This window comes from Ranitomeya variabilis, chromosome 2 (assembly GCF_051348905.1).
Source record: "Ranitomeya variabilis isolate aRanVar5 chromosome 2, aRanVar5.hap1, whole genome shotgun sequence".
Taxonomy (NCBI): Eukaryota; Metazoa; Chordata; class Amphibia; order Anura; family Dendrobatidae; genus Ranitomeya; species Ranitomeya variabilis.
Window position 1 is genome coordinate 418534904 of NC_135233.1, and position 72089 is coordinate 418606992.

Sequence of the window (72089 nt, forward strand, 5' to 3'; positions counted from 1 at the left end):
CACAGAGAAAAACAGAAATAAAAGAAACAAAAATAAAGAGAAAGTATCAGACAAAGGAACAAAAAAGAGGGACAGAGTAAGAAGAAGAGAGTAAAAAGAGGCATAAAGAAAAAAGTGAAAGAGAGTTGGAAAAAAGTGAAGGAAAAAAGAACGTCAGAAGGAAAATGGAGACAGTGAAGAAAGAACCTTGCTGGATCACTCATATTCCGCCAGTGCAGCCGACACTTCTCGCCCGCACCATGGATCAGTCTGAACCTCTGGTTTCGGGATCTCTGGAAGCATTCGTGGTTATCATTTTTACTAGATTTTAGCCTTTTATTAGTTTTTCTATCGCTTGTCAATAACAACACAAGACGGTTCATTTTGTGGGGCCTTGAGGAATTGTATAACAGCTGTACTCGGCTCATAAGCTCTGGACTTGGCAACACACGCGCCCCCAGCAGTACCGGACCCTCTGACAGTGCAGGAATACATGTGTTATTGGAGCGGCGGTCACGCCGAGTCTTGGCAGCCGCTTGTAGGGAGGTCAAGGTCGCTCCATTTAATGAGTTAAGGTGTCACACATGAGGTTGGCACACGGGGGGGGGGGCTCTAACATCACTGCGCCCGGCTGCGGCTTCTTTTCCTTGGCACGCAGATCCCTTTCAGTCTTCTCAATGTCCTGACTTCAGAGCTGATACAATGAGAAGCTTTGTCTTCTGTACTCAATGTGTGGAGCATGTCGGAATGAGAAAAACTTTCAACGAAAATGGCAATTTAGCCACCGATGAAAATCATGAGGTCAGGAGAAACTAGAAAGAACAAATCAGGCAGGTATATAGTAGGTCTTGTGGGGTATTCATAGAATTATAGAATGTTAGAAATGGAAGGGACCCCCGGGGTCCTCATGTCCAACCCCTTGCTCAATGCAGGAGTCACTAAACCATCTCAGACAGATGTCTGTCCAGCCTCTGCTTCAAGACTTCCATTGAAGAACTCACCACCTCATGTGGCAGACTGTTCCACACATTGATCATCCTCACTGTCAAAACATTTTTTCTAATATCTAATCTGTTTCTTTGCCCTTTCAGTTTCTTTCCATTGCTTCTCATGTTTCCACGTACAAATGAGAATGATGATCCCTCTACACTGTGACAAACCTTCAGAAATTTGTAGACAGCTATTAAAGTCTCCTTTTAGCCTTCCTTTTTTTCAAGCTAAACATTACCAGATCCTTTAACCATTTCTCATAGGACATACTCTGCAGTCCGCTCACCATTCTGGTCGCTCTTCTATGAACTTGTTCCAATTTTTCAATGTCTTTTATATAATGTGGTGCCCAGAACTGGACCCAGAATTCCAGATGAGGCCTGACCAAGGAGGAGTAGAAGGGGAGAATTACTTTGTGTGATCTAGACTCTATGCTTCTCTTAATACATCCTAGAAATATGTTTGCCTTTCTTGCAGCTGCATCACACTGTTGACTTATGTGCAGTCTGTGATCTATTAGTATACCCAAATCTTTTTCACATGTGCTGTTACTTAGTTCTATTCCTCCCATTCTATAGATGTAATTTTCATTTTCCTTGCTCAGATGTAGAATCTTGCATTTCTCCGTTAAATACCATTCCATTAGTCACTGCCCATTGTTCAAGCTTATCTAGATCCTTCTGAATCATTTCTGTCTTCTTTAGTGTTAGCTATCTCCTATCTTTGCATCGTCTGCAAACTTGATCAGTTTACCTTCAGTTCCCTTATCTAGATAATTTATAAAAATGTGGAACACTGGAACCAGGGCAGAGCTTTGTTGTTTCCACTTGAAACACTGGGGCCAGGACAGAGCGTTGTGGCACTCCACTTGAAACACTCTTCCAATTGGATGTGCAACCATTTATCACTACTCTTTGAGTACAATCACTTATGAATCCAACTAACCGCAGCCTTGTCAATCCCATACTTGATCATTTTGACAATAAGGATATTATGAGATACTTTATCAAATGATTTGCTGAAGTCGAAAGATACTATATTTACTGCATTTCCCTGATTCACCCAGTCAGAGATTTCATCATAGGACATTAGATTAGTCTGGCATGACTTGTTTGCTACAAACCCATGCTGACTCTGGTTAATTACTGTATTCTTATCCAAATACTTACATGCATGCTGTTTAATAATTTGAGATCTTTTCTGGTATGGAAGTAAGGCTTGCTGGCCTGTAATTTCCAGGCTCCATCTTCTTTCCTTTGTAGAAGATAGGGACAACATTTGCCCTTCTCCAATCTTCTGGGACATCTCCTGTTTTCCATGATTGTTTTAAGACTCTGGCTAGTGGTTCTGCAATTTCCTCAGCTAACTCTTTCACTTCCCTAGGATGTAATTCATCTGGATCAGGAGATGTAAATTCATGTAAATTAGCTCAGTGTTCCCTCATCATATCTCTGTTTATGGATAGTGTGGATTATTTTATTGTTTCGATGGCATCATGAAGATCAGTTGATGTTACATTCGCTTTCTTAGAGAACACAGGTGTAAAATGGGAATTTAAAAGTTCGGCTTCTCAGCATCAGTTTTGTTCCCGTTATACGGCCGGTCTTGTGGGGTGTTCCCATTATACGGCAGGTTTTGTGGGGTGTTCCCAGTATACGGCAGGTCTTGTGGGGTGTTCCCGTTATACGGCAGGTTTTGTGGGTTGTTCCCGTTATATAGCAAGTCTTGTGGGGTGTTCCTAGTATACAGCGGGTCGTTTGGGGTGTTCCCAGTATACGGCGGGTGCTGTGTGATGTTCCCTGTATATGTCAGGTCCTGTGGGGTGTTCCCTGTATACGGTGGGTCTTGTGGGGTGATCCCAGTATACTGCGGGTCCTGTGGGGTGTTCCCTGTACACGGCAGGTCCTGTGGGGATGTTCCCAGTATACGGCGCATCTTGTTGAGTGTTCCCGGTATACGGCAGGTCTTGTGGGGTGTTCCCGGTATACGGTGGGTCTTGTTGGGTGTTCCCGGTATATGGCAGGTCTTCTGGGGTGTTCCTGGTATACAACAGGACTTGTTGGGTGTTCCCGTTATATGGCAGGCCTTGTGGGGTGTTCCCAGTATACGGCAGGTATTTTGGGGTGTTCCCTGTATATGGCGCGTCTTGTTGGGTGTTCGCGGTATACGACGGGTCGTGTGGGGTGTTACCAGTATGTAGTGGGTCTTTTGGGGTGTTTTCGGTATACGGTGGAACCTGTGGGGTGTTCCTGGTATACAGTGGGTCTTGTGGAGTGTTCCCAGTAAACAGCAGGTCTTGTGGAGTGTTCCTGTTATATGGCAGGACCTTGTGTGGTGTTCCCAGTATACGGTGGGTCTTGTGGGGTGTTCCCGGTTTGCAGGTCATATGGGTGTTCCTGGTGCTCCACTGACCATAGAGCCATGGCTGGCCAAGGAACACGCTTTGCTCCATGTCCGCTGATATTTTGGGGTGTTATTTTAGTCTCCTTCATGTTCTGTGTGAAGCAGATTTTTACTCGCCGTCATATAGAAACTCCTTTCCATGGGCATACTTCCCTTTCTATGACTCTGTGCAATACTGGTGTGATCACTTGTTTGCTTATTAATTGATGCGATTCCCATTTGATTTCTGTGGCAGTCACAATATGGCGCTGCGGTCATACACGATCGCCGAGCCGCTCGCATTCAAGTCCCTGATGTTCAAGAGGATTCCTAATATCTAATTAATGAAATCGCTTTTAACCCTTCCTTCTCCAATAGTATACAGTAGAAATAAACTTTAGGAAAGTTTCAGTAAAAAGAGACCCAACAAGTTGTGGCTTTCTTGGCATCTCCGATGGGCGAGACGTTCTGCGTGACATTTGGGCGATTAGCAGGCAGCCAATTAACGGTAGAAATTACGCTAAGTATACTTCTATTAATTCAGTTTGGCTCCATTTTCCCCCGGCGTCTTGTTCTCAATAAACATAATTATATGTTCTGTATCTCACAAGGAACCTCCTCGCCGTTCTCCCCCCCGCACTTGGCCGTCTATAGAATCCAGGGCTGCGACAAAAGTCGTGCTCAGTGAGGCGGTGGCGAATAATCCAGTGTCGGAGTGAGCGGCGACACTTCTCTATAGACTTTTGTGTGGGTTTCTGCACCTGACGGCTCCTCCATTGGATTGTTTCAATACTCTTCTGATTAACCGCCATTAGGGCCCCTTCGCTGCACGCCAATTATTCCTCAAACACTAAATTAACTAATTAGACTTCATTATTTGCGCAGTGACCACACTGACTTTAAATGGCTGCCATTTATTACAATATCGGAATTTTGGATACATTATAATCCTGCAGTTTGTAATAAACCTCTCGTAGCAAATAATAAGCACAGAATGGAAATTATTGCCCTGGTTGGAGGGCGCCTGCCGCACCCGCCTCTTGCACTGTCGCCTTCATCGCTGCATGAAGACCAGTGCTACTGAAATGACTGCATGGGACAAATCTAAGATTTCATCAGATGTATAATTACGTGCTGCTGCATTTAATAGGCAACATGGTCACCGGTACGGCTCCACGGGGGTTGTTCCCAGCTCTTCCAGCATCCTGAATGGTAAATAGCCTAGACATGGAGTGATGAGTAATAGTGAATATGTGACTTTGAAATGACAGCTCATCTCCTGTCTCAGGTGGTTAGGTTTCTGCTGGGGTCAGGCGGCTGCTGAAAGGAGACATTTTTATCTTTGCTGGAACCTTACTTTCTTTATATTAGCCATTATGGAACAGTGATGATAGATGAGAATGATGCCACATTTCATGTCAGTTCATCAGCCTCACATATATATAACCCCCATCATTTACAGAGGTCGGAGATATTTGCTTGGCGACTCCAGGAAAGTTCAGCTCAGACATGTTCAGTAGTGATGAGCGAGAATGCTCGAAAGTGCTTAGTGCTCGGTGAGTACCGAGCATTTCTGGGGTTGTTAGGCAGGAGTTCGGGTACTCTCCCTGCATGTTTGACGGTCTTTAGAGCACCAATCAACATGCAGCGATTGTCACACACAGTAATGCTGCAGCCATGTTGGTTGTGGGATTACAGTGATTGGCTTGCCCTGGAGCGTCATCAGGTCAGACCTGGCACAGCCATGCTCGGCACAGTCAGCTCCGGACTTTGGCAGTGTAGCGAGAGCTGCTGCTGAGATAGGGTCAGATTTGGTGGTGTATAAGTGAGTGTGGGTATACCATATTGAAAACACAAATCTATCTAAACCAACAGTCCTTCTGAGGACTAATTATGGTGTATATAGGTATCAGTGCTAGGTAAGCATTGTATGTGGCATACTTCATAGCATACAGCAAGAGGGTCCATTCCAATACTGTCTGCTGCCGCCTATTACAGATATTTACTGTATATACACAGCCCCAGGTATCAGTGGGCAGGAATAATTTTTTTGCATCTTAATCTGAGACAGGTAATTAAACAAACCTACTCCCATTACATTTGGATTACAACAAATATTTGCCATATGCATATGTATCATTTATATCCTGGCTGCTGAAGTCACACACATCCACCGCCCTTGCTTTAACTCTTTAAACTCCATCCATATTGGCCCCTCTGTCCTCTCCTCTATGTACAACACTCATGCACTTCATGTTGCTAAACAGCACAGATCAATTCAGTCCCACCATCCAACACAAGAGGCACTCTCACAAATCACTTAACTATCTGCTCACTCTTTCTATCCTCCTCCTAGTCGCAGGAGATATCTCTCCCAACCCCGGCCCCCCATGTTATAGTAAGTCAAACCCCTCAACTGCTACACTCAAACCCCTCTAACTTTATTAATATTCCCTGCATGCCTTCTGTCTCTTAATTGTCCCCTTTAGAATTCTCGCTCAGTGTGTAATAAACTCTCCTTCATCCAAGACTTCTTCCTTTCTAATTCTCTTAACTTCCTGGCTCTTACTGAAACCTGGATCCAGCAGTCAGACACCACCGCTGCTGCTGCTCTCTCATACGGTGAACTGCACTTTTCTCATACCCCAAGATCGGACAACAGAGCAGGTAGAGGCATTGGTCTGCTCCTTTCACCCAAATGTACCTTTCAGGTTATCCCCCAAGTACCGTCCCCACCCTCATCATGGGTGATTTCAACATCCCCTCCTCTTTCGGCCTTTCACAGCTTACCAACTCTCCTACGCATGAAGACAGAAACTCCCTCGCTTTGGTCTTCTCCCGGCTTTGCTCAGTGGATAATTTCACAAACTCCCCTCTCTGACCACAACCTTCTTTTATTTTCTATCAAGAACTGCCAGCCCGCTCAAGTAACCCCCACTTTCCACACTTATAGAAATATACAGGCCATTAACACCCAGAAACTTATGAAGAATTTGCAGTCATCATTTGCCCCATCTCCTCCCTCTCATGTCCTGATTCTGCACTGAAGCATTACAATGAAACACTGCAAAGTCCCTGGATGAAACTGCACCTCCTCTACATAGAACAACTCGTCTCCCACTCACACACCACCTCCTCACCTCGCCCCCTCTCTGTCGGAGTCCCACAAGGTTCAGTCCTTGGGCCCCTGCTCTTCTCCATTTACACCTTTGGCCTGGGACAGCTCATAGAATCTCATGGCTTTCAGTATCACCTCTATGCTGATGACACACAGATCTACATCTCTGGACCAGATATCACCTCCCTACTAACCAGAATCCCTCAATGTCTGTCCACTATTTCATCCTTCTTCTCCGCTAAATTTCTGAAACTTAACATGGACAAAACAGAATTCATCATCTTTCCCCCATCTCACGTGACCCCCCCAACGAACCTATCCATTACAGTAAATGGCTGCCCACTCTCCCCAGTCCCACAAGCTCGCTGCCTCGGGGTTATCCTTGACGCTGATCTCTCCTTCAAACCACATATCCAAGCCCTTTCCACTTCCTGCCGACTTCAACTCAAAAATATTGCACGAATCCGTTCATTCCTCAACCAAGAATCTGCAAAAACCCTAGTCCATGCCCTCATCATCTCTCGTCTTGACTACTGCAACCTCCTGCTCTGTGGCCTCCCCTCAAACACTCTCGCACCCCTCCAATCTATTCTAAACTCTGCTGCCCGACTAATCCACCTGTCCCCCAGCTATTCTCCGGCCTCTCCCCTCTGTCAATCCCTTCACTGGCTCCCCATTGCCCAGAGACTCCAGTACAAAACCCTAACCATGACGTACAAAGCCATCCACAACCTGTCTCCTCCTTACATCTGTGACCTCATCTCCCGGTACTTTCCTACACGCAACCTCCGATCCTCACAAGATCTCCTTCTCTACTCCCCTCTTATCTCCTCTTCCCACAATCATATACAAGATTTCTCTCGCGTATCACCCCTACTCTGGAACCCTCTACCACAACACATCAGACTCTCGCCCACCATCGAAACCTTCAAAAAGAATCTGAAGACCCACCTCTTCCGACAAGCCTACAACCTGCAGTAACCACCGATCAACCAACCGCTGCACGATCAGCTCTATCCTCACCTACTGTATTCTCACCCATCCCTTGTAGATTGTGAGCCCTCGCGGGCAGGGTCCTCACTCCTCCTGTACCAGTTATGACTTGTATTGTTCAAGATTATTGTACTTGTTTTTATTATGTATACCCCTCCTCACTTGTAAAGCGCCATGGAATAAATGGCGCTATAACAATAAATAATAATAATAATAACACAGCACAGGTGATAACCCTGGCACATGCTGCAAACACGTTTCCTACAGCAGTGCCCTAGGTGCGCCGAACATCACATCTTCTTCAGTCCCTTTCCCCTGCTGTCACCACTCACCTAACAAAAATATTCAACCTCTCTCTTCTGGTATCTTTCCTTCCTCATTTAAGCATGCCATCATGCATCCTTTACTTAAAAAAAACATCCCTCGACCAAAACTGTGCAGCTAACTATAGACCTGTCTCTAATCTCCCCTTCATCTCTAAACTCCTCGAATGCCTGGTCCACTCCCGCCTGGTTTACGCTCTTTACACTCTACTGAACCTGCCCTCACTAAAGTTTCTAATGATCTACTAACAGCTAAATTTAATGGTCACTACTCCATGCTTATTCTCTGGGATCTCTCCGCAGCATTCGATACTGTGGATCATCAGCTCCTCCTCACTATGCTACACTCCATCGGTCTCAAGGACACCTTTCTCTTGGTTCTCTTCCTCTCTGACCGCTCCTTCACTATCTTTTGCTGGCTCCTCTTCCTCTCATCTTCCCCTTACTGTTGGAGTTCCTCAAGGATCGTTCTAGGCCCCGTTTCCACTTGCAAATCTACTGACGACCTGCCAATCACACTGGCTGTTGCGGGTAAAGAGGTGGAAGGTCTGCGTCCAAAACCATGTGCAACTGCTGTCTCCACAGTCACAGAGGATGAAGAGGCCGCGGATGCACTTGATGGGGCAGACGGTGGTTGGCCCGGCCCACTAGGCTGCATTGTAGCACAGTGAGCTTCCCACTGTAACTTATGCCTCATATCCATGTGACGGTTAATGCATGAAGTACTCAAACTATTCATTTTTTAGCCTCTACTGAGATTTTGGTGACAAATCTTACAGACAACATGAGTTGGGTCATCCTTTGCAATCTCAAAAATGCCCAGGCTATGCAAGGCTTAGAGCCCATGTGACCTGAAGAGCCACCACGACTTGTGCTCAGAGGCACAGTTGTGGTTGAGGATGCAGTTGCTGAAGTGCTTCCAGTTCTCCGTCTCTGTCCAGGAAGGCGCAGCCTAACCTTGTCATCACTAGCATCCCTCCTGCACCTTCTCTGCTGACCTCATGGACTGGCGGACTGCGGGTTGACAGTAAGTGGGGTCTCCAACCTCATCACCATCATCATCACCCTGTGTGTTCTCACACCCGTCGTCCTCAGAGCCAACCTCTTCCTGCCCTGACCAAAAAGTCAAGTTTTCGTTCCAATCAGGTAACTGTCTCATCATCATCTTCCTCATTGTCTCCACCAACAGGAGTTACAGTTTGGGAATGAGGGTCTACATTATGCTCAGAACCTTCTTCATCTGGGCCTGGATCTGACTCACAAAGATTCTGGGCATCAGTGCAGATCATTTCCTCGTCTGGATTCACAGCTCTGGAGCAGACCTCTGATTCCCAGGCTATAGTATGAGTAAACAGCTCTGCAGACTCAACCATCTGTGTTACCCCATACTCAGATGGGCGGCTGGAGACTTGGGAGCTGTGAGGAAGCAAGTGTGATTGGGGTGACACCTCTGAGGACTGGAGTATTTGTGATGTTGAAGTTGAGGTGGAGGAGAGCCCACTTGAACGAGCACTTCATATCCATTCAAGCACCTTCTGTTTTTGTGCCTCATCTGGAATTTGTAGCAATGCTCGTAAGAAAGGGATCATATCAGATTGTCCACGAAAAGAAGTAGACATCTTACTTTGGCTGGAAGATGGTCTTTCTTCTGCAGATGTTACTGTTGCTTTACCACCTACCCCACAGACACAACCTTTTTATCCCTTTCCAACACGCCTACTTCCCTTTCCACCAGCAGCATGCCTTTTGCCACTCATTTTGGTGCTTAGCAAATTGGCAACTCTGTAGTTGTTGGCACAAAAAAAAAGATGGATGGAAACCGAGCAGAGCTGAGTGGCCAAACTGTGGCACAAGCCCAAAACGATTTACTGGGTTAGATGCAGTAAAAAATTAGATACACAGACGGTGTAGCTAGCTTCACAGGCGGGCTACTCCGCTGGCAAGCAGACACTGCTCTTAGGCCCACAACGATTTACTGGGTTAGATGTAGTAAAAATTTAGATACAAAGGCGGTGTAGCTAGCTTCACAGGCGGGCTACTCCACTGACGTGCAGACACTGCTACCAGGCCCAAAACGATTTACTGGGTTAGATGCAGTAAAAATTTAAATGCACAGGCGGTGTAGCTAGCTTCACAGGCAGGCTACATAGATGACTACCAGACAATGCTACTAGCCCAAAAGGATTGGCCGAGCTAGATTTATACCAAATGCTGTGACAAACACTTGCACAGCACTGGCAAAGACCTGCCTGGCAAAAAGTGCTATGAACTGCTGTAACCTACCCTGAAAAGGGCTGATATTACAACTAGTCCCAACTCCCGAAACCTAATTGAAAATTTGCTCGCAAAAACACTCAGACTGTATAGCGCCCACAGCAGCAGCGGTGCCGTCTAACACTATGCTGCAGCAGTGAGGAAATGGTGGCGACAGGGAAAATGGCTGGTTCATATAAGGCAAGGACATGTGACATAGCCAATAACACATGCCCTTGCTTGTGTGCATCACATGCACTTTGGTGTGTGTGTGTGCACACTGCTGATAGGCTGAGAGACTGCACCACCCCACTGTAAATGCGGGAAAGAAAAAAAAAAAAAAAAAAAGGAGATCGGCATTATTTCAGCACAAATCTATCCCCTGCCCACTATACACTGAAACAGTCTATTAACATTGATAAACCGTTTTAATGTGAAAATCAAGTTAGGCTTTTGGTGAACGAACAGCTATTGAACAGAAACTCGAACAGCCGAATTTTAAGCAAATTATTCGAGTTCGTCGAAAGCGTCGAACACCGCCCAAAACAGCTCGAATTTGAAATTGGCGAACAGTTCAACTCGAACACCGCTCATCTCTAGTTGTGGACAGCTCTGAAAGAGAAGGCAGATCTATGGCTGACACCGTTGAACCTACAGCCAAGCATGGTCATGTGTGACAATGGCCTGAACCTGGTGGCGGCTTTGCGCACACACATACCATGCCTGATCCATGTGCTTAACCTCATTGTTCAACGGTTTCTCAAAAGCTACCCGGAGCTGACAGATCTGCTTGTGAAAGTACGCTGCCTGTGTGCCAATTTTAGAAAGTCAGCTACAGCTTCTGCCGCCCTTGCCATGCTTAAGCAGCGTTTGCAGCTTCCATCTCACCGACTGTTGTGTGATGTCCTCACACGTTGGAACTGCATATGTTGGAAAGGATTTGTGAGCAGAAGAGGGCAGTTGTTGACTACCAGTATCAACAAAGCCATCGGCATTTAGTTCAGACTCCACACATAAGACCTCAAGAGTGGACATGGATGTCAGACATATGTACTATCCTCCAAAACTTTGAGGACTCCACCAAGATGGCGAGTGGTGTGGGTTCTGAAATGCTATTTGCTCACAAAGAGGATGCATTGCAGGCGGAGCATGAGGAGACGGAGCAAGGAACCATACAGGGTGATTACACACAGCCCAGCCTCATGTCATCCCAGCAGGGATTGGTTGACACTGAGAAAGAGGAAAAGGAGAACAGGAGCTGTTTTCATGCGCTATAGACTGTACTACAAGCACAACTGTCATACCATCTGTTCAGAGTGGATGGTCTGAGGACAGGGAGGAGAAAAGGATGGTCAGTCATCCTCTTGGTGAGGACATTGAAGTCTTGCCTGTTAGAAGTATGGCACGCATGGTCAAGTTTATGTTATGCTGTCTTTCCCGTGACCCTTGCATTCTCACAATTTTGGGTGACAGACATTACTGGTTGGTGACACTTCAAGACCCACGATACAAGGAGAACTTTCTTTTATTCCAGAGGCAGACAGGTGTACTAATATGGTGCAGTACCAGAGGGCCCTTGTGGAATTATTAAAAAAAATCCCATCTGAAAAAGCTGGCTGCAGAGGTCACAGTTCGTTGGAAAACCAAGGAGTGTATTATGCTTATCCCATTCTTTTTATATTAAGTCTTTAATCGTGGGTATTACGGGGAAAGATCTTCGTTTTTTTCTGTCCCAACCCCGCAAACATGATGTTCTGTGCCGATTTTTTCCCTTTTTCATCTGGGCACCCCATTGTGCTTCTGACGGATTTTACTAGGTTATCTATACTGCTGTTAGGTAGACGAAGAGCCCCTTCGTTCTCGGATGAACTTGATTGCGAACCAGAATTGTCTGAGGATCTATGTACATCCTCAGAATCTGAGTCCACTGGAGACAGGGACTTGCTTGGTAGGCGGGTACTGGAGCTACTTGTGTGCACCAAACCCTGCATCTCTTCCCGAATTATGGCTCTTACATATGCAGGTGTCATTACATTTTCCTGACGTAAGGTTAGAGTGATACACTGTGGGCATAACCTCTTAGCGTAAGAGTCCGGAAGAGGCTGTGTACAGAGGGCGCATTCTTTATGCTTGGACTTGTGTGTCCGTTTCTTAGTCTAAAAGGAGAGGGACACAGGAGTAACATATATCAGCATATAGGAAGACAATTTTTTTAAAAACTCACCCAGTGAAACTGAAGGTACCGGTTCTGGAGGCGGAGTCATTGGTAAAGGGTCCTTGACATTTTGTCTGGCGGTGGATCGCTTCTCTGGGGGGCGACCACCACTCTTGGTGCTGCTCTTAGCGCTTCTCTCCTTGCTGGGAGGGCGCTGTTCCGCTGCTGACACGTGCGCATCATCGGCTGGTGAAGCCATACTTACACACACCGGCCGACGGCAGCGCCGCTTTTTGAATCTGGCGCCGAATCCCCAGCCTCCCCGGAAGTGCTCCGGCTACTTCCGGGTTAGACGCGCCGCTCTCCTTACCATGTGGCAGCTGGAGGATTGAAAGCCGGCTGCTGCAGCGCACACACCCTCATGGAGCCGGGCAGACCACCCCTGGCCCCGGACCATGGATCGCTGACCAGACGAGGGGGGAGGCTGCAAGCACGGGCTCCCCTGCCGCTGCTTCAGGCGCTGCAGCCCCTGCTGGTCTCACAGAACCCACACAGGCGGATGCATGGCCCAGGAATCCTCTTTTGCAGGTAACTTCGGATTCCTATAGGAACAGGAAAGCTAAACTGAGGAGAGGGGACCGCCTCCTTTTATTCTGTAGGTTTCATGTTCCTATGGGCGGATCCCTCTCATGTGGGGTGCTGTCGTGGCGAAGGGTAAAAATCCATTTTGGTTTAGTTTTCGTATGTTTTATTGTGAGTCTGTAAAAGTGGCGTAAGACTCTGTGACAACATTGCTCACAGCAATGACTTGGGAGTCAAATGTTTCAGCGGCCTTCTCATGTTGTTCCCATTTGTGCACTGTTCCCATCTATTTCCACAATTTCTAGTCCCTCTAAAGACCTCCGGGGGGGGGGGGCTGAGGCAAAAATGCTCGAGTTTCCCATAGACTTACATTGGGCTCGTTGCTCGGGTCGAGCACGCGAGCATTACAATATGTTCGACCCGAGCAACGAGCACCCGAGCATTTTAGTGCTCGCCCATCACTAATGTTTAGTGCATTGTATAGGGGTCCATTACTTTTTGCTGTGGCATCATTGACAGTAACTGATGCGGCTCTGCTTTATCTCCGGCGTGGGTCACGTGATGTGTCGGCTCACCGTTCACAGCCATCCCTTTGGCATAAACATAAGCAGGATGATCATTTCTTTATGACACTGAATTACTCACAATTTCCATCCAGATAAATATAGTCAATTTCAATTACTTAAGATACATATTGCATTTATTTCCTGTGTGTAAATTACGGCTCGCAGCGTCAATGCGCACATTCTGTAATTAAAAACATCATCATTAATAAAATATGTTCCTTAATAAAGTGCTAGATTCCGGACGGTCCGTAAACATCCCATTTTCTTTATCCGGATGGAGACGTTGGGGCGCAGGTCTGCCTGCTGGCAAGGGAGGGGGGAACTATGTGATTTAGCAGAATGGCGCTGTCCTTTACGCTGCAGAGGTCGATGTCATCAGTCACATCCGTGAAGAAGTCATTTATTAATTGCAGCATTCATTTATCCATTTGTTTATTAGGAGGAAGAAAATATGATTAGAGGGGCTGTCCAGGGAGGGGGAATTATCCTCAGATCTCTTCCTAATCAAATTGTAGAGAATTTACTAATAAACTTTTCTGTCCAAATATGACCAAACCCGGGAGACGGTAAAAGTGCTCCTGCCCCAGCGTTATTCCCGGATAAAACGTGCCGCTCCATCACAAGATAGGACGCCTTCTTCCACCTATCCTGCGAGATCAGCGGCCCAAACCTAAGTTATGGAGGCTATGGAGAGGCAAGCTGAACTAGAGCCCCCTACAAAAGGTGCAACCCCTATGGGTTCAGCCAGAAGCACCCCCATAGGCGACACGTCCCCGATTTTCTGCCATCTTTATCTTTTTCCTCTTTCTAATATGAGGAAAGGAAAATCAGAATGTGAATTATTTATTTCACTTCTAAAGTTTCTTTCCTTGTTCTTGGTTCCCGGCCTTTCCCCTGTGTGAGCTCCTGATGTGTCCGCATCACCCAGGACCTTGCGCCGTTTCCTGCATTAAGGCTCAGAGCCCATTTTGATGTCTCATTTTTAGATTATGATCTCCTTGGCGAAACCTGAATGTCTGAAGGTCGATGTAGCATTAAAAGGCCGATCCTCCAGCCTCTGTAGGACACTACATTTTGTTATATGGCCAGAGCTGTGCAGCGGGCAGGAAATTAATTCGGTAAACAGAGAACGTGTCCGTGCCGCGCTGGTGCAGAGTTCACCGTCCGACATGCGCTTGCTGTAAACCCTAATGAATGGTAATGGACGGAGCTCGGCTGATCGCCTGCGACAATGACTTCTGGAGGTTCGTACATTACATCAACTTAGGAGGGCACTCAGGAGAATATAAAGCCGGGCGTGCGGTTTATTGTGCTGTGCCACGAGAACACATTAAAATCTATTTTATTTTCATCTCTCAAGACTTCTAAGTGAAGGGAAAAACCCTGAACATTTCCGGCTGCTTGTGCTGTTACCGAGGCGCAGGGCGGCTTCTCACAAGGACGTCTGAACACGGGGTTAAAGATCCCTAATGGCGAGGCCTGGGGAGCGCGGAGTGGACGACTCAGGAAGATGCGGCACGACACAAAAGTGATCTCTGTATCATCCCTGCGGATGGATGAGGATGATGGGGGTTGGAGTCTATTGCTCCAGTGCACTGGGATCTCCCATTACATCCAGTCATGGCGGAGGATTCTCAGGAAGCTGGATACAATGTATCAGTCTGACGTCCACACTGTCTATAGACTGGAAACAATGTATTTCCCAGCACAGGATCACTGCAGAGCGGACACAAGTGTCCTTATTCACTGACAGCAAGCAGATAATCTACCCTAGTCAACATGAGGAAATGAAAAAAATATGTCAGGAAGTTTATAAAAATGAAGTTTTAATTTAAAACTTCTACTCAAAGCGAATCCATCTCCAGATTTCACAATATAAACTGCATACATTATAGAGATCTTAGACCTGATAAAGCTGCTGTACTGAAAATACATGTTGCAATAAGCAACAAAGCTAATTTGTCTTCTGTATGCAATCTCCACCTGACTGACAGCTCTCCAGTCTCCGCATGAAAGCCCTCCAGTTTGCATCCTTCCTGCCTGACTGTTCTCCAGTCTCTGACCTCCCTGCCTGACTGCTCTCCAGTCTGCACCCTATCTGCCTGAAAGCTCTTCAGTCTCTGCCCTTCCTGCCTGACTGAAAGCTCTTCAGTCTCCGCCCTTCCTGCCTGACTGAATAATAAGAATATAAATCTTTATTTTTTATATAGCGCTAACATATTCCGCACTGCTTTACAGTTTGAACACATTATCACTGAATGCTCTCCAATCTTTGCCCTACCTGCCTGACAGCTCTCCAGTCTGCACCCTTCCTGCCTGACAGCTCTCAAGTCACTGCCCTTCTTGCCTGACTGAAAGCTCTCCAATCTTCACCCTACCTGCCTGAAAGCTCTTTAGTCTCCACCCTCCCAACCTGACAGCTCATTAATCTCCGCCTTGTCTGCCTGACAGTAATACGCAGATATGGAATATACACCCTGCATGTAATCACTAGTATACACAGATACGGTATATACACCCCACATGTAATTACTGGTATACACAGATACGGTATATACACTCTACATGTAATTACTAGTTGTAGAATCTGCTGAGTTTTGGGGTGCCAGTTAATACTAATTAACAAGAACTACTGGATCTTTAAAAGGGGGTTTATTACAAACAGGGTATTTACAATGACATACATAAGGGAAGTCTAACTAAGGGACAAGGGTAAATTAAAGGGAAAAGGTAATGGGAGAGGGTAGAGGAAACTGGGATGTGGGAAGGAGAGAGGATCATAACTGATCCTTACATATATATTAAACCAATACACATCCACACCCACATACAAGCCATGACTCCACCCTTGCTTCTGGTATCTTCTGTGGCAAATGTCCAATCGTCTTCTGGCAATGTGAACACTATCATTGGCTGCAGTAATCATCACCTTCTTGCAGATGGCATCCTCATACTTGGGAAGAAAGTTCTTGTGTAGGACAGGTTAAACTCAATTTGGGCTGGCTCCAACATGTCCATTCAAAGAACAATGGTTTATCACCCAAACACCACAGGCATTGTATATCAATATACATATCCATAGGCCGAAGACAGGATGTCTATCTCAGGACCACTGGCTTATAATGGAAACCCACAGGAGTTGTGTACATATGTAGATAATGATGGGTCACAAACAGGACAGAGGCTATTCATTCAAGATTTTCACAGTGTACACCTATATCCTCCATTAGGCTTTAGGGCCAATATTCATTCAGTATGTAGATGAACCTCTGCCTTATCACTAAAACAAGGGACATCACACAAAAGAACACAGGCCTGACTGCAAAATACGTTTTACACAGTCTTGTATCTGGTTTATCTCATAATTCAATATATCTCAGTGATTTCTATGATACGTGCATTGTTCATGTTGTCTCCAACATACGCCCCTTTGTGTCTGAATGACACATAACTTGTAAGAGTCTACCATTCCATAATCCTCTTCACCACTGTAGTCAATTCTTCTTAGGGCAAGGAGTCTTGACACATTCACTTCACAATCTGTCAACATTCACTCAAAAAAAATTAACTTTGTTATAGCTTGATTTCTATTCCCACTAGGATTTTCCTATTTTGTTTCATTCTAGAATCATACAGTCTTTCCTACTGTGCCCTCTTCTGTCACAGTTCTCAGATACTACAATTTCCTCTAACTCAATGGGACTTTGTACATTTTGTCTCCCATGATGCAATTTTAACAGCGGTTTATTCATTCACATTTAACACCTGAATCGTCTTATATATGTAACAGGTTATATAGCACATGTATATTTTACAGCAGGGACAAAATTAGAAAAATAATGAGTAGTACAAAAAATCAGAAGTAGCAGGGAAAAATTAGAAAAATAATGAATAGTACAAAAAATCAGATGGATTAAATAATTCAGAATGCCGTTTGCTGCATTTGAATGACAAAATATTACCCCCCACCAATAACCCTTAGCATTGTTTTCCAATAGATGGGTAACCTCCTTTAATTCATTTTGATCATGATGTTTGCTAGTCATACTTTTAGATAATCCCCTTGTGCTTTGAATATATCTAATAAATTCAGAACATGAATAGTTTACAACAATATATCACATGCGACTCATGCTGCCAATGTAGACTCTGCTGCTGCACATGGTATCAGTATATGAGGGGTATCCAATGCCCGGTTAAACATGGCCTTTCACGAGTTTTTAGATACAGGTTAATCCATGTCAAGAAGATGTTCCATAAAACTTGTTTATGAATCAAATTGCCATCAAATCATAGCTCATCCAGGATGCAAATTTATGCTCCATCATAGATCCTGGAAATAAAGAACAAGAGCAGTATCAGATTCTTAGCAGTTGTAATCTATATATTGTTTCTTTTACAAGAATAAAAAAAATAAATAAATATCAAACGTGTAAAAATAAATAAATTCCAAAATATAAAATCTTAATTACAAAAATTTGAACACCATTGCATTTATGGTATTGCATGGTAATTGTTACACTTACGCCCCTTTGATACCAAATCTTGGTATCAAACAAAAAGAAAGGGAGAGAAAAAACCAAAAAATAGAATTTAAATGTGAGGTAAGAAAATTTTCAAAATAATGATTCTGGATGTAAAAAAAAAATTCTGAGCAGCAAGAATATTTAACCCCTTCACCCCCGGAGCTTTTTCCGTTTTTCCATTTTCGTTTTTCGCTACCCTCCTTCCCAGAGCCATAACTTTTTTATTTTTCCGTCAATTTGGCCATGTGAGGGCTTATTTTTTGCGGGACGAGTTGTACTTTTGAACGACATCATTGGTTTTAGCATGTCGTGTACTAGAAAACGGGAAAAAAATTCCAAGTGCAGTGAAATTGCAAAAAAAGTGCAATCCCACACTTGTTTTTTGCTTGCCTATTTTGCTAGGTTCACTAAATGCTAAAACTGACCTGCCATTATGATTCTCCAGGTCACTACGAGTTTATAGACACCTAACATGACTAGGTTATTTTTCACCTAAGTGGTGAAAAAAAATTCCAAACTTTGCAAAAAACAAAACAAAACAAAATTGCGCCATTTTCCGATACTCGTAGCGTCTCCATTTTTCGTGATCTGGGGTCAGGTGAGGGCTTATTTTTTGCGTGCCGAGCTGGCGTTTTTAATGATAGCATTTTGGTGTAGATACGTTCTTTTGATCGCCCGTTATTGCATTTTAATGCAATGTCGTGGCGACCAAAAAAACGTAAATCTGGCGTTTCGAATTTTTTTCTCATTACGCTATTTAGCGATCAGGTTAATGCTTTTTTTTTATTGATAGATCGGGCGATTCTGAACGCGGCGATACCAAATATGTGTAGGTTGGGTTTTTTTTTTATTGATTTATTTTGATTGGGGCGAAAGGGGGGTGATTTAAACTTTTATATTTTTTTTATTTTTTTCACATTTTTAAAAACTTTTTTTTTTTTACTTTTACCATGCTTCTATAGCCTCCATGGGAGGCTAGAAGCAGGCACAGCCCGATCGGCTCTGCTATGCAGCAGTGATCATAAGATCGCTGCTACACAGCAGATTTGCAGGTGTGCTGTGAGCGCCGACCACAGGGGGGCGCTCACAGCCACCGGCAATCAGTAACCATAGAGGTCTCAAGGACCTCTATGGTTACCTTCCTGACACATCGCCGACCCCCGATCATGTGACGGGGGTCGGCGATGCGCTCATATCCGGCCGCACGGCCGGATGCGGTAGTTAAATGCCGCTGTCTGAGTTTGACAGCGGCATTTAACTAGTTAATAGCGGCGGGTGATCGCGATTTCACCCGCCGCTATTGCGCGCACATGTCAGCTGTAAAAAACAGCTGACATGTCGCGACTTTGATGTGCGCTCACCGCCGGAGCGCACATCAAAGCGGGGGTCCCGACATGTGACGTACTATACCGTCACATGTCGGGAAGGGGTTAAAAGAAAAAATAATAATACTGTGATTCAATGCATTGCACAGGCCGACATAAAACAGACAAACATAAAACAATTAGGGCAACTCAACTTTATATCTGTCTCATGAGTACTAAAGATGAACAAAGTGGTCAAGGCTGGATCTGCAGATTTCATATAGAAACCTCAGCTTTACACTAGTTGGCACTATCATGTAAATTAACCATCCAACTTCAGGTGCTGATTGAAGACTATTACCTGTGAAACAAGATAAAGAACATACATACACAACAAACAATCATGCATTAGGTAAATACAATACACAGTCATCACAATGGGAGGACTACTCGTTTAATTATTTGCAAACAATTACTTAAACCTTTAACTTTGAGCTCATTGTCTAAACCATGTGGATTTAAATTTGGCCTTATGAATGCATTCATGTAGTTAATTATTACAGAGAAATAGCCTGTTTCATTTATGGATACAGTGCTGTATATGGCCTGTTGAACAAAACACATTGGTTAATCTCCTTGCTTTAATATCACGTGATACATGGTCTCCAGTCTAAAAAGAAACACAGACATAGTTAGAACACAAATTCAAACCATACACAAAACATAACTTTATCCCGTCCATTATCCATATGCTAATTGATTCACATCTAACATGGCAGCCAAAGTCCCTCTATGTTTACCTAACCATATTGGCAAATGGTGCTGGGCAGTTTAGCAACAGCGGTAGGGCAATTTGTGACCAACTCCAAAATAACCAGAATGGTAGAGATACCCATGGATCGACCATAGGGATATTAGCACCTTCCTTTTGTTGTTTATTATGTGACATCTGGCGTTTTCCTGTCTTACTTTTGTCATTTGGACTCCGCAATGTTTCTGGTTTTGGTGCATTTGTATCAGGGTCAGTTTCTACATTACCTATCTCCTCACATGTCTCTATGAACTCTGTGTTGTAGGAGATACTTTCCTCTTCAGTTTCTACACTATCAATTTCTTGGTGCAACAAATGACTTTTTCTTTCTGGGTACATGTTAGGTGTATTACAATACCGTTTAATGTGTCCTGGTTGACCACATTTATAACAATACCTAACATATCCTTGCCTCCTGGGTCTGTATACAGCAGATACATTTTCCGACGGTTCATATTGCTCTTTAGACTCATTACACCAGTCCCTAAGTATATTCACAAAGTTTTCATAGGAGCTAGTATTCCTTAGAGTCATTCTTGTGGCGTAATCTACATTGCAATGATTTGCCATTGAACATAGGAAATTAGCATCATCCTGAGACATTTCCAGACAGTTGTAAACAGTCCTATATAGGGACAGATAATTATTACAAAAGAGCAACGGATCATCATATCGCCTGAATCTGGTCATTGCTAGGGCATTTTCACCTCTAATGTCTCGTCCACCTATGATGCGTTGTAATTCCTTCCTTCTTATCTCTGCACCATTACAACCATCACCCATTTGTTCTGTTTTTAGTTGCCCTGCAATTGGCCCTGGAAGCCAAACTTGTAATAGAGACCAAGCATTTTTATTGTTCAGATTATACTGTTGGACAACATGTTCAAATCTATTGGACAGAATGACTGGAGAAATATGTGACTCAAATTTACCAAGAAGTTGACACAGATGAAGCTTCTCAGAAATAGTGAGCAATGGAGAATTATCAATCAATGGAGATCTATATCCGGCATCCATTGTACCCTCATTAGAAAGAGTACATATATTGACTGTCTCAGTGCTGCATTTCTCTGACGCAAGTGACTGTATACATTGCTCTTTGTTATGCAATTGACAATTAGCTTTATCCAGTTGACCCTCCAGTGTTGCAATTAACTTCTCCATTTGACTATTTTTCAGTTCCAAAGAATAAACCTGAGCAGCATGTGAAGTGAGGCTCAGTCTACACTCCTTCAATTGTTCCTCCAACTGTCTATTTCTCACAGCTAATTCATTTACATCTGATTGCAAACCATGTATTTTACTAGCTGTTTTATCAGAAATTCCAATAACAGAATCACTAATTTTGTCTATATCCTCCTTGACTTGTATCTTTTGCATCAAATAACTTGCTTCTTTTAATTCAGCCAACTCTTTCATCTTCAGCAACACTGAGATTTCATTGCTTAACTTTTCCTTTTTCAAATTCTTGCTCAGCACTTTACTATTCAACTTATTATTAAAGATTTTACATTGGGCTATCAAGTCATTGTACTGGTCTTCCAAAGATTTATCGACACTGACATGGTAAACAGCAGAGGCATACTTCATCACAAACTTTTCCACAAACTCCATTTTCAGCAACAAACTGCAAATACTTTACAAAACAAAATTACAAAGTGAAAAGAACTAAAAACTAGACCTTACACTACAATCTTCCCAAAAGTCTAAACTCTTTGCTCCAATACTACTACACTTAGAAAACACAGATCCAATTCTGATCTAAAATACTGTCCTATCTACAAAAGATATTTCTCTTTTGCTAAATGCATTCAACAACAAACTGTCAATACAACACAATATACACAAGCACACAAAATAATCTTCAAGGAAATTCTTTACTCACCAATATTTCTTTTAAATCAAGATCCAGACTCCTCGATTCTTTGGATTCCACACTTTTTCCAAATGTGAAATAAAGCAGATTAATTTCTTGCGGATTCTCTGTGGAATTTAATCACAGTCCCGTCTGGGGGTGCCAAATGTAGAATCTGCTGAGTTTTGGGGTGCCAGTTAATACTAATTAACAAGAACTACTGGATCTTTAAAAGGGGGTTTATTACAAACAGGGTATTTACAATGACATACATAAGGGAAGTCTAACTAAGGGACAAGGGTAAATTAAAGGGAAAAGGTAATGGGAGAGGGTAGAGGAAACTGGGATGTGGGAAGGAGAGAGGATCATAACTGATCCTTACATATATATTAAACCAATACACATCCACACCCACATACAAGCCATGACTCCACCCTTGCTTCTGGTATCTTCTGTGGCAAATGTCCAATCGTCTTCTGGCAATGTGAACACTGTCATTGGCTGCAGTAATCATCACCTTCTTGCAGATGGCATCCTCATACTTGGGAAGAAAGTTCTTGTGTAGGACAGGTTAAACTCAATTTGGGCTGGCTCCAACATGTCCATTCAAAGAACAATGGTTTATCACCCAAACACCACAGGCATTGTATATCAATATACATATCCATAGGCCGAAGACAGGATGTCTATCTCAGGACCACTGGCTTATAATGGAAACCCACAGGAGTTGTGTACATATGTAGATAATGATGGGTCACAAACAGGACAGAGGCTATTCATTCAAGATTTTCACAGTGTACACCTATATCCTCCATTAGGCTTTAGGGCCAATATTCATTCAGTATGTAGATGAACCTCTGCCTTATCACTAAAACAAGGGACATCACACAAAAGAACACAGGCCTGACTGCAAAATACGTTTTACACAGTCTTGTATCTGGTTTATCTCATAATTCAATATATCTCAGTGATTTCTATGATACGTGCATTGTTCATGTTGTCTCCAACACTAGTATACACAGATACGGTATATACACCCTGTGGAGAAACGGGGTCAGTGGGTGCTCTCGTCCGCTGGCCCGGCTGTCTTTAGCAAGACTGCATGGACCACGGCTCATACCATTGAACGCCCGCTCTATCTCCCAGTGGGCAATACACTACACAGACCACACAGGGTTAAGGTAAAACAGTGTGGCAATACTTTATTGAACAACACACAATAGCAAACAGAACAATCCCACCAATTACCCCAAGATGGTGCACATTACAGGGCCTCACCCTTCCGCTGACTCGCCGAGATAATGGTAGATGTTACGTCCAAGCTCCCAGGGTCGCTACTCCATCTGTGGATGCACGCAGAGAGGAGGTAACGACAAGCGTAGGGAGATATCCGAGAGCAGTCCTGTGTTCTTCAGCCGGGTCCGACAGACCCTCGGCTAAGATCCTGAAGAGTCTTTACAAGGTCTAAAGCCAGTTGACACGATGTCAGAGCTCCCAGGGTCGCTACTTCATCTGTGGATGCACGCACAGAGAAGAGGTAACGACAAGCATAGGGAGATGACCAAGAACTGTCCATAGAGTCCATACAAGGTCCAAAGCCAGTTGACACGATGTCAGAGCTCCCAGGGTCGCTACTTCATCTGTGGATGCACGCACAGAGAAGAGGTAACGACAAGCATAGGGAGATGACCAAGAACTGTCCATAGAGTCCATACAAGGTCCAAAGCCAGTGGACACGAGAGTCACCACCTGGCTTATCTGACCATCTCCATGGAACCAGGCAACCAGCGGGTCCCAAACCTGGCTTTCTCCAAACATATCCATGGTTCAGAGAGGGTCACTAGATCAGATCTGTGTCCTTCCAACTGGAGCCGAAAACCCCTAGGTTGTTTCCTATAGAATCATAGATCAGTGTCCCTCGTGATGGTGCCATGATGAACTGGCTGCAGTCCTTTCTCTGGTCTGTTGGGTGGTTTGCAGAAAGTCTGGCTGGTAGCTCTGTGTTACTTCCGTCTCCCAGGATGTGATCTCTGAGTCTTTTTAGGGTACCGTCACACATTGAAATTTTCATCGCTGCGACGGCACGATTCGTGACGTCGCAGCGTCGTATAATCATCGCTCCAGCGTCATAGACTGCGGTCACACGTTGCAATCACGGCGCTGGAGCGATGCCGAAGTCCCCGGGTAACCAGGGTAAACATCGGGTAACTAAGCGCAGGGCCGCGCTTAGTAACCCGATGTTTACCCTGGTTACCAGCGTAAACGTAAAAAAACAAACAGTACATACTCACCCGTCGGTGTCCTTCAGGTCTCTTGCCGTCTGCTTCCTGCTGAGTGCAGCCGTACAGTGAGAGCAGATCGCAGCACCGCTGTGATCTGCTCTCTCACTTTCCGGCCGGCACTCAGAGCAGGAAGCAGACGGCAAGGGACCTGAAGGACACCGACGGGTGAGTATGTACTGTTTGTTTTTTTACGTTTACGCTTGTAACCAGGGTAAACATCGGGTTACTAAGCGCGGCCCTGCGCTTAGTTACCCGATGTTTACCCTGGTTACAAGCGAAGACATCGCTGGATCGCTGTCACACACAACGATCCAGCGATGTCAGCGGGTGATCAAGCGACGAAAGAAAGTTCCAAACGATCTGCTACGACGTACGATTCTCAGCAGGGTGTCTGATCGCAGTAGCGTGTCAGACACAGCGATATCGTAACGATATCGCTAGAACGTCACGAATCGTAACGTCGTAGCGATGGAAATTTCAATGTGTGACGGTACCCTTATACCTAAGGCATGTAAGCTATTTTTAGAATTACCCAGGGTCCTTCAGTCCAACATCAAGATAAGGTAAACAATGGTGATGGGATCAAGGTAGCACTATTAGCATATCAGCACATCAGCACACATCAAGAAACAAAGCTTAACACAGTATGTACAGTCACTATTACAGACTTACACAGTATGTTAGATAGTATATCAGTTGGCAAGTCTGTCTTCATGACCCACCAGACAAACACTTAAATTCACAAGCCAATATACAGATAAAAAGCCAGTTCTTTTGGTTTGCAAAAACATGGTTGTCTGGGAAATTAAGATACAATCTGGTTTCTTCACACACCCTACATGTAATTACTGGTATACACAGATACGGTATATACACAGTACAATATATATTATATTTATGAGCCACTTATTGACATTTCTGTTTCTTGGGGTAATAACACAGGTGCAATGAGTATATTAATGACTTTGTAGATTCTTCTTAATGAGCGTCTCATGGTCAGGAGATTCTGTGGCGAGATATTGACCTGCTCACACGACCTGCAACGTTCATCTACCTGGAGCCAGGAAAGGGGGGGGGGGCACAAACTTATATCTGACAAATGAAACAAACGTACATGCTGAAGAGTGGTCGGGAGACACTTGCTCTCGGCTATTTCCAGCCTTCTGCATGCAGCACTGCAGTCTCTACAGACCTTGTTCTTTCCACTAACAAAATAGAAAATGCAAAATTACTTAAAAAAAGACCCTTTGAAACCGACAAATGTGCCGCGGGCGAAGTATCCACCGTACAGCTGCTGAACATCTCATCATCTCCCTGCGATCTGCCGGTTTCTGCACTTCTCCCCAGGTTCATTGTGGTCAGAGTTTTATTAATGAGCTCCGCTTCCACTGGTCCTGCTTTCCAGAGGCGGCTCGCGGCCATTCATTGTTCTGGGAAGAGAATTGCTCCTGATAACTTCATTTGTTGATCGCAGATGACATAAAAGTGTTGTGATGAAGAACCTGTCTTATCCGGATGAACATTTACAACAGAAGCATTTTTCTGATGACAGGCGTCTTGTTACTCGGGGTGAAGTGCCTGTGCTGCGTCGTTCAGATGGTGAAAGAAGAGCGTTTAACTTCTGACCTCTGCCACGAATGGATCTGCTGCCTCTGGAAAACGCAGTACTCAATGTTAGCTCCTACGGGATATCATTGTGATAGTGAGGCCCGCCCATGAGGAACTTTCTCTGATATTGCAGTATACACTTGGGGCTGCAAAGATGGATGGGGGATACGGGGGGGGGGGGGGGGACGACACCTCTACAGAGGCTGAAAAATCGGTCCACGGGGAAGAAACATCAAGATCATGGTTTCGATTGTTACATATATTTCAGTTAGACAATTGTTAGGAAAACTCTCTCTCTCTGACACTTGGACTTATTGTTTACCTTTTTCCTTCCCGAACTTTACTCTTTAGAAGGAGAAAGCTTGTCTCTCGCTCTTCATCACATTCAAACTGCTCATCTCCTCTTTATTATAGTCACTCTTCTTCTGCTGATGTCCTCCCTTCATCTTCTTCACTCTTCTAATAAGATTGAATCTTCCTTCTCGTGAACTTGGCCCTTCCTCTAGTGATTCTTCTTATTCAGCCTGTCCCCTTTCCTAATGTTGTCTTCTAGGTCTCACCATTTTGTCCTCCACCTTGATTGTAGAGCTCACGATCTGTGATCCCAGGATGTCTTGTCCAGAAATTCCATCTATCAGAAGTTCCCATTCTACAGATCATTCCATTATCATGAGGAGGCCTTGTTACCATTTATAGGACACAGGGCTGACGACATTTCTGGTTGTCACATGAGATGTTCCTAAAGTAAAGTATCTTCATCTTTATAAGTATATTATATATGGCAGTAATGTCATATATTCAATGTCTGCAGACATCTCAGCACTTATAGAGGCGGCCGTGTTCTTATGTTTTTATATTATGCAGTCGTAGTAACTTACAACTGTTCACACTTGCTTTATTCTGTTAGGAGGCCCTCATCAGTTTTTTTTTGTAGTATACAGGAGATGGCAGTGACATCACGAGCAGTAAAGGAGACGGCAGTGATGTCACAAGCAGTAAAGGAGACGGCTGTGACGTCACAAGTAGTAAAGGAGACTGTAGTGACGTCACAAGTAGTAAAGGAGACTGCAGTGACGTCACAGGTAGTAAAGGAGACTGCAGTGACGTCACAGGTAGTAAAGGAGACTGCAGTGACATCACAGGTCATACAGGAGACTGCAGTGACGTCACAGGTCATACAGGAGACTGCAGTGACGTCACAGGTCATACAGGAGACTGCAGTGACGTCACAAGTAGTAGACGGCAGTGACGTCACAAGTAGTAAAGGAGGCGGCAGTGACGTCACAGGTCATACAGGAGACTGCAGTGACGTCACAAGTAGTAAAGGAGGCAGCAGTGACGTCACAGGTCATACAGGAGACGGCAGTGATGTCACAAGCAGTAAAGGAGACGGCAGTGATGTCACAAGCAGTAAAGGAGACGGCAGTGATGTCAAAGGTAGTAAAGGAGACGGCAGTGATGTCACAGGTCATAGAGGAGATGGCAATGATGTCACAGGTTAAGATTCTAGAAGACAAGTTACATAGCAAAGTCTTGATTTCTCTCCCATTAGAGAAACTGCCTAAAAATCCTGCGGCTCAGATGCTGGATTATATTAGGAGACTTCATTCGCTTGTCTGGACACCACACTTTGTGCCATGTTCAGTGACCGCTGCCATGGAGTGAATGTACTACAGTACTCGGCCACTTAGGACCCCTCCGATCTCCTGTTTCCAGGAGAGGTCAGCAGTAGTTCAGTCCTGAATAATTCCCTTTAAAACTGAAAGAGTTGTAATTGAAGCGGGGGTCCCGGGGCAGGCATAATAGTTTTCTTTGGCAGGCAGACTAGATTGCGAGCTCTCTGGACCAGGGGGGTCCGTGTCATGGATACATTGAGGGCAGAGGGATTGTTACAGTGCAAGTAACGCTCCAGCTGCAGAGTCCGAACGGGGCAGCGACTCCAATATCAATCATTAGAATTACACTGCATGGAAGAAGTTGTAATTTTGTGGCAATTGGAACTAACAGAAAATCAAAGCACATAATAGCCTAAATCTTATTAGAGTTTTACCCAAGCGCGGCGGCAATGTACCAATACCCATGTGGGGTGTAGAGCTCAATGAAGCGCGCTCCCAGCCTGCCATAATCCAAAGGCATTTACTGGTATTAGCATATCTGAGGTATCTATCCCTTCAGACAGCAGTGTTCTGCCTGTAGAGCAAAAAGCCAGGTATTTAAGGAAACGATCTACAAGTCTAATTATCCCCCATTTGCATGTCTTTCAAGATTCCTTTTCTTTTGTAAGGAAATGGCAGATATGTGAATTGCTTCGAAGTTACCAATTGAGCCTATGATAATCGTGTCTCTTTACATATTGGGAGAGATCTGCAAACCAGACAAGCGCCTGGAATTGATTTGTCTAAAACCGGCAGCTGCAAGGATATAAATTTAATTCAGAAATAGGGCCTGTGGCTGGGAAATGTCGTGAAATATTGATAGGAGACAGTGATATCAGCAGTTGTCATCGGGCCCCCACGTGGAGGGGAGTCCAGGTACCAATGCTGGGCAGTCACTGCATCTCCAGCTCTCCGACACTGCTGGTGAAGATGCCGCCTCCTAGGAGCAGTCACTGTGTCTCCAGCTCTCTGACACTGCTGGGCAGGTGCCGCCTCCTAGGAGCAGTCACTGTGTCTCCAGCTCTCTGACACTGCTGGGCAGGTGCCGCCTCCTAGGAGCAGTCACTGTGTCTCCAGCTCTCTGACACTGCTGGGGTGGATGCCGCCTCCTAGGAGCAGTCACTGTGTCTCCAGCTCTCTGACACTGCTGGGCAGGTGCCGCCTCCTAGGAGCAGTCACTGCATCTCCAGCTCTCCGACACTGCTGGTGAAGATGCCGCCTCCTAGGAGCAGTCACTGTGTCTCCAGCTCTCTGACACTGCTGGGCAGGTGCCGCCTCCTAGGAGCAGTCACTGTGTCTCCAGCTCTCTGACACTGCTGGGCAGGTGCCGCCTCCTAGGAGCAGTCACTGTGTCTCCAGCTCTCTGACACTGCTGGGCAGGTGCCGCCTCCTAGGAGCAGTCACTGTGTCTCCAGCTCTCTGACACTGCTGGGCAGGTGCCGCCTCCTAGGAGCAGTCACTGTGTCTCCAGCTCTCTGACACTGCTGGGGTGGATGCCGCCTCCTAGGAGCAGTCACTGTGTCTCCAGCTCTCTGACACTGCTGGGCAGGTGCCGCCTCCTAGGAGCAGTCACTGCATCTCCAGCTCTCCGACACTGCTGGTGAAGATGCCGCCTCCTAGGAGCAGTCACTGTGTTTCCAGCTCTCTGACACTGCTGGGCAGGTGCCGCCTCCTAGGAGCAGTCACTGTGTCTCCAGCTCTCCGACACTGCTGGTGAAGATGCCGCCTCCTAGGAGCAGTCACTGTCTCCAGCTCTCTGACACTGCTGGGGCGGATGCCGCCATTACTGACCTGAGATAACTCTACAGCCGGCAGCACAGTGTAATCTCCCTGTAGTGTACAACGCCGCCATTACTGACCTGAGGAGACTCTGCGGCCGCCATTACTGACCTGAGGAGACTCTGCGGCCGGCAGCACAGTGTAATCTCCCTGCAGTGTACAGCGCCGCCATTACTGACCTGCGGCCGGCAGCACAGTGTAATCTCCCTGCAGTGTACAGCGCCGCCATTACTGACCTGCGGCCGGCAGCACAGTGTAATCTCCCTGCAGTGTACAGCGCCGCCATTACTGACCTGAGGAGACTCTTCCGGGTTGCAGTTTAGTGCAGTGCACGCTCAGGTTGTCTCAGGCTGCTGGGTCCTAGTGCCGCCCTCCCTGCATTTCTCTCAGAGACTTCCTGCTGCTCCTCACAGACTGCAGACTGGTAAGTTGCGTGTCACTGGGGGAATGTGAGAGGATGGTGGTATTGTGGGGGCTGAGGTGGGGGAGGTGTGACAGGACCCTGGGGGGGTGATTATTATACTGCTTTGTTAGATTATATGCTCCCTGACAGGACAGAGCGACCACCTGACAGGACACGGCGTCCCCCTGACAGGACAGAGCGGCCCCCTGACAGGACACAGCGGCCCCTGACAGGACACAGCGTCCCCCTGACAGGACAGAGCGTCCCCCTGACAGGACAGAGCGTCCCCCTGACAGGACAGAGCGTCCCCCTGACAGGACAGAGCGTCCCCCTGACAGGACAGAGCGTCCCCCTGACAGGACAGAGCAGCCCCCTGACAGGACACAGCGGCCCCTGACAGGACATAGCGACCCCCTGACAGGACAGAGCGTCCCCCTCACAGGACAGAGCGTCCCCCTGACAGGACACAGCGGCCCCTGACAGGACAGAGCGTCCCCCTGACAGGACAGAGCGTCCCCCTCACAGGACAGAGCGTCCCCCTGACAGGACAGAGCGTCCCCCTGACAGGACAGAGCAGCCCCCTGACAGGACACAGCGGCCCCCTGACAGGACACAGCGACCCCCTGACAGGACACAGCGACCCCCTGACAGGACACAGCGACCCCCTGACAGGACAGAGCGTCCCCCTGACAGGACAGAGCGTCCCCCTGACAGGACAGAGCGTCCCCCTGACAGGACAGAGCGTCCCCCTGACAGGACAGAGCGTCCCCCTGACAGGACAGAGCGTCCCCCTGACAGGACACAGCAGCCCCCTGACAGGACACAGCAGCCCCCTCTCAAGGTTCCCACAGGTGTCTTTCTCCAAACTACTCTGAAAACCTCAGTCTTCTGCATTGAGCTGCTGAGTCCTGTCAGGGGCAGAGGGGGCACAGCAGCCGTATGTGTCTGTACAGGGGGTCACCAGGACGCTGCTCCTCAGGATTTATAGCTGGGGAATAGGCTCACCTCCCAGAGATGTCACATAATTACACATAGATTCCTCCCAACCTTAGAAGAAGGGAAAGAGGGATAAAGGTTGTGGCTCAGTATTGGGGTATCAAGTGTAGGACACATATGGCAGCAGAGGCTCAGTATTGGGGTATCAGGTGTGTAGGACCCATGGCAGCAGTGGCTTAGTATTGGGATATCAGGTGTAGGACATATGGCAGCAGAGGCTCAGTATTGGGGTATCAGGTGTAGGACACATATGGCAGCAGCAGCTTAGTATTGGGGTATCAGGTGTAGGACACATATGGCAGCAGCAGCAGCTCAGTATTGGGGTATCAGGTGTAGGACACATATGGCAGCAGCGGCTCAGTATTGGGGTATCAGGTGTAGGACACATATGGCAGCAGAGGCTCAGTATTGGGGTATCAGGTGTAGGACACATATGGCAGCAGTGGCTCAGTATTGGGGTATCGGGTGTAGGACACATATGGCAGCAGAGGCTCAGTATTGGGGTATCAGGTGTAGGACACATGGCAGCGGCTCAGTATTGGGGTATCAGGTGTAGGACACATGGCAGCAGAGGCTCAGTATTGGGGTATCAGGTGTAGGACACATGGCAGCAGCAGCTTAGTATTGGGGTATCAGGTGTAGGACACATATGGCAGCAGCAGCTCAGTATTGGGGTATCGGGTGTAGGACACATATGGCAGCAGTGGCTCAGTATTGGGGTATCGGGTGTAGGACACATGGCAGCAGAGGCTCAGTATTGGGGTATCAGGTGTAGGACACATATGGCAGCAGAGGCTCAGTATTGGGGTATCAGGTGTAGGACACATATGGCAGCAGTGGCTCAGTATTGGGGTATCAGGTGTAGGACACATATGGCAGCAGAGGCTCAGTATTGGGGTATCAGTAGTAGGAAACATATGGCAGCAGAGGCTCAGTATTGGGGTATCAGGTGTAGGACACATATGGCAGCAGCCGCTCAGTGTTGTGGTATCAGGTGTAGGACACATATGGCAGAAGTGGCTCAGTATTGGAGTATCAGGTGTAGGACACATATGGCAGCAGCGGCTCAGTATTGGGGTATCAGATGTAGGACACCTATGGCAGCAGAGGCTCAGTATTGGGGTATCAGGTGTAGGACACATATGGCAGCAGAGGCTCAGTATTGGGGTATCAGGTGTAGGACACATATGGCAGCAGAGGCTCAGTATTGGGGTATCAGGTGTAGGACACATGGCAGCAGAGGCTCAGTATTGGGGTATCAGTAGTAGGAAACATATGGCAGCAGAGGCTCAGTATTGGGGTATCAGGTGTAGGACACATATGGCAGCAGCCGCTCAGTGTTGTGGTATCAGGTGTAGGACACATATGGCAGAAGTGGCTCAGTATTGGAGTATCAGGTGTAGGACACATATGGCAGCAGCGGCTCAGTATTGGAGTATCAGGTGTAGGACACCTATGGCAGCAGAGGCTCAGTATTGGGGTATCAGGTGTAGGACACATATGGCAGCAGAGGCTCAGTATTGGGGTATCAGGTGTAGGACACATATGGCAGAAGTGGCTCAGTATTGGGGTATCAGGTGTAGGACACATATGGCAGCAGAGGCTCAGTATTGGGGTATCAGGTGTAGGACACATATGGCAGCAGAGGCTCAGTATTGGGGTATCAGGTGTAGGACACATATGGCAGAAGTGGCTCAGTATTGGGGTATCAGGTGTAGGACACATGGCAGCAGAGGCTCAGTATTGGGGTATCAGGTGTAGGACACATATGGCAGCAGTGGCTCAGTATTGGGGTATCGACGGCGTGAGTAGATTGCGCAGGTTGGACATAGATATGGACGGTGAAGGAAATGTGAAAAGTCTGATGTGTCTTTGTTGTAATCTCTGCAGACGAGTCCTGACTGGAGAAGTCGTCATGTCGGTCTGGGCCAGATGGAGAAGACGGGTAAAGTGAACGATTCCATAAGAAGGAGCATCAGCTGTAAGTCTTCATCTGTAACTGTGCTGTGATCTCTTATATGGTCTGCAGGACTGGTGTCTACCAATATCTGGTCTCCATATAGTAATATCAGTGTTCGTTTTTGTATATACAGCTTTGGTAAAAATTAAGAGACCGCTGCAAAATGTTCAGTTTGTCTGATTTTCCTCTTTTGAGTAAAATGTAAATTACTCTTTTATTCTATAAACTACTGACAACATGTCTCCAAAGTTCCAAGCAATAAATTTTGTATTTATTTTCTTTAAATGAGAAATGGTCAAAATAACAAAAAAATGCAGACCTCAAATAATGCAAAGAAAACAAGTTCATAATCATTTAGAAACAACAATACTAATGTTTTACCTCAGGAAGAGTTCAGAAATCAATATTGTGTGGAATAACCATGATTGTTAATCCCATCTTTCCTGCGTCTTGGCAGCTTTCCACCAGTCTCTCACTCTGCTCCTGGGTGACGTTATGCCGCTCCTGGTACAATGATGTCAGTCGTTCTTCTTTGTTTGGTGGATTGTGACTATCCATCTTCCTCCTGATAACATTCCAGAGGTTTTCAGTGGGGTTCAGGTCTGGAGATTGGGCGGCCATAACAGGGATTTAATGTGGTGGTCCTTCATCCACACCTTGATTGACCTAGCTGTGTGGCATGGCGCATTGTCCTGCTGGAGAAACCAGTCCTCAGAGTTGTGGAACATTGCCTGAGCAGAAGAAATCAACTGTTTTTCCAGGATAACCTTGTATGTGGCTTGATTCATATGTCCTTTGCAAAGATTAACCTGCCCAATTCCAGCCTTGCTAAAGCATCCCCAGATCATCACCTGGTCGTCTAATGGTTAGACGGAGACCTGGAGAGGCGTACAAGCCACCGTGTCTTGCACCCAATGTGAAATTTGGTGGAGGATCGGTGATGAGGCAGCGACAGCCACCTACGCCAAACGCGCGTCGGGGTGAGTGGTCGCTCCCTAGACTGGACCGGAGAGATCATCACTATGGGTAATTAACCCCTGACTTACTATGTGCTCTGTGTTCTTGGTGCAGCACTCCAGCATCATTTACCGTACGGCCTTCACAGCCTATTTCAGGGGTATGTTTTAATTAGGATTGCCTTAATTTTTTTCCCTCATTATACGTGGTTGAATGGCTTTTAACTTTTCCTTGTTGCCATCATGGGGCTGTATATATATGTCCACTAGGATATTATTTCTAGGGCTGCACCCTTTGGGTCCGGGTTAGCTGAAACTCAAATGTTTTGTCACTTTTGAGGATCACATTTGTATCCATACATATGTAATATTTGTAGAAATTGTATCAAGTATTTATCTCTTATTTTTGTACAGATAAATTATACTTTTTAACCCCTTTATGACCTTGGGATTTTCCGTTTTTCCATGTTCGTTTTTCGCTCCCCTCCTTCCCAGAGCCATAACTTTTTTATTTTTCCGTCAATATGGCCATGTGAGGGCTTATTTTTTGCGAAACAAGTTGTACTTTTGAACGACATTATTGGTTTTAGCATGTCGTGTATTAGAAAATGGGAAAAAAATTCCAAGTGCGGTGAAATTGTAAAAAAAGTGCAGTCCCACACTTGTTTTTTGTTTGGCTTTTTTGCTAGGTTCACTAAATGCTAAAACTGACCTGCCACTATGATTCTCCAGGTCATTACGAGTTCATAGACACCTAACATGACTAGGTTATTTTTTTATCTAAGTGGTGAAAAAAAATTCCAAACTTTGCTAAAAAAAATAAATAAAAATTGCACCATTTTCCGATACCCGTAGCGTCTCCATTTTTCATGATCTGGGGTCGGTTGAGGGCTTATTTTTTGCGTGCCGAGCTGGCGTTTTTAATGATACCATTTCGGTGCAGATACGTTCTTTTGATCGCCCGTTATTGCATTTTAATGCAATGTCGCGGCGACCAAAAAACTTAATTCTGGCATTTCTAATTTTTTTCTCGCTACGCTGTTTAGCGATCAGGTTAATGCTTTTTTTTATTGATAGATCGGGCGATTCTGAACGCGGCGATACCAAATATGTGTAGGTTTGATTTTTTTTTTTATTGATTTATTTTGAATGGGGCGAAAGGGGGGTGATTTAAACTTTTATATTTTTTTTATTTTTTTCACATTTTTTTTTTTTTTTTTTTTTTTTTTACTTTTGCCATGCTTCAATAGCCTCAATAGAAGCTGGCATAGCCTGATCGGCTCTACTACATAGCAGCGATCATTAGATCGCTGCTATGCAGCAGAAATGCAGGCTTGCTATGAGCTCCGACCACAAGGTGGCGGGGGTCAGCGAAGCGCTCATTTCCGGCCGCCCGGTCGGAAGCGCCGGTTAAATGCCGCTGTCTGCGTTTGACAGCGGCATTTAACTAGTTAATAGCGGCGGGTGAATCGCGATTTCACCCGCCGCTATTGCGGGCACATGTCAGCTGTTCAAAACAGCTGACATGTCCCGGCTTTGATGCGGGCTCACCGCCGGAGCCCTGCATCAAAGAGGGGGATGTGACCTCGGACATACTATCCCGTCCGAGGTCAGAAAGGGGTTAATATATGAAGTCTCAGTTCTCCTATTTTCTATATGATTATGAATTTGTTTTTTTTTTTGCATTATTTGAGGTCTGCAATCAATGCATTTTTTTGTGATTTTGACCATTTCTCATTGTCAGAAAAAAAAAATACAAAATTTATTGCTTGGAACTTCGGAGACATGTTGTCAGAAGTTTATAGACTAAAAGAACAATTTACATTTTACTCAAAAAATATACCGATAAATAGAAAAGTCAGACAAACTGAACATTTTGCAGTGGTCTCTTAATTTTTGCCTGAGCTGTAGATGTATTTTCAGTCACAGTGCAGTCATCTGCTGATGTTCCCCTATGTCCCCTATACTCACGATTAGGGTGCACCATGTAGCTGTAGTCAGGATTACCTGGTTAGGGGCCACTCAGATTTTTCGCCCCCTAAGGCTGCTTTCACATTAGCGTCGGTACGGGCCCGTCGCAGTGCGTCGGGCCAACGTACCGACGCATGCTGTGAAATAAATGCCCGACGTGGGCAGCGGAAGCAGTCTTACGATGCTTCCGCTGCCCCATTGTAATGTCCTGGGGAGGCGGGGGCGGAGTTTTGGCCGCGCAGGCTCAGTCGAAAATGGCGGACACGACACGCAAAAATACGTTACATGTAACGTTTTTTTGTGCCGACAGTCCGCCAAAACACGACGCAACCGTCACACGACGGTTGCGACGTGTGGCGATACGTCGGTAATCTAAGTCTATGGGGAAAAAACGCATCCTGCAGAAAACTTTGCAGGATGCGTTTTTTCTCCTAAACGACGCATTGCGACGTACAGCCAAAAACGCTAGTGTGAAAGTAGCCTAAGCTGTAACACGAGCAACGCCTTTGAATAAGGTGATGACATGAGACTAATATCGGACGTCATAGATAATGTAAAGATTGCATTAGTATTTATTGCATTAGTATTTGGTTTTTTTTATTGATATTATTCCCTTTTTTATGCTTCTTGAGACTTCTTTTAGTCGTTTGATCTAATTTATTTGTTGTCTGTAAATGTCATTAATTATTAATACTGGTGACAGTCTGTAACTTGTGAAGCTCATGCAGCAGGAATAGAACTTGCATTTATGTGGCTCAGTGGCTTTAAGGCTATGTGCACACATTGCAGATTTAGATGCAGATCCGCAACGTTTTTGGCCGCATGGATTCGCATCAAATCCGCAATGTAGTGCACAGCCAATGTTAATCTATGAGAGATTTGTTGTGCACATGCTGCGGAAAAATCCGCGCAGAAACGCAGCGGTTTTTTCCGCAGCCTGTCAATTCTTTTGGCGGATCTGCAGCGTTTCTGCACCCATTGACTTCCATTGAGTCAGGCACATCGACAGCAAAACCGCAGATGTAAAAATGATCTGCGGATTTGCTGCGGATGTGTGTGCGAAACGCTGCAGATCGGGAGGAGGAAGATTGTGTGGGCGGAGCTATGCGCGTGTATGTGTGTGTGTCGCTGTCTGCGTGAATCTGTGTCTGTGTGCAGGGCTGTGTGTGTCTGTGTGTAGGCAGGCATCGTCCGATGAGACTACTGCTCCCATCCGGCTATGACTGCTACAGTGACACCATTAGCCAATGATGGGAATGTAGTCCCATCATCCGGCTAATACCATATACACCTAATCCCTGAAGGCATCAATCATCTGCAAATAAAATAAAAATAATAAACAAACAATATACTCCCTGTGTCTGACATAATCCAATTAACAACGAGTGTCCATGACGATCTCCCGTGGAGAGCTGTCAAATCAGCTGATGCGACCGCTCTCCAGGGGCTCCGGTGATACAATGACAGAGATAATCCTCCGCACTGTATCACTCCGCCGCGGACAGGTCACCTGAGTTCACCTGTCACTTGCGGCACTACAGCGTGAGAATTTTGTCACAGCTGTAGTGCCGTAACGTGAACTCCGATGATACATCGAGGATTATCTCCGGTCAGTGTGTCATCGGAGGCCCTATACCGTAGAGCAATCACATCTGCTGATGTGACCACTCTGTAGGGGAGATCTTCATGGGACACTCGTTACTAAAGAGGGACTGCGTCGGAACAGGGAGTATTTGTGTTTTTCTTTTTTTGTTTTTTTGTTTTTTGCAGGTGATTGATGGCTTCGATTGGATTATGCGTGGAATAAAAATTATGAAAAAATGTGTTGTGTTTTATTTCATTAAATACTTTTTTCTGGCTGTCTTTTTTTTTTATAACCCATTAATAACTATAGGATTAATAATGGATAGGTGTCTTATTGACGTCTCTCCATTATTAACCAGGCTTAATGTCACCTTACAATCAAAGGTGACATTAACCCCTTATTACCCCATATCCCACCGCTACAGGGCAGTGGGAAGAGAGGCTAAGTGCCAGAATTGGGACATCGTACAGATACGCCTTTCCTGGGGCAGCTGTGTGCTGGTGTTTTTAGCTGGGGGGGGGGGGGGAAATGTCCATTGCCCCTCTGTAGGCTATGAATATCAGTCCACAGCTGTCTGTATAGCCTTTTCTGACTATAAATGACAGGGGGATCCCACACCTTTTCTTTGGGGGGTCCCCCTATTTTAACAGCCAGTAAAGGCTAAATATATAGCTGCGGGCTGATATTCATAGCCTGGGAAGCTCCATGGGTATTAACCCCTTCCCAGGCTAGAAATATTGGCCCCCGGCCGTCGGCTTTCCCTCTCTGGCGCAGAAAATTGCACGGGAGCCCACGCCATTTTCTTTTTAAGTAAAGACATTGCGTTCAGATTGTGTGTGTGTCTTTAACTATTTATGTACCACTTTATCTTATCTATCTATCTCTGTCTATCTATATCTGTCTGTCTGTGTGTGTGTGTAAACACTATTCTTCCATGGAGTATGTAAAATAAGAGGTTGGACAAAGAAATGACATCACAATTCTTTTTTTTTTTTTTTTTTAACACAGTGACTGCTCCTAGGAGGCGGCATCCGTCCCAGCAGTGTCAGGGAGCTGGAGACACAGTGACTGCTCATAGGAGGCGGCATCCGCCCAGCAGTGTCAGAGAGCTGGAGACACAGTGACTGCTCCTAGGAGGCGGCTTCCGCCCAGCAGTGTCAGAGAGCTGGAGATACAGTGACTGCTTCTAGGAGGTGGCATCCGCCCCAGCAGTGTCAGAGAGCTGGAGACACCGTGACTGCTCCTAGGAGGCGGCATCCGCCCCAGCAGTGTCAGAGAGCTGGAGACACAGTGACTGCTCCTAGGAGGCGGCATTCACCCAGCAGTGTCAGAGAGCTGGAGACACAGTGACTGCTCCTAGGAGGCGGCATCCACACCAGCAGTGTCATAGAGCTGGAGACACAGTGACTGCTCCTAGGAGGCGGCAACCGCCCCAGCAGTGTCAAAGAGCTGAAGACACAGTGACTGCTCCTAGGAGGCGGCATCCACCCCAGCAGTGTCAGAGAGCTGGAGACACAGTGACTGCTCCTAGGAGGTGGTATCCGCCCCAGCAGTGTCAGAGAGCTGGAGACACAGTGACTGCTCCTAGGAGGTGGCATCCGCCCCAGCAGTGTCAGAGAGCTGGAGACACAGTGACTACTCCTAGGAGGCGGCACTTGCCCAGCAGTATCAGAGAGCTGGAGACTCAGGGACTGCTCCTAGGAGGCGCCATGCGCTCCAGCAGTGTCAGAGAGCTGGAGACATAGTGACTGCTCCTAGGAGGTGGCATCCGCCCCAGCAGTGTCAGAGAGCTGGAGACACAGTAACTGCTCCTAGGAGGCGGCACCTGCCCAGCAGTGTCAGAGAGCTGGAGACACAGTAACTGCTCCTAGGAGGCGGAATCCGCCCCAGCAGTGTCAGAGAGCTGGAGACACAGTGACTGCTCCTAGGAGGCGGCATTCACCCAACAGTGTCAGGGAGCTGGAGAGACAGTGACTACTCCTAGGAGGCGGTATCCGCCCCAGCAGTGTCAAAGAGCTGGAGACACAGTGACTGCTCCTAGGAGGCGGCATCCACCAAAGCAGTGTCAGAGAGCTGGAGACACAGTGACTGCTCCTAGGAGGCGGCACCTGCCCAGCAGTGTCAGAGAGCTGGAGACACAGTGACTGCTCCTAGGAGGCGGCACCTGCCCAGCAGTGTCAGAGAGCTGGAGACACAGTGACTGCTCCTAGGAGGCGGCATCCACCCCAGCAGTGTCAGAGAGCTGGAGACACAGTGACTGCTCCTAGGAGGCGGCACCTGCCCAGCAGTGTCAGAGAGCTGGAGACACAGTGACTGCTCCTAGGAGGCGGCATCCACCCCAGCAGTGTCAGAGAGCTGGAGACACAGTGACTGCTCCTAGGAGGCGGCACCTGCCCAGCAGTGTCAGAGAGCTGGAGACACAGTGACTGCTCCTAGGAGGCGGCATTCCACCCCAGCAGTGTCAGAGAGCTGGAGACACAGTGACTGCTCCTAGGAGGCGGCACCTGCCCAGCAGTGTCAGAGAGCTGGAGACACAGTGACTTCTCTTAGGAGGCGGCATCCACCCCAGCAGTGTCAGAGAGCTGGAGACACAGTGACTTCTCTTAGGAGGCGGCATCCACCCCAGCAGTGTCAGAGAGCTGGAGACACAGTGACTGCTCCTAGGAGGCGGCACCTGCCCAGCAGTGTCAGAGAGCTGGAGACACAGTGACTGCTCCTAGGAGGCGGCATCCACCCCAGCAGTGTCAGAGAGCTGGAGACACAGTGACTGCTCCTAGGAGGCGGCACCTGCCCAGCAGTGTCAGAGAGCTGGAGACACAGTGACTGCTCCTAGGAGGCGGCACCTGCCCAGCAGTGTCAGAGAGCTGGAGACACAGTGACTGCTCCTAGGAGGCGGCACCTGCCCAGCAGTGTCAGAGAGCTGGAGACACAGTGACTGCTCCTAGGAGGCGGCATCCTCCCCACCAGTGTCAGAGAGCTGGAGACACAGTGACTGCTTCTATCTAGTATCTATTTATCTATCTATTATCTATCCATTATCTATATTTTTTCTATCTATATATTATCTATTTATCTGTTTTCTATCTATTATCTATCCATTATCTATCTATTGATCTATATTATCTATCTATTATGTGTCTATATGTTATCTATCTATAATCTATCATCTATCTATTATCTATCTATTATCTATATTATCTATTATGTGTCTATCTATTATCTATCTATTATGTGTCTATATATTATCTATCTATAATCTATCATCTATCTATTATCCATCTACCTATATATTATCTGAAAACACACAAAAATAGCACAGTAAAACCAAAACTGTGTTTCTATATATTATGTATCTATTGACTAGCTGTTATCTTTCTATTAGCTATGTACAGTGTCTATCTATTTTCAGTAAATATAAAGAAAAAAAAAGAAACTTAAAAAATGAATGATTGTTTTCTAATTTTCTGTGGTTCCGTCAGTCACATCGTTCTTCTCCTTTCATCGCAGCGCTCTTCTTCTCCTCATGTTACCCGAACTATGAGCGGAAATGTGAGGAAAATGATTGAAAGAAAGCGACATTTCTGCAGAAATATTGTAAATGGTGAATTTGGTGTCACGTAATAATCAACTGATCACCTGACCTGTATTGCGGCTGCTGCGCGGCCGGACCTGTCATTGTGGCTGCTATATGTCAGGACGAGGGAGGGTAAGTATAGTGTTTGCTGGAAATGTTCCCTGGATGCCGCGACACTCGCCCTAATCATGCACTTAACTTAAATAATGCATTCCCTGTGTCTGCGGCGAGGGAGCGGCGTATTAAAAATGGGATTTAACTCCTGTTTATTCCACTAAAATAATACTTTCCATTCTTTACCTTGGGACCGCCTGTCATTTATCATTTCTGACTGGGCCACATAATGGCTTCACAATGGAACATGGGAGCACGAGCGCCGGGGAGATGCGGGACGTGGACCACCATTACATTAGCAGAAAGAAAAAAAATCTGTTTTTGCTGTGAAGTGCAGAAGCCGATGATCGAGAATAAATGGGCTGCGAGCGAGCGAGCGCGCTCCCGGCTAATCGCAGCCTTTCTTTCATGGTTAAAGTCAGACATGAACTTTTTGTGAACTTGTGATTGACAGGTGAAGATTATTGGTCCCGCCCCTCTCCGCGGGAAATGTGCTCAAAGGTTAAATAAAAGCCTGCTACATGGCGTTCTCTGAATTTCTGCGCCACCGCGGCTTTGACATTCTACCTGCTGCATCCAGTCCTATAATTATGAATATACGCCGCCAGCTATGCTGTATTATTTACTGCCTTAAAAGATTTGAATGTTGGGCCTGTGATCGGCGCCGCTCGTAACGCTCCGCGATCACGGGGATGGTTAACAAGCACATTTTCATTTACCGAGATTTTGGGAACGAGATCGATAAGGAAAACACAGCGACAGCAAATCAAAAACAGAAGAAAGTCAGAAACCTGAACAATAAAAACGGAATGTAAAAGATGCACGACCACGGCGTCCCGATCTACAACTACACGGGGACGGCCGAGCTCAGAAAATGGGGTGCAGAGAAGAGGGGGACAAGGATTGGTGGTACAGGTGGCACGCTGCACGCTTTGTGAGAACACAGGCTGCACGCTACGTGAGAACAGAGGCTGCACGCTACGTGAGAACGCAGGCTGCGCGCTGTGTGAGAACTCAGGCTGCGCGCTGTGTGAGAACGCAGGCTGCACGCTTTGTGAGAACACAGGCCGCACGCTACGTGAGAACACAGGCCGCACGCTACGTGAGAACACAGGCTGCGCGCTGTGTGAGAACTCAGGCTGCGCGCTGTGTGAGAACGCAGGCTGCACGCTTTGTGAGAACTCAGGCTGCACGCTATGTGAGAACGCATGCTATAATAATAATAATGTTTATAGAGTGCCAGCATAATCTGCAGGGCTTTACAACAGTTTATATACAAGTCATAAGTAACAACATTCAAAGTAATACAATCATTAAAGCAAAACAATGACACCCCTGCCCGTGAGAGCTGACAATCTACAATGAGGTGGGGGACACACAAAATACAGGGGCTTATTTACAATGAAGGTCCGGCTATCTTGAGGGAATGGGGATGGATAAAGGCTAACAAAATATATAAACAAATTGGGTAAAAGCCACAGCCAGCTCACCGACCGCCACAGGTGCACGGAACTTCGTCTTGACGTGGAGTAACTAAAAGAAAAAAAAGGCGTTCCAGCTCCTTACAAATTCCAATTTTTATTTATCCATTGTTAAAATCAGTATGGTAGGAACAAAAAATCCTCAGATCAAATGGACGCAGACATAAGGGGAAAGAGTCTAGAGACGCTTTTCCATCTTATAACAGATCTTTGTCGTAGCTAAACTACGTTCAACAGCATCACGGCTATATAGTGCACATGGAACAAACATAAACCCCTGGTATCAGATGACTTAACTTGAAGGTCCTGAACAATCCATGTGCTCACTTAATTCCACACTACAAGGTAATACATTGTACCGATATGCTGTGATCATAAACCTGTTAGAAAAACATATAATTAAAACAATAATGCTGTTTTTTGTTTATTTGAAAGATTTCCCCTTTTATTCATATTCCAATTTTCTTTTTCATTATTTTTGAGATTTTTCTATTCTCTTTCTATCATCTGGAATGTATCCATGCACTCAACTCTTGTCTGGATAGGGTAGAAGGTTATAAGACTGATTCATTGTTTCTTTCTCTTCATCTCTGTCAGGTGACACTTGTAAATTCATTCAGATGGAAGTCATCAAATTGTTGTTTGTGATCATCATCATCACCCAAAAAATGTTTTTTTAACAGTTAAATTACGAACGTATTTATTTATGTCCAAAATTGTAGAAAAAAGGTCAAAATCTAAATCCGGTACAAAATTTAGTCCCAAGGATAAGACACTAAGGCCTCTTTCACACTTGCGTCGTGCAGTGCATGTCGCTATGCGTCGTTGTGGATAAAAAACGCATCCTGCAAAATTGCTTGCAGGATGCGTTTTTTCTCCACAGACTAACATTAGCGACGCATTGCCACACGTCGCAACCGTCGTTCGACGGTTGCGTCGTGTTGCGCCGGACCGTCGTCACCAAAAAACGTTGCATGTAACGTTTTTTGGTGTGTCGTGTCCGCCATTTCCGACCGCTCATGCGCGGCCGGAACTCCGCCCCCTCCTCCCCGCACCTCACAATGGGGCAGCGGATGCGTTGAAAAACAGCATCCGCTGCCCCTGTTGTGCGGCGCTTTCACTGCTTGCGTCGGTACGTCGCAACGACGCAATTCGTCGTGCGTCTTACGACGCTAGTGTGAAAGTAGCCTAAGTTGGTCCTCTGTGAGTTGTTGCGAAGACACAGAAAACAATTCAGGTGTCACAACCAGATAGAAGAAAAAAATAAGGAAAGAAGTGTATGCAATGTGATTAATTTTATGTGAAATCTTTCAAATAAACAAAAAAACAGCATTATCTGAATCGTCATCAAATGGAGTGAAAAAGGTGGTTTAACCCCTTAGTGACAGAGCCAATTTTGTACTTAATGACCGAGCCAATTTTTACAATTCTGACCACTGTCACTTTATGAGGTTATAACTCTGGAATGCTTTAACAGATCCTGCTGATCCTGAGACTGTTTTTTCGTGACATATTGTACTTCATGTTAGTGGTAACATTTCTTCGATATTACTTGCGATTATTTATGAAAAAAACGGAAATATGGCGAACATTTTTAAAATTTTCAAACTTTGTATTTTTTTTCCCTTAAATCAGAGATATATGTCAGAAAAAATAGTTCATAAATAACATTTCCCACATGTCTACTTTACATCAGCACAATTTTGGAAACAATTTTTTTTTTTGTTAGGGAGTTATAAGGGTTAAATTTGACCAGCAATTTCTCATTTTTACAACACCATTTTTTTTTAGGGACCACATCACATTTGAAGTCATTTTGAGGGGTCTATATGATAGAAAATACCCAAGTGTGACACCATTCTAAAAACTGCACCCCTCAAGGTGCTCAAAACCACATTCAAGAAGTTTATTAACCCTTTACGTGCTTCACAGGAACTGAAACAATGTGGAAGGAAAAAATGAACATTTAACTTTTTTTGCAAACATTTTACTTCAGAACCATTTTTTTATTTTCACAAGTGTAAAAACAGAAATTTAACCATAAATTTTGTTGTGCAATTTCTCCTGAATACGCCGATACCCCATATGTGGGGGTAAACCACTGTTTGGGCGCACCGCAGAGCTTGGAAGAGAAGGAGTGCCGTTTGACTTTTTCAATGCAGAATTGGCTGGAATTGAGATCGGACGCCATGTCGCGTTTGGAGAGTCCCTGATGTGCCTAAACAGTGGAAACCCCCACAAGTGACACCATTTTGGAAACTAGACCCCTTAAGGAACTTATCTAGATGTGTGGTGAGCACTTTAAACCCCCAAGTGCTTAACGGAAGTTTATAACGTAGAGCCGTGAAAATAAAAAATCCTTTTTTTTCCTCAAAAATGATTTTTTAGCCTGCAATTTTTTATTTTCTCAAGGGTAACAGGAGACATTGGACCTCAAAATCTGTTGACCAGTTTTTCCTGAGTACGCTCATACCCCATATGTGGGGGGGCACTGTTTGGGCACCCATCGGGGCTCGAAAGGGAAGGAGCGCCGCTTGGAATGCAGACTTTGATGGGATGGTCTGCGGGCGTCATGTTGCATTTGCAGAGCTACTGATGTACCTAAACAGAAACCCCCCACAAGTGACACCATTTTGGAAACTAGACCCCCCAAGGAACTTATCTAGATGTGTGGTGAGAACTTTGAATGCCCAAGTGCTTCGCAGAAGTTTATAATGCAGAGTCGTGAAAATAAAAAATATTTTGTTTCCACAAAAAAGATTTTTTAGCCCCCAAGTTTTTATTTTCACAAGGGTAACAGGAGAAATTGGACCCCAAAAGTTGTTGTCCAGTTTATCCCGAGTACGCTGATGCCCCATATGTGGGGGGAAACCACTGTTTGGGCGCACGGCAGAGCTCAGAAGGGAGGGAGCACCATTTGACTTTTTGAGCACAAAATTGGCTATGGCGTTTAGAGACCCCCTGATGTACCTAAACAGTGGAAACCCCCCAATTCTAACTCCAACCCTAATGCCAACACACCCCTAACCCTACTCCCAACCCGATCCATAATCCTAATAACAACCCTAACGATAATCACAACCCTAACCCCAAAACAACCATAACCCTAATCAGAACCCTAAATCCAACACACCCCTAATCCTAATCTCAACCCTAACCTCAAACCTAACCCTAATCCCAATACACCCCTAACCAGGGCCGTATTTAGAGTTTCTGCCGCCCTAGGCACTTTTAGTGCTGTCTCCCCCTTTGGTGAGTATGACACTATCGGCAGTGACTTTTGTTATGGTTTCCAATGGCAAGGAAACATCAGAAGCATAGAATAAACGGACAAGCTCTCGGGTGATGGAAACTAGAGCTGACCGCGATGCTAAACCTACACGCCACACTAGAAGTAGCCAGGGGGCATTCCTGCGTTGTCTCTAGATGCCGCGCGCCAGCCGGAGAACTAACTACCCCTGGTAGAAGAAAACACAGTCCTGGCTTGCCTCCAGAGAATGTCCCCACAGGAGATAGCAGCCCCCCACATATAATAACGGTGAGAGCAGATGAAAAGACACACGTAGTATGAAAGCAGATTTAGCACAGAGAGGCCCGCTAACTAAATAGCAGAAAGATACAACAGAGGACTTCGCGGTCAGCTGCAAAACCCTTCAAAACACCATCCTGAAATTACCTTAACTCATGTGACAACTCATGCCACTGGAGTGGTAATTTCAGCCCAACAAGAGCTTCCAGCTGCAGAGATTCACATAAGTGCAAACTGGACAAAACATACAAAAATAGACTTAAGGACTAAAGTGTCCAACTTAGCTGAGCAGAAAACTGGGAGCAGGAACATGCAACAGAATCACTCTGGATACATTGATGGCCAGCATTAGAATGACTGAGGAGCAAGGTTAAATAGGATACTCCCACATCCTGATAGGAACAGGTGAACTGAAAAGGCAAAGCTTGCAGGACACCAGTACCACAAGAGACCACCGGGGGAGCCCACGAACCGAATCACAACAGTACCCCCCCCCCTTAAGGAGGGGGCACCGAACCCTCACAAGAACCACCAGGGCGATCTGGATGAGCCCTATGAAAGGCACGGACCAAATCAGAAGCATGAACATCAGAAGCTGTAACCCAAGAATTATCCTCTTGACCGTAGCCCTTCCATTTCACCAGATATTGAAGTCTCCGTCTGGAAACACGGGAGTCCAAGATTTTCTCCACCACGTACTCCAATTCACCCTCAACCAGCACAGGAGCAGGAGGCTCAACAGAAGGCACAAGTGGCACCTCATACCTCCGCAATAATGACCGATGGAAGACATTATGGATAGCAAAGGATGCTGGGAGGTCCAAACGAAAAGACACAGGGTTAAGAATTTCCAAAATCTTATAAGGACCGATGAACCGAGGCTTAAACTTAGGAGAAGAGACCCTCATAGGGACAAAACGGGAGGACAACCACACCAAGTCCCCAACACGAAGACCAACACGACGATGGCGATTAGCAAAATGTTGAGTCTTCTCCTGGGACAACTCCAAATTGTCCACCACCTGCCCCCAAATACGATGCAACCTATCCACCATGGTATAAAGAAGGAGGAATCAAGAGTTTTTTTGTATAAAAATATATATATCCTTTATTACATATATTATTAACAATTATTTAACAGTATCATAATATTAAAGACAATGTGTCAGTATGAAAAAAGAGATTGATCCAATATAGGTGATAGCGCAAGCGCAACCACCAGCAGAGACTAAGCAGTTTATAAGGGGTTCAGAATAAATACTAACTACCAAATAAGTGTCCACTCACACATATAAGACAATGCAGTTCTGTGTGAGTATAGGTGTGTCACACATCTACATACAACAGTCTTTTATCACGCAAGCCATGTGGCAGCGCTGATGATTAAGCGGCACACCTAGCATATATAAAAGAACCACATATAAAAAGATAAAGCAGTAAACTGGTTAATTACCCATGTTATAAGAACGTCAGCTCTGCGGGTGATCGCTCTCCCCGACGCGCGTTTCGCGAGACCGAATCTCGCTTCCTCAAGGGGGCGTGATCTTATGGGGGTGAGCGTCATCATTAAATATCACCCTGATCCGGTCACATGGGAAAAGACCGGCCAATAACATGACGCATCTGATCGTAAGTATTAGAGCCGTTCTCGGACTCACCGCTGCCAATCAGCGCTCCCCATGCACCTGCCGGTAAGCAGCGGCTAGCGCTAAGACGCATACCCCCGGCAGGCAACCGGAGAAACTCGAGAGACAGCATAGAGGCAGACAACGGAAAAGTCATGCAAAAATAGAGGACAATCCTCTCATATTAACATTATCTCCATATATATATATAAATTATTAAAAACAAACAAGTCGGAGAGTATAAACGGCGGCATATTAATTAAAGTGCATAGTGAGTATAAGACAACCACTTGTATGAAACTATTAAACATCAAAATATTGAATAAGATATAACAAAGTGCAATAAAAGTGCATGGTGATATTAACGGCAATAATTATTTTGCCAAAGGTTATTTTATATGAATTTTTACAAAAATGTATTATACAAAAATGTGGAATAATAAAAATGCGGTATACAGTGAACCACCAATTAAACTGTATGAACATACATATACAATTATTAAAAGAGACAATAAATGTGGGTTGAAACAAGAACATGATCTTCTTCATAACCGATAATTAATGGATGTGATGAATAACAGCCATAAATACTCAACGAACCTAGTAAATCTAAAAAATAGAAAGAAAGGAAACAATGAATAAAAACACATAAAAACAAGAACACCACCATAAAAACCAACACATAAGGAGGATGGTATATTTGGAGAGGGTATCGCAAAAGAGAGGCAGATCAATTTTTATAATTATAAAAATGATGAATAACCATTAGTTTCATTTAATCCGTCAGGTACCATTGTACCTAAGGTGAAAATCCATCTGCATTCCTTTTGTGCTAACAGACCTTTGATGTTCCCACCTCTAATACCGCACTGCACATGCTCTATACCTCGAACTGCAAGATGACTTGAGTTGCAGTTATGGAATTGACGAAAATGTCGGGGTAGTGTTTTCAAAAGGGTAATGTCCTTCTCTGTTTTTGCAGCTGAGATATCTCGGACATGTTCCCGAACACGAGTACCCAAACGTCTGGAGGTTAAACCCACGTACATTTTGGGGCATGTGCAGGTCGCATAGTAAATGACCTGTGTGGTATTACAGGTTATATGTTGTTTGATATTAAATCGCTTCCCGTCTACTGAATGGAAATCTGAAGAGCGGGTAATGTTTTTACATGCTATGCAATTACCGCATGAAAAACAACCCTTGACAGGTCCACTTGAGCCAAAATATGCACCCTCATGTACAACATTGGGAATATAGTGGCTGCTCATTAACAAATCTCCCAAGTTTTTACTACGCCGAGAGGTCATAAGAGGTGAGCTTGTAAGGCTTTTAGCCAAAACTGCATCAGTTTTTAAAACATGCCAATATTTTTGGATGCAGTTTCTCATTTCATGCCAATGTTCGTTATAGGTTGAAATGTAACGAATTTTATTTTCTTTTTCTGTACTTTTGGTCCTAGGGTGCAATAAATCCTCTCTAGAACAAAATTTTGCCCTATTATACCCAGCTTTAATACATTTCTTAGAGTATCCTCTCTCCAAGAATCTTTCACGGAGGTCACTGGCCTGGAGTTGAAAATTGGATTCAGAAGAACAGATCCGCTTCATTCTGAGGAATTGACCAACTGGGATGGCTTTAATGGTACTGGAAGGATGACCAGAATCAGCATGCAGCAATTAATTTGTAGAAGTAGGTTTTCTATGTACGTTTGTCTGCAGAAACAGATCTCTATCTGTCTGAATACTAATATCCAAAAATTCAACTGACTTCCTACTAAAAGAATATGTCAGCTTAATATTCAGATCATTACAATTCAATTGCTGCATGAACTTCTGTAAACAAATTTCCGTACCCTGCCAAATAATAAATAAATCATCAATGTAACGTAACCAGCACTGCACATGGTCCGCGTCCCGGACGCCATCCCCGCCGAACACTCCCCTTTCCCAGTAACCCAGGAAGAGGCCGGCGAAAGATGGCGCACAGGCCGCGCCCATGGCAGTGCCGCGTTTCTGCAAATAAAAAATATCCTTGAACACAAAAAAATTTTTTGTTAAAATAAAATCCAATAATTCAAGAATGAGTTCACATGTATGGCCATCCCAGTTGCTAGTCCCCAGAAAGAAGCGGACCGTCTCCATGCCGACATCATGGCGGGATACACGTATAAAGTGTTTCTATGTCCGCAGTGACTAGAAACATGTCCTCCTCCAGTTGTATGCCATTGATTCTAGTGAGAACGTCAGAGGTGTCTCTGGCATAGGAGGGAAGCGACTCAACTAAAGGTTTTAAATAATAATCAATAAATTTACAGATTGGGTCGCAAAGCCCCCCTATGCCAGAGACAATTGGACGACCAGGCGGGTTTAACGGGTCTTTATGCACCTTAGGGATAAAGTACAGTGTGGGAATTTTAGGAAATTTGGTAAAAAGCCCATCAAACATTTTTTTAGGGATAATTCCCTGTTCCAGTGCCCTTTGGAGAATTTCTTCCAATTGATTCTGAAATTTATGAACAGGATTACCATCCAGTCTGGTATACGTGCTATCCACCATGGTATCCACTCCAGGACAATCCGAAGACTCCACCTGACCAGATGAAAAACGAGGATGGAACCCTGAATTGCAAAAGAAAGGGGAGACCAAAGTGGCAGAACTGGCCCGATTATTAACCCCTTCATGACCCAGCCTATTTTGGCCTTAATGACCTTGCCGTTTTTTGCAATTCTGACCAGTGTCCCTTTATGAGGTAATAACTCGGGAACGCTTCAACGGATTGTAGCGATTCTGAGATTGTTTTTTCGTGACATATTGGGCTTCATGTTAGTGGTAAATTTAGGTCGATAATTTCTGCGTTTATTTGTGAAAAAAATGGAAATTTGGCGAAAATTTTGAAAATTTTGTAATTTTCACATTTTGAATTTTCATTCTGTTAAACCAGAGAGTTATGTGACACAAAATAGTTAATAAATAACATTTACCACATGTTTACTTTACATCAGCACAATTTTGGAAACAACATTTTTTTTTGCTAGGAAGTTATAAGGGTTAAAATTTGACCAGTGATTTCTCATTTTTACAACAAAATTTACAAAACCATTTTTTTTAGGGACCACCTCACATTTGAAGTCAATTTGAGGGTTCTATATGGCTGAAAATACCCAAAAGTGACACCATTCTAAAAACTGCACCCCTCAAGGTGCTCAAAACCACATTCAAGAAGTTTATTAACCCTTCAGGTGTTTCACAGCAGCAGAAGCAACATGGAAGGAAAAAATGAACATTTAACTTTTTAGTCACAAAAATGATCTTTTAGCAACAATTTTTTTATTTTCCCAAGGGTAAAAGGAGAAACTGGACCACGAACGTTGTTGTCCAATTTGTTCTGAGTACGCTGATACCTCATATGTGGGGGTAAACCACTGTTTGGGCGCACGGCAGAACTCGGAAGGGAAGGAGCGCCATTTGACTTTTTGAATGAAAAATTGGCTCCAATCTTTAGCGGACACCATGTCGCGTTTGGAGAGCCCCCGTGTGCCTAAACATTGGAGCTCCCCCACAAGTGACCCCATTTTGGAAACTAGACCCCCCAAGGAACTTATCTAGAAGCATAGTGAGCACTTTAAACCCCCAGGTGCTTCACAAATTGATCCGTAAAAATGAAAAAGTACTTTTTTTTCACAAAAAAAATATTTTAGCCTCAATTTTTTAATTTTCACATGGGCAACAGGATAAAATGGATCCTAAAATTTGTTGGGCAATTTCTCCTGAGTACACTGATACCTCACATGTGGGGGTAAACCACTGTTTGGGCACATGGTAAGTCTCGGAAGGGAAGGAGCGCAATTTGACTTTTTGAATGAAAAATTATCTCCATCGTTAGCGGACACCATGTCGCGTTTGGAGAGCCCCTGTGTGACTAAACATTGGAGCTTCCCCACAAGTGACCCCATTTTGGAAAGGAGACCCCCCAAGGAACTTATCTAGATGCATAGTGAGCACTTTAAACCCTCAGGTGCTTCACAAATTGATCCGTAAAAATGAAAAAGTACTTTTTTTTCACAAAAAAATTCTTTTAGCCTCAATTTTTTAATTTTCACATGGGCAACAGGATAAAATGGATCCTAAAATTTGTTGGGCAATTTCTCCTGAGTACGCCGATACCTCATATGTGGGGGTAAACCACTGTTTGGGCGCATGGCAAGGCTCGGAAGGGAAGGCGCGCCATTTGACTTTTTGAATGGAAAAGTAGCTCCAATCGTTAGCGGACACCATGTCGCGTTTGGAGAGCCCCTGTGTGCCTAAACATTGGAGCTCCCCCACAAGTGACCCCATTTTGGAAACTAGACCCCCCAAGGAACTTATCTAGATGCATAGTGAGCACTTTAAACCAACAAGTGCTTCACAGAAGTTTATAACGCAGAGCCGTGAAAATAAAAAATAATTTTTCTTTCCTCAAAAATGATTTTTAGCCCAGAATTTTTTATTTTCCCAAGGGTAACAGGAGAAATTGGACCCCAAATGTTGTTGTCCAGTTTGTCCTGAGTACGATTATACCCCATATGTGGGGGTAAACCACTGTTTGGGTGCACGGCAGGGCTTGGAAGGGAAGGCACGCCATTTGGCTTTTTGAATGGAAAATTAGCTCCAATCATTAGCGGACACCATGTCGCGTTTGGAGAGCCCCTGTGTGCCTAAACATTGGAGCTTCCCCATAAGTGACCCCATTTTGGAAACTAGACCTCCCAAGGAACTAATCTAGATGTGTGGTGAGCACTTTGAACCCCCAAGTGCTTCACAGAAGTTTATAACGCAGAGCCATGAAAATAAAAAATATTTTTTCTTTTCTCAAAAAAATTTTTTTAGCCCTGAATTTTTTATTTTTCCAAGGGTAACAGGGGAAATTTGACCCCAATAGTTGTTGTCCAGTTTCTCCTGAGTACGCTGATACCCCATATGTGGGGGTAAACCACTGCTTGGGCACACGTCGGGGTTCAGAAGGGAAGTAGTGACGTTTTGAAATGCAGACTTTGATGGAATGCTCTGCGGGCGTCACGTTGCGTTTGCAGAGCCCCTGATGTGCCTAAACAGTAGAAACCCCCAACAAGTGACCCCATTTTGGAAACTAGACCCCCAAATGAACTTATCTAGATGTGTGGTGAGCACTTTGAACCCCTAAGTGCTTCACAGAAGTTTATAACGCAGAGCCGTGAAAATAATAAATACGTTTTCTTTCCTCAAAAAAAAATTTTTTAGCCCTGATTTTTTTATTTTCCCAAGGGTAACAGGAGAAATTTGACCCCAAGATTTGTTGTCCAGTTTCTCCTGAGTATGCTGATACCCCATATGTGGGGGTAAACCACTGTTTGGGCACATGCCGGGGCTTGGAAGTGAAGTAGTGATGTTTTGAAATGCAGACTTTGATGGAATGCTCTGCGGGCATCACGTTGCGTTTGCAGAGCCCCTGATGTGCCTAAACAGTAGAAACCCCCCACAAGTGACCCCATTTTGGAAACTAAACCCCCAAGGGAACTTATCTAGATGTGTGGTGAGCACTTTGAACCTCTAAGTGCTTCACAGAAGTTTATAACGCAGAGCCGTGAAAATAATAAATACGTTTTCTTTCCTCAAAAGAATTTTTTTAGCCCTGATTTTTTTTATTTTCCCAAGGGTAACAGGAGAAATTTGACCCCAAGAGTTGTTGTCCAGTTTCTCCTGAGTACGGTGATACCCCATATGTGGGGGTAAACCACTGTTTGGGCACATGCCGGAGCTCGGAAGTGAAGTAGTGACGTTTTGAAATGCAGACTTTGATGGAATGCTCTGCGGGCATCACGTTGCGTTTGCAGAGCCCCTGATGTGCCTAAACAGTAGAAACTCCCCACAAGTGACCCCATTTTGGAAACTAAACCCCCAAGGGAACTTATCTAGATGTGTGGTTAGCACTTTGAACCCCCAAGTGCTTCACAGAAGTTTATAACGCAGAGCCGTGAAAATAAAAAATCATTTTTCTTTCCTCAAAAATAATTTTTTAGCCCGCAATTTTTTATTTTCCCAAGGGTTACAGGAGAAATTGGACCCCAAAAGTTGTTGATCAGTTTCTCCTGAGTACGCTGGTACCCCATATGTGGGGGTAAAGCACTGTTTGGGCACACGTCGGGGCTCGGAAGGGAGAGAGCACCATTTTACTTTTTCAATGCAAGATTGGCTGGAATCAGTAGCGTAGCTACTGGGGGGGCAGAGGGGGCCGTCGCCCCGGGCCCTGTCACATGAAGGGGCCCACTGGGAGCCAGAGCCACTTCTGTGAGGAGGCAGAACACCGCATAGGAGCAGAGCAGTATGTCTGCTCCTATCTGATGGCGATTCTGCACGCTATTATCACAGTGGCCGGCTGCAGATTCTCCCCCCTGCAGTGAATGGTTTCGCCTGTCTGACCTGATGATGAAGCTTTTCCTGGCTGCAGTTTTCCTCACTCTGTGCACGCTGGGATTGGCTCAGGCGCGCTGGGTCCTAGTGCCCACACCGTGCATTTCACTCACACTTCCTGGTCCTGCCTGCAGTGCAAACTTTACCAGTAAGTGGGGATGGAGCTTATTAGGTTTATTAAATTGAGGTATATCACTGAGACCGTTGGGGTATTGTGGGGGCTGAAAGTGAGTGAGGGGAGACAGGGTACTGGGGGGTGAATGTGAGACCCTGGGGGTGCTGTGAGGGCAGAAGGTGGCTGAGCTGGGACAAGGCACTGAGGGGGTGGATGTGAGCTGATGGGGGTATTGTGGGGGCTGGAGGTGGGACAGGGTACTGGGGGGTGGATGTGAGCTGATGGGGGTATTGTGGGGGCTGGAGGTGGGACAGGGTACTGGGGGGTGAATGTGAGACCCTGGGGGTGCTGTGAGGGCAGAAGGTGGCTGAGGTGGGACAGGGCACTGAGGGGGTGGATGTGAGATGATGGGGGTATTGGGGCTGAAGTGGGGGAGGGGAGACAGGGCACTGGGGGCTGAATATTATAATGTTTAGTTCTGATATTATATGTGCTCCATCATGTAATATTTGCTGTCTGGGGAGGCTGGAGATGGGGGGTCGGGGGCTTTTGATACGTACCACCTGGGTCTTTATGAGTATTAGTATAAGGAGCCCGCATACAGTAACCAAGAGCTGCATCACATTTACAGCACCACTGCAGCATTATTTTTTATTTCATTGCTGGAGTGGTGCTGAAAATCCACGTCCCCTGCCCCCTGTCTGATACTCACCTTCTGGCGTCTTCATCTGTTTTAGTCTCCGCTCGGCTCCGTCTCCTGCAGTTTGTGACCTGTCCGTTCTGGCCTCTTCCTCACTCTCAGGCTGTGTGCACACGGTGCGGATTGGCCGCTGCGGATTCGCATCAGTTTTCCATCTGGTTTACAGTGCCATGTAATCCTATGGAAAACCAAATCCGCAGTGCCCATGGTGCGGAAAATACAGCGTGGAAACGATGCGTTGTATTTTCCACAGCATGTCAATTTTGTGCGGATTCTGCAGCGTTTTGCACCTGCTCCTGTATAGGAATCCGCAGGTGGTAAAACGCAGGTGAAAAAAGCACAAAAAAACGCAGGAAATCCGCCGTAAATCCGCACACGAATCTGCAACAAGTGCACATAGCCTCATAGTCTTACATTGAGCGCTTGTGACATAGCTTCTAACTTCTGGCCTGTCAGAAGCTGCGCTCACAAGTTTGAGCAGCGGCACTGCAGCAGTGCCACAAAATAGTGAATACGCCGGAGGATGAGCAAATGACCCGGGCATCCAAATCATGACAGGGAGCTGTGAGTCCATCATACTGTGTATAAGGGAGCTGTGGGCCCATCATACTGTGTATAAGGGAGCTGCGGGCCCATCATACTGTGTATAAGGGAGCTGTGGGCCCATCATACTGTGTATAAGGGAGCTGCGGGCCCATCATACTGTGTATAAGGGAGCTGCGGGCCCATCATACTATGTATAAGGGAGCTGTGAGTCCATCATACTGTGTATACGGGAGCTGCGGGCTCATCATACTGTGTATAAGGAAGCTGTGAGTCCATCATACTGTGTATAGGAGCTGCGGGTCCATCATACTGTGTATAAGGGAGCTGCGGGTCCATCATACTGTGTATAGGAGCTGCGGGTCCATCATACTGTGTATAAGGGAGCTGCGGGCCCATCATACTGTGTATACGGGAGCTGCGGGTCCATCATACTGTGTATATGGGAGCTGCGGGCCCATCATACTATGTATAAGGGAGCTGCGAGCCCATCATACTGTGTATAAGGGAGCTGCGGGCCCATCATACTGTGTATAAGGGAGCTGCGGGTCCATCATACTGTGTATACGGGAGCTGCGGGTCCATCATACTGTGTATACGGGAGCTGCGGGTCCATCATACTGTGTATATGGGAGCTGCGGGCTCATCATATATATATATGTATATATACATATATATAAGGGGGCTGCGAGCCCATCATACTATGTATAAGGGAGCTGCGAGCCCATCATACTATGTATAAGGGAGCTGTGGGCCCATCATACTATGTATAAGGGAGCTGCGGGCCCATCATACTGTGTATAAGGGAGCTGCGAGCCCATCATACTATGTATAAGGGAGCTGCGAGCCCATCATACTATGTATAAGGGAGCTGCGGGCCCATCATACTATGAATAAGGGAGCTGCGAGCCCATCATACTGTGTATAAGGGAGCTGCGGGTCCATCATACTGTGTATAAGGAAGCTGCGGGCCCATCATACTGTGTATAAGGGAGCTGCGGGTCCATCAGACTGCGTATACGGGAGCTGCGGGCCCATCATACTGTGTATACGGGAGCTGCGGGTCCATCATACTGTGTATAAGGAAGCTGCGGGCCAATCATACTGTGTATAAGGGAGTTGTGAGTCCATCATACTGTGTATAAGGGAGCTGCGGGCCCACCATACTGTGTATAAGGGAGCTGCAGGCCAATCATACTATGTATAAGGGAGCTGCGGGCCCATCATACTGTGTATAGGGAGCTGCAGGCCAATCATACTATGTATAAGGGAGCTGCGGGTCCATCATACTATGTATAAGGGAGCTGCGGGCCCATCATACTGTGTATAAGGGAGCTGCGGGCCCATCATACTGTGTATACGGGAGCTGCGGGCCCATCATACTATGTATAAGGGAGCTGCGGGCCCATCATACTATGTATAAGGGAGCTGCGGGCCCATCATACTGTGTATACGGGAGCTGCGGGCCCATCATACTGTGTATACGGGAGCTGCGGGTCCATCATACTGTGTATAAGGGAGCTGCGGGCCAATCATACTGTGTATATGGGAGCTGCGGGTCCATCATACTGCGTATACGGGAGCTGCGGGCCCATCATACTGTGTATACGGGAGCTGCGGGTCCATCATACTGTGTATAAGGAAGCTGCGGGCCCATCATACTGTGTATAAGGGAGCTGCGGGTCCATCAGACAGTGTATAAGGGAGCTGTGAGTCCATCATACTGTGTATAAGGGAGCTGCGGGCCCACCATACTGTGTATAAGGGAGCTGCAGGCCAATCATACTATGTATAAGGGAGCTGCGGGCCCATCATACTGTGTATAGGGAGCTGCAGGCCAATCATACTATGTATAAGGGAGCTGCGGGCCCATCATACTATGTATAAGGGAGCTGCGGGCCCATCATACTGTGTATACGGGAGCTGCGGGCCCATCATACTATGTATAAGGGAGCTGCGGGCCCATCATACTATGTATAAGGGAGCTGCGGGCCCATCATACTGTGTATACGGGAGCTGCGGGCCCATCATACTGTGTATACGGGAGCTGCGGGTCCATCATACTGTGTATAAGGGAGCTGCGGGCCAATCATACTGTGTATATGGGAGCTGCGGGTCCATCATACTGCGTATACGGGAGCTGCGGGCCCATCATACTGTGTATACGGGAGCTGCGGGTCCATCATACTGCGTATACGGGAGCTGCGGGCCCATCATACTGTGTATATGGGAGCTGCGGGCCCATCATACTGTGTATAAGGGAGCTGCGGGCCCATCATACTGTGTATAAGGGAGCTGCGGGTCCATCATACTGTGTATAAGGAAGCTGCGGGCCCATCATACTGTGTATAAGGGAGCTGCGGGTCCATCAGACAGTGTATAAGGCTACGTTTACATTTGCGTTGTGCGCCGCAGCGTCGGCGCCGCAACGCACAACGCAAACAAAAACGCAGCAAAACGCATGCACAACGCTGCGTTTTGCGCCGCATGCTTTCAACGCATGCGGTGCAAAACGCTGCGTTTTTGGGAAACGCAGTTGCGTTTTCAACAAAAAACGCAGCGTTTTGCGCCGCATGCGTTTTTTTGTGCAGTGAGTCATTCTTCATCCCACCCACAAAAAAAAGTGTCTACACAGTAGATAAGGACCACCAATGGCTAGAAGAGGGTTGGTGTTTATGTAGTTGTGTATATATACCCTGGCAGACATGAATTCCTCCCATTTTGCTGGTATTCATGATGGAGCGTCCCATGGACAGTATCTACATGGATATGGAGATGGAATTTGCCTTTGCTCATGCCTATGCTGTCGCCTGTTCTCATCAAAGGGAAAGGGAAAAACGGAGATGGAGTCGTCGCCGCTTTTGGATACACCCTATCTTGGAAGTCCGGGAGAGCCGTGGAGCATACCATAGCTTGTTTGGCGAACTGAATGACAACCTGGAGAAATATTTCCAGTACACCAGGATGTCTCAGGAGAGCTTCCGGTATCTTCTGCGTCGGGTGGAAGGATCCATTAGCAGGCAGGACACGCAGCTCCGGAGAGCTATTTCCGCAGAGGAACGGCTGCTGGTGACTCTACGGTACGTAGCTGTTTGAATGACTGAGATATGTTCCTCCCTTTTTTTTTTTTTTTTTTCTTAATTTTTTTTGGGGGTGGTATGGTCAATGTACTTTTATAAATTGCAATGTACTTTAATGTAATTTCTTTATCTTCTTGGCAGTTTCCTGGCTACCGGAGAGACCTTGAGATCCCTTCAATTTCAGTTCCGGATTGGAGTCTCCACTCTCTCCGGAATTATTGCTGAGACATGCCGTGCTTTGTGGGATAATCTCCGGGAGGAATTTTTACCCGTCCCTACAAGCGATATCTGGTTGGCCAACGCACAGAAATTTGACCAAGTGTGTTCGTTTCCAAACTGTATTGGCGCGGTGGATGGCAAGCACATTCGGATTACCAAGCCAGGGAAAAGTGGATCCCTTTTCTATAACTATAAAAAATACTTTTCCACTGTGCTGATGGCAATTGCCGGTGCGGACTGCCGTTTTCTCGCAGTGGACATTGGTGCGTTTGGCCGTTCAAATGACTCGCGCACATTTAAAGAGTCGGATATGGGCCAAAAATTATATGGGAACAATTTTAATTTCCCACAGCCACGACCTCTTCCCCACACCGAAGGCCCTGCGATGCCATTTGTTGTGGTTGGGGATGAGGCATTCCAAATGTCTGCCAACCTATTGAAACCCTACTCCAGTCGGGGCTTGGACCACACCAAAAGGGTGTTCAATTACAGACTGTCCAGGGCCAGAAGGACTGTGGAGTGCGCCTTTGGCATCCTTGTCTCCAAATGGCGGATATTAGGATCCGCCATTAATCTGAAAACTGAGACAGTGGATGAGGTGGTGAAGGCGTGTGTGGTCCTCCACAATTATATTCTGTCCAAAGAGAGACTGAACGTGGATCTCGATGAAACCATAGCCAACCCATTGCCCGATTTCCATGATCATCCTCTGAGGACAAGTGTGGAAATTGCGCAGATGAGGGATCGTTTTGCGGCCTATTTTGTGTCAGATGTTGGCCGTCTGTCATGGCAAGATACAATGGTGTAGTAAACTGTTGGACTGTATTCTGGTGTGACTATGCTAAAAATAGTTCACCAATGTAATGTGCCTTATCTCAAAAACTTGGAACCCTTTGTTTTTAAAATGTTGTGTTTTAATAAAAAAATTTTCTTCAGTTTTCTACCCTGCTTCAAAGACAAAATTTATACCATACCATATAACATATTTATTTGTTTGTCAGATCGCCGTGTATCGTTGTGTTTGACAGCAAAAACAACGATACCAGCGATGTTTTACAATGGTAATCAGGGTAAATATCGGCTTACTAAGCGTAGGGCGGCGCTTAGTAACCTGATATTTACCCTGTTTACCAGTGTGAAAGTTTTTTAAAAAAACAGGACATATACTCATCTTCGCGTCCCCCGGTGTCCGCTTCCTGCACTGCCGGAAAGTGAATGCACAGCACAGCGGTGATGTGACCGCTCTGCTGTTAGGGCCGTCACTCAGTCAGGGCAGGGAAGCGGACGCCGGGGGACGCAATTCTGAGTGTATGTACTGTTGTTTGATTTACATTTAACACTGGTAACCAGGGTAATCATCGGAAGCGCGGCGGCCTGCGCTTAGCAACCTGATGTTTACCCTGGTTACCCGGGGACCTCGGCATCGTTGGTCGCTGGAGAGCTGTCACACAGACAGCTCTCCAGCGACCAAATAGCGATGCTGCAGTGATCTGCATCATTGTATGTTTCGCTGCAGCATTGTTAAGTGTGAAGGTACCTTTACGGTATGTGTCCACGTTCAGGATTGCATCAGGATTTTGTCACGATTTTTCTTCAGTATTTGTAATACAAAACCAGGAGTGGAACAATTAGAGGCAAAGTAGAATAGAAACATCTGATCCACTTTTGTATTTATCACCCACTCCTGGTTTTGGGTTACAAATACTGATGAAAAATCGTGACCAAATCCTCATGCAATCCTGAGCGTGGACACATACCCTTAGTGATTGAAAACACCTCATACACTTTATTGTTTGTGAACACCTCATACAGCAATGAGAGACACACCAAAAAAGGCAAAATAAAAATGGTAAAAATAGTGTCTGACATTGCATATATGAGTTGTTTGAAGCACAAAATATGTGTAGACGGCGCACGGTGTGACTTGCTGAGAAGTATACAGGAAAATAAGAGCAAATATTGTATTAAAACCAAAATTTTTTATTGGGGGGAAACAGAAAAAAAAAAGGGGAAATAAACTTAGGGGGTATCAACCTGTGCCACCATGGGGGAATGGTAGGTTTCTTTTTGGGAATGGGGAGCGGAAAATGAGGATGATGACGACGACGACGAGGAGGAGGATGTTGACCTATTATAGTCCAGGAGGCTGGATGGCAGGTCTAAACCCTCCGCAGGGTATAATGGGGAGGAAACCGCCACCTCTGTAGGGGAGGGAGGAGGCAACACGAGCCTTTGTGAGGTTCTTGGTTGGCTCTGGCTGCTCCTGCTGCGGCTAGAGCCCCGACGTCTACTTGTTGTTTGTACTGGAGCAGCCAGAGCCTCAGTGCGTGTCCTCTTGCTTTTGTGTTTTCTTTTCCTTTTCTTTCCACGATCTCCCCTAGAATGATGGCTGCGGGAGGATGAGGGCCTGGCAGGAGCAGGAGTCAGCGGCACACTGCTATGGTGCCCGTGGTGGCGTCGCTCGGCACTTGGACCAGGGTGGGGTGGCTGGAGTGGCTCTGCAGCAGTAGTCGGAGTCATGCTAGCCAGCGACGGCACTACGGGCAGTGTCGCTGACTGCATGACCCGAGCCTGCTGCAGAGCCCTCACGTAGGAAGTGTTGCAGTCCTGCATCACCGAAATCTGGAGTTCCGGCGTAAGGTGTTCCACCATGCCCTTACCAATAGTGCTTAAAAAATGTTTTGCCGGATTTGAGAGCTCGGCTTCCAGATTTTCAAGGCGCCGTTCGATACTGGACAGACGAGTGTCCATTTTATCGCTCAGCGCCTTGAAACAGTTCTGGAAAACCGTGCTCAAATGCAAAAATTCGGGCATGGCTGGCCTGTCCGAGGCCCGCTGGCGCTGTCGGGAATTCCCAAACGAAGGTGCGCCAGAGGCCTCGTGCAGGGGAACACCTGATGGACCGGCTGCCGGTTCTCCAGATGGTGGTGCAAGCCTGCTGTCGCTGTGGGAGGGCTGTGACGGGTCAGATGGCGATTCATGAAGGTCCGCTCCTGCAGGGCGAGCTCGCTCGAGGGTGCTGCTGTGTGTCCTGTGAAAAGATAAGGAAAGAATTAGCCTTCAATTAATTAACTATCACATACGCCAACTCCTGTAATAAAATTAACATTACATGACACATCAATACATTATCCCCTGTCTCTCAGTCTGTGTGGCCTATAATAAATTGCTGATTGTTATCGCCAGCTGACCATTAGGGCTGACGATAACAATCATGGACATACCTATGGCAGAAAATGACTGGTCATTCCCGCTGCCAAAGCCAATGCATACCTCTGTCATCGTTTTCAAAAATTTTTTGAAAAAAAAATCTTTCTTGATGCTGCCTATGCGGCCAAATTAGTAAAAAATTTAAAGTCAAGAAAAACATTTAAAAAAAAAAAAAAAAAAAGTCACTTTGCTGATCTGATGGCAGGAACGGCCATGACGTTAGGATCATGTGATCCAGACGTCATCATTATTCCTGTAATCAGAACTACCCTGACTCAGAACGTAACCTGTCATGGACTACAATGACTCACGCCTAACCAAAAAAATTACTAATGGGCTATATACCATTCCACTAGGGTAAATGGATGGCCAAAATGCTACGATGACTACATGGATGGCCAATACACTATGTTCCTTTGGAAATATACTATGTGTATATGTAGATAGAAGGTGTACTATGTGGCTGCGATATAGTGGCCTGGCAATATACTATGTGGATGCACAATGTACGTGGCTGGGCAATGTACTATGTGGCTGTGCAATATGCTATGTGTCTGGGCAATGTACAATGTGGCTGTGCAATATGGTATGTGTCCAAAATACTTACTGTCGGCGGGTAAGGACCGGTCTTAGGAACTGGAGTGCCCTGTTATATTTATAGGGCACCGACTTGGACGCAGCAGCACCACTCCGAGCTTGCTCCTCCGCAGCACGGATCCCCTTATTGAAACGGTCCTTCATGGATCGCCATCTGGTCCTCAACTTTTTCACTGTGAATGTAAAGACAAAAAAATGGTTACATATTTAGCATTTTAAAAGGATAAAACAACCGTGTGCGATGCAAAGTTTAGGCGTTGATCGCATCACACACGGTTGTGTTTATCCTGGCAAGATGGGTCATAGCAGCGTATCAGCAATACTCACTAAAGTTGCCTTTGGCCTTCGCTGAGGCACTGTCAAAGCCATCCCACAGCGACTTTGCCACCTCTGCCCACAAACGCCTCGACACCACCTGGTCCATGTGCCGAGGGTCACGGCTGTCCCACAACGGGCCACGCTCCTGGATGCTGGAGATCAGGAGGTCCACATCAATACTGTCTCCTTGGGCCCGTTGTGAAACCTAGAAAAATTAGAAAACAAATAGGTTACAAATATGCAAATAATAACAACCACCAGTACCTGGCATGATAGGTACCTTTGCCCTATCCTTTGCCATTTGATGTATGTATATTGATGTTTTCTACACCTGTGTTTTGGAATGTTTGTGTGCAGGGAGTTCAACTTTATTTTACCTTCCCCCAATACTTGCTGCCCTGAAAATCTATAATGTAATTAAAGGCCCCGTCTCACATAGCGATTTACCAACGATCACGACCAGCGATACTACCTGGCCGTGATCGTTGGTAAGTCGTTGTGTGGTTGCTGGGGAGCTGTCACACAGACAGCTCTCTCCAGCGACCAACGATCAGGGGAACGACTTCAGCATCGTTGAAACTGTCAACAACGATGCCGAAGTCCCCCTGCAGCACCCTGGTAACCAGGGTAAACATCGGGTTACTAAGTGCAGGGCCGCGCTTAGTAACCCGATGTTTACCCTGGTTACCAAAAAAAACAAACAGTACATACTCGCCTTCTGATGTCCGTCAGGTCCCTTGCAGTCTGCTTCCTGCTCTGACAGTGCCGCCGTACAGTGAGAGCAGATCACAGCGGTGACGTCACTGCTGTGCTGTGCTCTCACTGTACGGCCGGCGCTCACAGTCAGAGCAGGAAGCAGACGGCAAGGGACCTGACGGACATCAGATGGTGAGTATGTACTGTTTGTTTTTTTTTACATTTACGCTGGTAACCAGGGTAAACATCGGGTTACTAAGCGCGGCCCTGCGCTTAGTAACCCGATGTTTACCCTGGTTACCAGTGAAGACATCGCTGGATCGGTGTCACACACACCGATTCAGCGATGTCACCGGGACCTCACCGACCAAAAAACGGCCCAGGCCATTCCGACACGACCAGCGATCTCACAGCAGGGGCCTGATCGCTGGTACGTGTCACACATAGCGAGATCGCTACTGAGGTCGCTGTTGCGTCACAAAACTTGTGACTCAGCAGCGATCTCGCTAGCGATCTCGCTATGTGTGACGGGGGCCTAAGCTTAGTAAACATCCCTAGTGAAAGCAGGATGCTCCTCAAATGTAATGTTCCTCACAGCAGGATGCTACTGAAAAAAAAAGATAAAAAAAAAAAAATACTCACTCGCCGGCCTGACGCCACATCTTGGCCCCGATCTCTCTGCTCCTGCTGACTGCCTTCCCCCTCACTTGAAGAAGCCTGGAAAAATTGTATACAAAAATTATTGTCAATGCTACAAATGGCAGCGAATAGTAAGCAACTGGACATAATTACCGCACTCCCCCGCGCCGATTGGCTATGCTCAGAAGAACTTGGCATTCTTGCAAGTTTGTTCTGCAATGAAAAAATGAGCAAAAAATCACATCCAATGCCACATACAATAAAATAGGCCCAAAATATTAAAACAACCACAATTGACTGTTGACTGATAGGACAATGCAAACTCAAAAAGCGACACCACAACGCCATACATTGCAAGAGAATACAATCGAAGAAACAATACAAGAATAGACCCAAACAAAATTAAGCAAAAATAGACACCTATGTCAAAATTTTTAAAGATAAAAACTTAAAAAAAAAACATTAGAGGAAAAAAAAAAAAGGCACAATGAAATAGCAAACTAATGAACGCCATAATTTACAATTACAACAAGACATGATCCCAAACAACACCATATGGTGACATCCACCAAAATACATCAGAAAAAGGCGATAAATACCATTCTAGCTAATAAGCAATAAACATTACGGGACAACCGCTGTTACAATATACAGCAACCAAAAGAAAAACCATAGTCAAATAGAAAAGAAAACACAATAAATTTAAAAAAAAGGTCCCCAACTAAAAAAAAAAAAAAAAAAAAAAAAAGGACATACTACACACTTGGCAATGGAAACATTCAAGAAAGGAGATACATACGGAAGCCATACGGAAAACGACGTAAAACCATCATAGATAAAAACCAAAAAAAAAAAGGGAGAATACAATTGAAAAGAGAATTGCATAGCAGCACGGAACAATACAATACAAATGAAACATCATAAATGTAGCCCCCCCACCAGCAAGAAAAGACACTCAAGGAAAGAAAAAAAAATGGCAACAGCATAATAAAACACAGCAAGACATGAGCCAAGAAAACGCCATACGGTTACCCCCAACAATAGAAACCATAAAAAGACATGCACCAGAAATTTACCAAGAAAAAATGAGCCAAAAAAAATACATTGAACAACCGCATGACACCAGAACAACCCAAAATCCATAAAACCAATCCAAAACCAAGCAAGGCCGGTGACAAGAAACGCCATCATATAACGGCAGAAGTACATCAAAACCAGATTAAAAAACACAATTTTTCACTAACAACCCACAGTGCCATAACCGTACAATAGCACAGACCAAACATTGCACAAATTAAATCAAAATCAAAAAATAAAACACAGAATAAAAAATATTCAAAGAGAAATATAAACTTACAGGTTTGTCAAGCAGATTCTCCTCTCTGTGTCTTTTCTCCTCACAGTCTGGTCAGCACTGAATAGCCTTGTGAAAGACAATGACAACCCCCCTTTTTTTTTATATATATATAGTGTTTTTTTAGTGTCTAGACAATGTTTTGCATTTTTTATTGGAAAACGCATGCGTCGTACAACGCACCACGACGCAAGTACTTGCATCGTCTGCGTTGTCAATGCAAGTCAATGGGGAAAAAGACGCATCGACGACGCAAACACGACGCATGCGTTTTTTACAAAGTCTGCGCCGCCCAAAAAATGCAACATGTTGCGTTTGCCGCGCCCTGACAGGTGCGCCCTAACGCCGCATGCGGCGTACAACGCAACAAAACGCATGACAGCGCATGTACATGCGGCGCCATGCGGCCCCAATGTTAAAGATAGGGCCGCACGCCGCATGTGTTTTGTTGCGGCGACGACGCGGCGACGACGCTGCGGCGCACACCGCAAATGTGAACGTAGCCTAAGGGAGCTGTGAGTCCATCATACTGTGTGGGAGCTGCGGGCCCACCATACTGTGTATAAGGGAGCTGCAGGCCAATCATACTATGTATAAGGGAGCTGCGGGACCATCATACTGTGTATACGGGAGCTGCGGGCCCATCATACTGTGTATAAGTGCATATTGTGCATATGGGAGCTGTTGGCCCATTACATAGTATATAGGGGGGCTCTGGGGGGCATTATACACTCACCGGCCACTTTATTAGGTACACCTGTCCAACTTCTTGTTAACACTTAATTTCTAATCAGCCAATCACATGGCGGCAACTCAGTGCATTTAGGCATGTAGACATGGTCAAGACAATCTCCTGCAGTTCAAACCGAGCATCAGTATGGGGAAGAAAGGTGATTTGAGTGCCTTTGAACGTGGCATGGTTGTTGGTGCCAGAAGGGCTGGTCTGAGTATTTCAGAAACTGCTGATCTACTGGGATTTTCACGCACAACCATCTCTAGGGTTTACAGAGAATGGTCCGAAAAAGAAAAAAAATCCAGTGAGCGGCAGTTCTGTGGGCGGAAATGCCTTGTTGATGCCAGAGGTCAGAGGAGAATAGGCAGACTGGTTCGAGCTGATAGAAAGGCAACAGTGACTCAAATCTCCACCCGTTACAACCAAGGTAGGCCTAAGAGCATCTCTGAACGCACAGTGCGTCGAACTTTGAGGCAGATGGGCTACAGCAGCAGAAGACCACACCGGGTACCACTCCTTTCAGCTAAGAACAGGAAACTGAGGCTACAATTTGCACAAGCTCATCGAAATTGGACAGTAGAAGATTGGAAAAACGTTGCTTGGTCTGATGAGTCTCGATTTCTGCTGCGACATTCGGATGGTAGGGTCAGAATTTGGCGTAAACAACATGAAAGCATGGATCCATCCTGCCTTGTATGGAGCATCTTTGGGATGTGCAGCCGACAAATCTGCGGCAACTGTGTGATGCCATCATGTCAATATGGACCAAAATCTCTGAGGAATGCTTCCAGCACCTTGTTGAATCTATGCCACGAAGAATTGAGGCAGTTCTGAAGGCAAAAGGGGGTCCAACCCGTTACTAGCATGGTGTACCTAATAAAGTGGCCGGTGAGTGTACTTTCTATAGTGGAGTTCTGTCAGCATTATACTGTGTATAGGGGAGCATTGGGCTCATACTATCTATAGGGGAGCAGTGGTATCATACTCTGTAGAGGGGAGCAGTGGGAACATCCTACGGTGTACAGGGGAGTTATAGAATCATCATACTGTGTATAGGGGAGCTGTGGGGGCCTTAGACTGTGTATAGGGAAACTTTAAGCTCATGATACTGTGTATAATGGAGCAGTACATGGGGGAACTTAAGGGACATTATTATTGTGCATATGGTCCAATATGGCGGTAACGTCAATGTTCGTTTTTGTATATAGATTTATTTTCAATAACAGTAGGGTCATATTCTGAGGTTCCCCTATATTTCACAATAAGAGTGCGCAACCGTAGCTGTAATCAGGGTTAGCTGGTTAGGGGCCCACTCAGATGTTTCGCCCCCCCTAAGTTGAAACCCTAGCTACGCCTCTGGCTGGAATCAATGGTGGCGCCGTGTCGCGTTTGGAGACCCCCTGATGTGCCTAAAAAGTGGAAACCCCTCAATTCTACCTCCAACACTAACCCCAACACACCCCTAACTCTAATCCCAACCCTAACCACAACCCTAACCCCAACACACCCCTAACCCTAGTCTTACCCCTAATTCCAACCCTAAGGCTATGTGCTCACGTTGCGGATTTGTGTGGATTTTTCTGCAGTTTTTGAAAAATCTGCAGGTAAAACGCACTGCGCTTTACCTGCGGATTTACCGCGGATTTCCAGTGTTTTTTGTGTGGATTTCACTTGCGGATTCCTATTATGGAGCAGGTGTAAAACGCTGCGGAATTGCACAAAGAATTGACATGCTGCGGAAAATACAACGCAGCGTTTCCGCGCTGTATTTTCCGCACCATGGGCACAGCGGATTTGGTTTTCCATAGGTTTACGTGGTACTGTAAACGTGATGGAAAACTGATACGAATCCGCAGCGACCAATCCGCTGCGGATCCGCAGCCAAATCCGCACCGTGTGCACATAGCCTAATTCTAACCCTAATTCTAACCCTAAGTGCAACCCTAGCCCTAAGTGCAACCCTAGCCCTAAGTGCAACCCTAAGTGCAACCCTAGCCCTAAGTGCAACCCTAAGTGCAACCCTAGCCCTAAGTGCAACCCTAAGTGCAACCCTAGCCCTAAGTGCAACCCTAAGTGCAACCCTAAGTGCAACCCTAAGTGCAACCCTAGCCCTAAGTGCAACCCTAAGTGCAACCCTAAGTGCAACCCTAAGTGCAACCCTAAGTGCAACCCTAGCCCTAAGTGCAACCCTAAGTGCAACCCTAAGTGCAACCCTAAGTGCAACCCTAGCCCTAAGTGCAACCCTAAGTGCAATCCTAAGTGCAACCCTAGCCCTAAGTGCAACCCTAAGTGCAACCCTAAGTGCAACCCTAGCCCTAAGTGCAACCCTAAGTGCAACCCTAAGTGCAACCCTAAGTGCAACCCTAGCCCTAAGTGCAACCCTAGCCCTAAGTGCAACCCTAAGTGCAACCCTAAGTGCAACCCTAAGTGCAACCCTAAGTGCAACCCTAGCCCTAAGCGCAACCCTAGCCCTAAGTGCAACCCTAAGTGCAACCCTAAGTGCAACCCTAAGTGCAACCCTACCCCTAACCCTAACCCTAATGGAAAAACTAAAATAATTATATTTTCTGTATTTTATTATTATCCCTACCTATGGGGGTGATAAAGGGGGTGATTTATTTACTATTTTTTTTATTTTGATCGCTGTGATAGAACTTATCACAGCGACCAAAATGTGCAGGAACGAATCTGCCGGCTGTCAGATTCGGCGGGCGTACTGCTCATGCGCCCGCCATTTTCCAAGATGGCGGCGCCCATGAAGCAGACGGCCGGACACCGGGAGGGACATCGGAGCTAGGTAAGTATGGGGGGGTGGGACCGGAACACGGGGGGGGGATCGGAGGACCTGGGGAGCGGACAGGAGGACCGGGGGAGCCGACAGGAGGGAGGAGGGGAGCGGAACGGACATCGGGGCAAAAAGGACGACTGGGGGGGCGATCGGTGGGCTGGGGTGGGGGCAGATCGGGGTCTCCAGCCATGGCAGATGCTATTGCATCGGCCATGGCTGGATTGTAATATTTCACCATTTTCATAGGTGAAATATTACAAATCGCTCTGATTGGCAGTTTCACTTTCAACAGCCAATCAGAGCGATCGTAGCCACGGGGGGGTTAAGCCACCCCCCCTGGGCTGAAGTACCACTCCCCCTCTCCCTGCAGATCGGGTAAAATAGGAGTTAACCCCTTCACCCGATCTGCAGGGACGCGATCATTCTGTGACACAGCATATGCGTCACAGGTCGGGAAGGCACCGACTTTCATGACGCATACGCTGTGTCACAGGTCGGGAAGGGGTTAAGGGCAAACTCAGCCAACGGCAAAAAGGAGACCCAGTCATCCTGATCAGCAGACACGAAACACCTCAAATAAGTCTCCAAGGTCTGATTAGTACGTTCCGTCTGGCCATTTGTCTGGGGATGAAATGCAGACGAAAAAGACAAATCAATGCCCATCCTGGCACAAAACGCCCGCCAAAATCTGGACACAAACTGGGATCCCCTGTCGGAAACGATATTCTCCGGAATACCATGCAGCCGAACCACATTCTGAAAAAACAGGGGCACCAACTCAGATGAGGAAGGCAGCTTGGGCAAGGGCACCAAATGAACCATCTTAGAAAAGCGGTCACACACCACCCAAATGACGGACATCTTCTGAGAAACAGGGAGATCAGAAATAAAATCCATAGAGATGTGTGTCCAAGGCCTCTTAGGAACAGGCAAGGGCAACAACAACCCACTAGCCCGAGAACAACAAGGCTTGGCCCGAGCACAAACATCGCAAGACTGCACAAAAGTACGCACGTCCCGAGACAGGGAAGGCCACCAGAAGGACCTAGCCACCAAATCTCTGGTACCAAAAATTCCCGGATGACCTGCCAACGCAGAAGAATGAACCTCCGAGATGACTCTATTGGTCCACTCATCCGGCACAAACAATCTACCAGGCGGACAACGATCAGGCCGATCCGCCTGAAACTCTTGTAAAGCACGTCGCAGGTCTGGGAAGACAGCAGACAATATCACCCCATCCTTAAGTATACCCGTAGGTTTAGAATCACCAGGGGAATCAGGTTCAAAACTCCTAGAAAGGGCATCCGCCTTCACATTCTTAGTACCTGGCAGATACGAAACCACAAAATTAAACCGGGAGAAAAACAACGACCAGCGCGCCTGTCTAGGATTCAGACGTCTGGCCGACTCAAGATAAATCAAATTTTTGTGATCAGTCAAGACCACCACCTGATGTTTAGCACCCTCAAGCCAATGACGCCACTCCTCGAATGCCCACTTCATCGCCAAAAGCTCCCGATTACCGACGTCATAATTTCGCTCGGCGGGCGAAAATTTTCCAGAAAAGAACGCACAAGGTCTCATCACTGAACAATCTGAACTTTTCTGCGACAAAACCGCCCCCGCTCCGATCTCGGAAGCATCAACTTCCACCTGAAAAGGAAGAGAAACATCAGGCTGGCACAACACCGGAGCAGAAGAAAAACGGCGCTTAAGCTCCTGAAAGGCCTCCACAGCAGCAGGAGACCAATCTGCAACATCAGCACCCTTTTTAGTCAAATCAGTCAAAGGCCTGACAACGCTAGAAAAACCAGTTATGAATCGACGATAAAAGTTAGCAAAGCCCAAAAATTTCTGAAGGCCCCCAAGAGAAGTCGGTTGCGTCCAGTCACAAATAGCCCGAACCTTCACAGGATCCATCTCAATAGAAGAGGGGGAAAAAATGTACCCCAAAAAAGAAATCTTCTGAACCCCAAAAACACACTTTGAACCTTTAACAAACAGAGAATTGGTCCGCAAAACCTGAAAAACCCTCCTAACTTGTTGAACATGAGATTCCCAGTCATCCGAAAAAATCAAGATATCGTCCAAATACACAATCATAAATTTATCCAGATATTCACGGAAAATATTGTGCATAAAAGACTGAAAGACCGAAGGGGCATTTGACAGACCAAAAGGCATCACCAAATATTCAAAATGGCCCTCGGGCGTATTAAATGCGGTTTTCCACTCATCCCCCTGCTTAATTCGCACCAAATTATATGCACCGCAAAGATCAATCTTAGAGAACCACTTCGCCCCCTCAATGCGAGCAAATAAATCTGTCAGCAATGGCAAAGGATACTGATACTTGACTGTGATCTTATTCAAGAGTCTATAATCAATACAAGGTCTCAAAGAACCATCGCTTTTAGCTACGAAAAAGAACCCCGCTCCAAGAGGAGACGAAGAAGGACGAATATGTCCCTTTTCCAAGGACTCCCTAATATACTCTCGCATGGCAGCATGTTCAGGTACAGACAGATTGAATAGACGACCCTTAGGAAATTTACTGCCAGGGATCAAATCTATGGCGCAATCGCAATCTCTGTGAGGAGGAAGAGAATTAAGAGTAGATTCCTCAAAAACCTCATGATAATCAGACAAAAACTCAGGAATTTCAGAGGGAATGGATGAAGCAATGGAGACCAAAGATGTGTCCCCATGATTTCCCTGACATCCCCAGCTTAGTACAGACATTGTTTTCCAGTCAAGGACTGGGTTATGAGTTTGCAACCATGGCAATCCCAGCACCAACACATCATGTAGATTATACAGTACAAGGAAGCGAATCACCTCTTGATGGTCTGGAGTCATACGCATAGACACTTGTGTCCAGTATTGTGGTTTATTACTAGCCAATGGTGTAGAATCAATACCCTTTAAAGGTATAGGAACTTCCAGAGGCTCTAGATCAAACCCACAGCGCCTGGCAAAGGACCAATCCATAAGACTCAAAGCGGCGCCAGAATCCACATACGCATCCGCAACAATAGAAGATAACGAACAAATTAGAGTTACAGACAAAATAAACTTGGACTGCAAAGTGCCAATAGCAGAGGATTTATCAACTTTCTTTGTTCGTTTAGAGCATGCTGATATAACATGAGTAGAATTTCCACAATAGAAGCACAAATGATTTTTGCGCCTATAAATCTGTCGTTCGCTTCTGGACAGAAAGCTATCACATTGCATACTCTGTGGTGCCTCTTCAGAAGACACCGCCAACTGGTGCACAGGTTTGCGTTCCTGTAAACGCCGATCAATC

At 45.9% G+C, this 72089-nt stretch overlaps 1 protein-coding gene and 1 long non-coding RNA gene across 2 annotated transcripts; one reads left to right on the forward strand and one right to left on the reverse strand.

Annotated features, from left to right (window-relative positions):
* Positions 1-19328: 19328 nt before the first annotated feature.
* Positions 19329-22951, reverse strand: LOC143809533 (posterior protein-like). The gene has a single exon (XM_077292590.1). It carries the CDS (start codon positions 21594-21596, stop codon positions 19968-19970), a length of 1629 nt encoding a protein of 542 aa, XP_077148705.1. The 5' UTR covers positions 21597-22951; the 3' UTR covers positions 19329-19967.
* A 6512-nt stretch (positions 22952-29463) lies between these two features.
* LOC143809534 (uncharacterized) lies at positions 29464-40465 on the forward strand. The gene is made up of 3 exons (XR_013222323.1): positions 29464-29585; positions 32451-32541; positions 38041-40465. It is a non-coding gene; the product is annotated as an uncharacterized LOC143809534 (long non-coding RNA).
* Positions 40466-72089: the final 31624 nt, after the last annotated feature.

Excerpts from the sequence above, each read along its gene's own strand:
- LOC143809533 (XM_077292590.1), bottom strand. The coding sequence starts at position 21,596 with ATGGAGTTTGTGGAAAAGTTTGTGATGAAGTATGCCTCTGCTGTTTAC.